A 72,089-nucleotide genomic window follows, 5' to 3' on the forward strand; every position below is an offset into this window, starting at 1 on the left:
CATCTATTTTTCACAGCATCGGCTGAAAGTAAAAAAGGTAGGCCTACCAATTATTTATGTTTGAGTTTGTCCTATCACAGTGTTAATATGTTTTTCTTCTTCTTTCAGATTTTTAGCGACTGGAAATAGTTTGTACACCAACAGGCCATAGTTTTAGGGTTGGTTTTCAACCATTAGTGCAACTGTGATGGAAGTTTGTGCAGCTATGTGAGAAAACATGAGATCTGAATTCATGCCAGAGCCTTCACGACGACTACGGGAAAGTTGAGCTCAACGATTTGAAACCGTGTTGACTCCATAGATGGGAAACACGTCACCATCAAGTGTCCTGACAACACTGGGTCATCTTACTTCACATATTTGAAGAAACATTCCACTGTGCTTTTAGCTGGAAAATTTGCAGCCTACTTCAGTCGAAAGGCTTAAAAATGAAACTGCTGTAGACGTAAATCCAGGTTTTAAGCCACAGTCGCATTTGTCGCATTTTGCTACTCTACTTCTAAAAAATATAACAAACTTTGAATGTAATGTGTAAATGTGTAAAAATGCGACAACCACATTGGAGTTCAGAAACGAAGATGGTAATAGAGAAAATGAAATCAGAGATGTGTATGAACTAATTTGAATTTAAATGTAATGCTAATGGCATCATAGCATGGGCATGTTAAAAAAAAGTATTGAGCAATAGATGTTCAGAAATTGATTTCAAAGAGTGGTGCAATTCATGTAAGTTAAGTGAACAATTTCTTCTAATTGATTTATATAATTCCATCGCATACTGTAAATTGTGAGCGAGCAATTAGTTGCATGAATCTTGTAAAAACTGGAATTAGGAACCGCCTTTCAGTAAAAATAGTTAGCACTCTACTAATCTTGAAGAGCCTACTAGTAAAGAATTTCAATGTTTAGAGTACCCATAAAATAACGAATTTTAATGTGAAGTAAATTCAGTAGTAATTTATTCTAAACATACCTACGTCTAATGATTTACTTACATAAGTATATCTAGAATGTGGTAAGATATTGGAAGTAAAAAAACTCCGACAAACAAATTACATAACTTTTTGTTTCCACATATTTTATTAATTTTATATTTCTGCACAATTATTTATAATATTGTATAAGCATTTTGCAATTTCCACAAATATATATTTTTTCATTTGTGCGTTTTTGCGACAGTTATTTATTTTCTAGCTTGAACCCCGTCAGTCTACAAGCCAGTATGACATCAAATTATAAATAAATAATTGCACTTATTGTTTACATCTAACTTTGTAGCTATCTCCTTCCATTTCTTCTCTTTTCCATGCCACGGATTTTCCTTTACGAACTCAATAAAAAATTCCACGTTCGTTTACAAGTAATCCGAAATCGCAATCTGTGAGCACAAGTGATATACACCTGCTGAAGGTAACTGGTATTTGCGCTGTGGCTGGAAAACTAAAATCCGCATATGTGGTCACCCATTACAATACTCTGATTGACTGGGGACGTTAGAATATCGTATGTCGCGGACGCGCCAGTTTGGGCACCTCTTCGCGATAGTGCGATATTGCGTTATCGCGAAATCGTAACGCTATCGTAACGCATTCCGTATCGCGTCTGTTTGGGGAGGCCTTTAAAGTGACTATAAAGCTGCATCTACAGGGTTCAATTTTCCATGCAGGTATGCATGCAATCTGAGAAGAACACTGAAAGAATAAGTTTAAAACGTGGGTTCAGTGAAGATGCATGAGGATTTTGTGTCTACATGGTGCACCGTTTTAAACGTCATCTTCACAACGTATATAAATAAATACATTAATTAATTAATACCGGTACTAAATATCAATCTAGCATGCATTGCTTGAATGCTTAAAGTTGAAATGTGTAGATGCACCTTTAATACAGTTAAAAGATTAAGTGCCACTATATTATGAGGCCCCGATTTTGCCTTTCGAGAGAGTTTAGTAAACTTTAACATTAATTAAAAAAAATAAATAAATAAATATACTTGTCAGTTTAGTTAGTACGAAAACATGACACAATATGGCAGTGACAATCCATATTCAAATCAGTAGTCACAACCTCAATCTTATTGTGCTGCCATCTGTAATAATATAATTCAACTGTTTCCTGCCACTCTGCAGACAGCAGTACCACTTGCCCATCGGACCTGATTGGACAAAATTGAATCTACTGTGGTGGGGATCTCGAACTAGGAGGCCTCTGAAGGGATAATTCTACTATTCGCCTTTCTTCTTTGTGGCTGCTGTTGTAGACGTTGGATGGTTATTTGTTCTGTTCTAGCGTTGTTTTCGTTATTTTCCAAAGCAATGGCCGAGGCACGGGAACGTACATTTCTTATGGTTAAACCCGATGGAGTACAGAGAGGGCTAGTGGGAAAAATAATAAAACGCTTTGAAGCGAAAGGATTTAAACTCGTTGCCATGAAGTTCGTGTGGGTAAGTTACTCTCAAAACGTGGCCAGTTTGTTCAATCCTTACAATTTTGTAATAGATTTATCTTATATTGAGAATAACAGAAATGTAGTTACGCTATTGCCAACAAAATGCTAAAGTATTTGTTACATAATTTTAGCCTTCTGAAGATTTGTTGAAGAAACATTATGCAGATCTTGCCGGCAGACCATTCTTTCCAGGCCTTGTTAAGTACATGTCATCTGGACCTGTTGTACCAATGGTGAGTTGCTTAATAATATATTCAATAATAATACAACCGAATTCCATAATCATCTGCCCCCTCACCATAACTTGCGCCTTGCGTGAGTTAAAATATTGTATTTCAAATTTATGGATCACAACTAAATAGTCTTACGTATATTAGAAACCCTGAATAAATTGAATGGAAAATCTGAATGTCTACCGCTTCTTTGTGTTAGAAATGGGTAGGCTATTTTAAATGCAAAATGTCTGCGCAATCCTAAAGTCTAATTTATTTTGCAGAGATACTAAGATTTGTGGTACCGGTAGGTGAAATAGTTGTGGGGAGGTCATCTTATTTCCTTCTTATTAATATGCATTATTAATTAGTGTAAGTCTAAGTGGAGTATTACGTCAGAATGTTAAAAGCCAGTAGGCCTATGTTCTTTTTGTTTCACATTTTGTCATTTGTTCGCAGTTTTCTTTCTAAACATTTTATAATGTCGATCAAGATTAACTTTACAAAATGTGCCTTCTGAGAAATCTTCTCTTCACTTCGTTATATAAAAATAATTAAGAAGGTCCCCAGGCCTCCGATTTGAAGAAGTGTCAGATTGAAAGAAAACTAGTTTCTTCTATAGCTCTCTATGCTTTAACATATGGAGTGCCATGTGCTTCTTGCGGTACCAACCTAAACTCTTTTGCTACCGTATTCATTGAAGCCTTGTCACATCCTTGGACTTAGTGAGAGACAAAAATATTTCAGTTTCTCCGACAGATATTTTGAAGGACAAAAATATTTCAGTTTCTCCGACAGATATTTTGAAGTTGGAATTATTATTATTATTATTATTATTATTATTATTATTATTATTAGATATACCAGAGAACTTTATGAAATTCAATAAATTCATGAGTGTCATTAACTGAGTTCTGAAACCATCATTAGGCCTAGTTAAAAATGTATTCATATTCGTCTGTATAAAGTAATGAACTCTCAGGGAAAGGGACGAAAGCAGACTACCGAAGAGCTGACTACACCAAATGGAACCGTAAAAAAAATGAAGATGCCCCGTGTAAAGATGGCATGAAAATCTCTTTTTCAGAGTGCAAGTTCTTTTAGGACTATTGACAGGATGGTGATTATTATTTCTTACTACTATGATTGATATTATTATTACTATTATTATTATTATTATTATTATTATTATTTCGCACTGTCAGTGACAAAGGTAGGGTTTGATGAGGAGATAATTAGTGATAAATAGTTCCACTGTCGGTGACAAGGTTAGTAGGTTTTGTTGAAGTTAGATTAGTGACAAGTAGCCCCACTGTCATCAACAAGGTTAGGTAGGATTTGATTAAATACGTTAGCGACAAGCAGTCCCATTCTGTTGTAGGGCGAGGTAAGATTTAATGAGGAGATAAAATTAGTGTCAAGTGTTTTGCGCAAAAATGACGCAAGTGAATGCAAAGGCAATTATTTGCTAATGATTAGAGACTCTAACCTAAAAATAGAACACTGTCAGGCGAGAGTTCTTAGGAAATAGTCAACATTGGTTGCTGCAGAATGAACTATTATACACTTAACTCGTTTTAAATCGTTAAGAATTCAATGCAGTTTACAAAATCATTAAGAGTGAAAACATTTAGTAATGCGGAATTACAGCAATATGGGGTTGGAAATGAAATGGCATGTGATTCAACTCGTGATAGGGTTAGTGATAAATTGTAATGCAGGGTCGTTTTATGCAGATTAATTCACTGGAACTCTACAGTTAAGCATTTCAGTTATGTCTTTTCTCTGGGGACATGGTTTTCACTACATTATATCCGAATCCAGGGTGCGAATTCTGATGGGGGGGGGGGGAATAGAATCCTAGATAGAGAATACTAGCTGTATATAAAATTATTATTATTATTATTACTACTGTTGTTGAAATTACTGTGACGAAATGTAAACATGTTGTTATCTAATGCCGGCTTTGGCAACGAAGCCATTAGCTGAAATGTAAACATTGGAAGTTAGAATAATAAAGTAACGAATAAACCCACCTCTATATCACGACTGGATCACACTTTTACGATTCAACGCTTGGTCGCACTGAGTTGCTTGTCTTGCATCTTGATCATAATAATAATAATTATTATATCCATGAGCAGGCTTAAGATAAGACGCATAATTCCAAAGTTGTTTGTTGTCAGCTCGCTGGTGATGATAATACATCAATATTATTTTCTTTGTTTACTTCATACTTTATAAAGAAGGCCTATACTCGTATTAAAAAAAAATATATTTTGTGAGGGGGATAGATGTTAATACGAGTTTATGAGAGGGAGGTAACTTTCCAATGGGAGAGAAATGCCCTCCATCCCTCCGTTAATTCGCACCCTGTCCGAATCTGTGGTATATTGGACTATGCTATATCATGCTTCTGCTGTACTTCTGTATTCAAGTTAATGAGACATGTCACTGCATTGTTGGGTTGTAATGTAAATTAAGACACTGTATCTAAAACGTGGAATAAAGGTAAGCTGTCTGAAGTGAGAGGGAATATTGATGAAATAATATGGAATTAAGAGTTTAGTTAAGAATGTGTTAGACTGTTTTGCCTAATAGTAGTTAAAATATTACCATAACGAATAGAAAGAAGTAGTGGTCGCACTCTGTTAATTCAAACGGCTGATACCACGCGGCGCTAGTGCAGAGTTCGCTCAGTCTGTTCCGTGTGTAAGTACGTAAATACATTTAACGTAAGTTGCACTGTTTACCTTTCGCTCCATATACGTACGTAACTGGCATTGTACTTACAACATTAAGACTATTTGAAAGAAAAACACATTCATATACATCACACTGTAAAACAAATAATAGTTTAATATGTAAAACTTAACTTAGGGCTGCTTGTAGGCATGCAATATGTACTCACCAACAGTTACTTGTCCGACACTTTGGAGAATTTACGAGATGATTTGGCGGCTCTCGGAGCTAGGAGTTCTCGTCGGAAGAAGAACCGACATTTCATATAGTGAAAAATTAGTTTCGGTATGATATCCATGGCATGATCCAAGCAGCATCCTGTTCCCGGTGGCTGAATTACAATTGAGGTAATACTGGCTATGCACTCGTGAAATATGTCGCCCCACATTCCATCGCTCAATTTTTCTTTTATTGTCTGTTCTGTTTGCATAAGCAAATGAAACACGCACGCCCTACAACCCGGAACAAAACACGAAGGCATTGCTTCAAATATAACACGACAAAAATATAATAATCTCGTCCTTTAATAAATAAATCGTGAGAGCTACTCACTTGTCACTCGTGTACGAATAATTGCAGATTAGTGTATTGGCACTTAAAGTATTTAACGCACTTAATTACACTAAAAAAGCACACGAAATGAACGAAAACTCTACTGCTTCTTTTATGGATATTCGCTTCCAACTGAGCAATACCGATCGCAGCGCCACTAATTCTCTTGGTCACCGTCGACAATGCTGAACAGATGGGAGTGCGCACACTTCTTCTTTCTATTCGTTATGATATTACTGTTAATGTTCCACATTATTCTTAAACAATGAAATTTGTTACAAAATTGAAAAGTAACCGTTGTCAGCATTAGTTTCAGTGATTATTTATTTGATCATTGTTGAATGTTAAGTGATCAGTCTTGCGATGAAACTATTGATAATGGATACATTTTTGATAAAGAAAACTGCCAAAATTAAAACTGCAATGAACGAGAACAATGATAAAGTGGATTGTAGTAGTGGCATTAAAACAAAGAGGTCATGTTCATTGCTGCCGAGAATCAATGAAGAGTGAGCAAAGCAATGAAAAAAAAAAGTTAGTGCATAAGGCACGGGTTAAGAGATAATATAATTTTTTGTTTATTTTCCGTCTTGACTTATTACGATGTTAACTTAGAAATATTTTGTTACATTTATTTTTCTTATGAACGTTTTCGCCCTATTGTGTATTCAAAATTTAAATTCGTTGATGTGAGTCACACAAGAATTTATAGAAGATATTTTAATTTAAAAACAAAATTGCATAATACCATAGTTAATATTACTTTAATAAGAAATGTTTACAAAATAATATCATACCAAAATGTGCAAAAATTAGAATAAAATCAAAATCCAGGACAGCTAACAAAACCAAACATATTGCACAACTTTTTTGGGTTAAAAATGAAATCAAATTACAATACAAGAAAAAAGACAATATTAATAACCTGTTATACGACACACACTTAGAAGCAGCAAAAACTTTTGGAACTACGTGGAATTTAATCATAACTCAAATAAAAAATCCGCAATAGGGCGAAAACGTTCATAAGAAAAATAAATGTGCTAACAAAATATTTCTAAGTTAACATCGTAATAAGTCAAGGCGGAAAATAAACAAAAAACTATATTATCTCTTTATCATATTCCGACTTATTTGACAATCTTTAAAAATGTATTCAAAATTTAAATATTGGGTTAAGCAGGTTCCATGAATATTATATGAAAAATCAAAGGATGTTATTTTCTGTAAAATACAGAGGTTATCACATACAATGCAATCGCCTGCCCACATCTCCCAGGGCATACGCCTAACACAGTTGCAGCATCACGACCCGGCTTGTCTACTCTAACAGATACTAGTGACGAGTGTAGGAATTAATTGATAACAGGAGTTGAACCACCTGAGAGGTAACAGATGGGCCTATTTCATAAGTTATTACATTTACTAACAAGGCAACCATCCAGGGTCAAGTAGCACGATTTTAATAAAAGATACTTACATAGCCAATTTTGTGTCTTAAGAAACATGATGTTATCGTTCGTTTATCTCGTTCCTCATTTACGAAATATGACACCATTATCTCCTGGCTTAGTTGCCTCATGGGTGATGCCATACTGCATACATGGGCACAATTTTCAGTTACGTGAGGCACTCGATTTGAAATAGTTTGTTTACTAGGAGAGGAGACTGCAGAGTAGGATGGGAAATATAAACTGCTGTGACCTGCGTCTCCTTATCATAATCGCTAAGGCGGTCAGTGGCGAATTATTAGGAAAACTCTTGGTTAATGTAAGACTCTCGAAAACTTTTATTCAATTTGGCAAATTAATTCGGCAGCTTTAATCATAAACCTCTTTACTGTTTCTCCGTCGCTGAATTGATTTAAATCACAGGTGAGAAATTGCGTAACTCGCCAATATTACTCCATCACGTTGTCTATGTTTATTTTCTTGAATATTCTGGTGTTTCTCAAGATTACTTAATAGATTTGCACATTCTCGACCTAAAATAATTTCAGAAAATCATATTTCGTTTTCTACGCACATTTGATTTTTTTTATATAAATTTCTTTTGGAAATAATACGTACAAACAGCATTTAATTCCTCGTAGGCTACCCTTTAATGTAGCATGTTTAAGGTATAATGTATTTAGTATGCTAGCCTATGCAAATGTTAAGATCATAAATTTTCTTCGGAATAGTACGAAAAATAACATTTAATTTGTCTTACCTTTTAATTCAGCATGTTCTTTATGACATAAGGAGTAATGTCGTTGTATATTAAATATATTAATGCCTAATAGGATTTTCGAGCATAACATACATCGCATGTTCTCCCCTTCTAAACAGCAAAAAAACCTCTTCCTCCCATTTCTCATGAAATAATTGTTTTCTAATGCGTACACACTGCTTTGATAATGCCATTATGCCACCACTGATATTGCTTATGAAACTGATATATAACCTGCCAATGCCTAGGAGCTACGTGAGGGAGGAACGGGGACTGTGAAGATGTCACTCAGAGCGATAAGCTCTGTGAAGGTCAGTGAGGCACTAATTCTCAAGTGAGGCACGATGCCCATCTCTGCCATACTGTGTCATTTGAGGTTCAGACCTGTCTTTGGACAGTTGACTAAACAACAATGACAAAGAGTGTTGATGTTCTAATGCTTCATACACCACTCTTGAGCTTACCAGTCAGCATGGAACTCTGAACATGGGAGTGTTAATCTTGTGTTGCTGCAGATTACGTATCTGTTTGTGTGTTAGTTTTATGAGTAAGTTTCTTTTGAATTTAACTTGTGCAGTGAATATTGCTGGGTCAAGCGATAGGGTATATGTCAGGTTGTTCTTTCCTACTGCTGTAGAGGTCATAAAGGCTCATTTTTGCTACCTCTTATCTGAAATGAAAGCTGTTTAATCATGAATGGCATTAATCCTGTAAACACTGTGACACAGGAAGTTGAAAATACATATCGAAAAAATGATGTGGGAGTTAAAGATCATTTGTTTACCAGTAAAATTATACAGGGTGTTTCAGAAATACTTTGACAAACCTTGGGGGCATGTTCCTCACACCAAAACGAGAAAAAAAGTTCATATAAACATATGTCCGAAAATTCTTAGTTTTTTTAGTTATTAATGAAAGAATATAATGAAACATCTGTTAGATATTGTCAGTTTGGTAGCAAGTGTTGCAACTTTAATCAACTTAAAAACTATTACAATGAAAGTTTACGTTCAACACGTTTCGAGGTACTATCCAACAACTTAAGTTTGTAACCGATAATAATATTAATTTTGTTAGATAATCAAATGATGTTATTGATACAAGTCTGCTGATGCACCCATTGTATCCTAGATGGCTGTGTGTTGCCAACGAGACTCGTTTACTGCAGTCATTTGTTATGAGTTTCTCAATTGATTAAAGTTGCAACACTTGCTACCAAGCTGACAATATCTAACAGATGTTTCATTATGTTCTTTCATTAATAACTAAAAAACTAAAGATTTTCGGACATATGTTTACATGAACTTTTTTTCTCGTTTTGGTGTGAGGAACATGGCCCCAAGGTTTGTCAGAGTATTTCAGAAACACTGTATAAACAATTGTAGCTATTTCTACTGCAGTATGCGAAACATTGACTGTTAGAATGTGAGTATTTTTTAGTGTGATGGTTGTTACGCAGTCAGAATCCGACATGGATCCTTTCACAAGTGAGCAACTTTCAAGTTCATAAAAGTGAAACCCCTACATACAATTAGACGAAAGAATAATAAATACTAGACATAAGAAAATAAAGAGGAGCATTATGAAAAACTAAAGATGAAAGAAGAAAACAACTATTGTCTGCAGTGAAGAATTGTTTTAGCTAATGAGTTACTTGACTTCGTCATTCACTCATATGAAGCCAGTGTCTACCTATTTTAAGAAAGTTGCGTGTTGCTGAGTATCATGTGTGTTCAATATCTTGCATAACTGCCAGCTGTTCTATTTAATACCCTGCCACTTTAATTGTGCTACAAACAAATATCAAACTCGTATTGAATCCCATTCTGGATAATACTTTTGAGCTTCCTTCATATGCAATTAATGATATTTTAACTGATCAAACTTTTTATTCAGTAAAAGAATTCCTAAATCACAAGTTATGATATAAGCAATACTACTTGATTATATTACTTATTTTAAATGTATTTTAACTTGTAGTGTTTTTAATTTTATTGTGTTTTTTATTTATTATACGTGTACATCCATGTATATGGCCATGTATAGAATAAACAATCAATCACTGTTGGTTGGTTGGTAGCCAGTGCCCTGGTATGAAAAGGTGGAAGGCTGCCACTGCTGAATTTCTTGTTTTTCAGGAATGATGTTTAAATTTTGGAGGAGGGGTTCCCTTGATTTATCTTTAGCCGATTCCTTCATTAATGATATGTGATAACTTGGAATTTCTGTATTTATTATTCTCACCAAAATCCAGATATGACTACATTCATGATACGAATATAAACGTGTGTGTGTGTGTGCGCGCGCGCTTCCCAATATTTTGATGGAAGGTCCACAAATGTCCTAAGAGTTTCACAATTAGCCAGGTGCTCCATCTCCATGTCCTCTTCTCTGGTGCACAGTAAGCATTTAGGTGAATTCATTACTCCAATACGATGGAGGTGTTTATTGAAGCAATCTAAACATGGCCACGGCAGATTTTTGAAGCAGATCAGGAATTAGTTTTGGATCTTTGAATGATTCTTTCCATTTTGAATTTTGATGTTTTGCCTGTTTGCTGTTACTTTTTCTTTTTATGACTCGTTTTATTGATTCATATGGGAACTTGAAATTTGTTTTTAAGTTGATTTTAATTCCTTCCTTTGCTAACATATCTGCTTTCTCGTTACCGTTCAGTCCGCAGTGGGCCGGGATCCATTGGAAGACCACTTTTTTATTTAGCATTTGAATTTGTTTTACCATGCAATGAATTTCTTTTACTTTTTCCATTTTGGGGGATGTAGTTGAGCTGATGGACTGGATTGCAGCTTTGGAGTCAGACAGAATGACTATGTTTTGCACTGGTTTAGCCAAACAAATACATTTTGAAGTGATGTATAAATGGCTTCAACTTCGCCATCAAAATTTGTTGTGTACTTGCCGACATTTTTATAAAGAGAAAAGTATTGACAAGTAGCTCCTTCTCCAGCTCCTTCATTTTGATCCATGAGAGATCCATCAGTGTAAATGTACAACCAGTCCTTTTGTGGCTATTTTCTATTAATTGTTTGTAGGGCAATGGCTTATGTAAATAAATGTAAATGCGTTAATTTATATCTCCTTATTAGGATTATTTCTGTATCTTTCACTATAATGGCCGGTTTCACCAAGCTTCTTTAAATCAGCACAAACGACTTGTCAGCAAATGGATCGTTTAATTTTAACGGAATCTTTAAAAGTTGACTGTTTCACCAAGCCTCGTATCTTTAAAATTAACAGGCGTTTACTAACGAGGGGATTTTGTACTTGTATCTTGCATGTTTTGTTTTTCATACGACCATGGCTTCGAAATCGCGAATTTCATTGGTTACATATGATCATGGCTGACTTTGTTTGGCATGAGGAAACAATCATAGGCAAACGGGTAAGAGGCAGTAATTTTAAAAATATCTTCCTAAATACAGTATGTTGTCATACCACAATTAAAAAAAAAAAAAGGCAGCTGCTTCCAAATGTAAATAATAGGAATGTAGAGCAGTTAAATTGTAGCTTCTAAAGGAAATCTGAGAAAATTTAGAGGACTACAAGGTCTACAGCTTAAAAATTGATGCAACATTAATTCTATACAAAGCATTCTAAGCAGTTATATTAGGCCTAAATTTAGGACGGGAAATCGCCTCTTCCATAAATTGCATACATTATTTCATTTAAAAGGCATCCTCCTTTGGAATGTTGTGCTATCCGTGTAGACCGTAACATTATCTTAAACCGAGAAGAATCTGTAGGAGAGGCGTTAAGTGGGTGATTCCTGTCTGTCGTATTCTAACCTATTACAATTTCAATAAACTAGCGCTGAGGTAGTTCTGAGGTAGAAGTGAAAATCGTTGAACTTATAAGGGATTTTTTTGTGGTAATGCAGTTGATCGTATATGCAAGGCATAACAAAAACCTAAACTAATCAAACGTAACCTGTCACAGATTCGTATGTGCAAGGTGTATAAGCAGAGTACGAAGGAAACTACCTCAGCGCTAGTTTAGCCACAATTTTTCTATGCGGAGCTTTACATAGGCCTATGAAATTGTTTGAATATTGAAGGTAAAATAGGATCTTCTATTGCAGAATCTTTTGGCTATATTACTGCCAGGATATACGATTGGAACATATACACAATCTATGTTGTCTAAGACAACATAAAATTTAGCTATAAGCTTATTAGGCCTATAGAAATAATGACTATTGTAATGTTGATAGTACGTCTGATAATTTATTCACATATCTAGACAATACAGCTTTTGATACCCCGTTCATATCATCAATTACTATTTCAAAACTTCCCGCAACGTTATTTTAAAACGAGAAGAATCTGTTGAAGAGGCGTTAAGTGGGTGATTTCTATCTGTCGTATTCTAACCTATACAGTATACCGGTATTCAGTTTCTTCTAGAATCATTCTTACTACTTATTTCCTTAATGTGTAGCTTTCGTGGAATTCTTTATCACTTAAATCTTCAAAATGATTATTCCGAGTGTTATTACAACATATAAGTTCGTCGTTATGTTGAAGTTCTAAATAAAGAACTTCATCATCGAATAATTACGTCCGCCATGTTGTTGACTTCTTAACGCATCGTTACTGTTTTAACGCGACGAATAAGTCCTAATAAATTAAAGATGAATTTAAAGATGCGTTAGCAATAATGATACTTGGTGAAACACAAAAACTGACTAACGTGTCATTAAATTATTTAACGAGACGTTATAATGATAACGAAGGTTGGTGAAACTGGCCATAAATCTTTTATTTTTTTTATGCAATTTGAATGTAGTAATTATTTAACATAACTATTATGATAGTCATCATATTCGTGTAATTATTGTCGCTTACAAGAAAGTCTCCTTAAAAATTAAACAATTTCCTTGCCATCTTTATTTAAATTCTGATAGACATACTTACATACTCCATGCAGAGATAGTGCATATCCATACAACTGTAGCTACCAAATTACATGATGCATGAATTTATTTTAGGTGTGGGAAGGTCTGAATGTTGTGAAAACCGGAAGATTCATGTTGGGTGCCACAGATCCAAAGGACTCTAACCCAGGAACTATTAGAGGTGACCTCTGCATTCAGGTTGGCAGGTGAGTGGTGTTGACAAAATAGGCCTATCTTGCTCATTCTTTAATTGGTGTAACATATTTGTTTTAATTTATATCTTTCAAATAAAAGCCATAATTAAATGCTGTTAATACTAATTGTAAACTATATAAGGAAGGAAATACTAAAAGCTCGCCACTTTATTTAAGAAGTACTGGTTAAGGTGTCTTTCTCTTTCTGTTGCTATCTCATCTCAGCTGTGTTAGACGTCATTAGGGAGCGGATTTTTATGTGCTAAAAAATTTAAATATATTTATTTTTTATGAAAATATTTGCTAAAAAGAAAAAAATTTTTTTTTTTTTAAATATGAAAAAAATACCTTACTTAGCTTGAAAAAAAAATGTTACTAGGTACTCACCAACCACACTTGAGTGCTAGTAGTTGGCCGAGAATTGCAGTGAACAACAAAGATCATCTCCACACAAATGCGTGATGATTATCTCTGAACGACGACTTATACTGTGAAAACGATCTTTCCACATCACAGGACGTCAGACGTGCATATTTAAAGAGAGGAATGTCACGAACACAAACACTGTCAATTTCACCTACAGGCACACCCTCCAATACTTGAGCAACTTTACACATTTTTTTATGTCCACTGTTTTTCCCAAACACATTCTGGAATTTGTCCCTTAGTACTTGTACTTCTGAACCTGGTAGCGAGTCTAGTTTAATTTACATGGCACGCACCTCTATGTTTTAGACAACAGGTTTTTGGATGTTTCTAGTTTTTTATGGTGTCACACAAAAAGCTTAAATTTGCTAATAGGAAAGCCAAATTGATTTTTAAACAACATCTTTCAGCATATCTTGAAGGATATCGATTGACGAAGTCCGATAACAGGGAATCACAACAAGACGTATTGCCTATCTTGATAGACATGACCGAAAGGCGAGAGATTTGTTTAAATTAAATAATGTTCATACCCGAGTTCTTATCTGTTGTGTTTCACAAACAAAGAGTGGAATGAAATCATCTTCAGCAACAGTAATTCCTAATTATGTGTTGCAAGATCTCTCCTCCTTGTCCATGTTAATTTATCCTCTAATAATAACATTGATATGCTGCCTAGCAGTTCTTAGAACTTAAAGCGATACTATTACAAAAATGGATCACGAATACACCACACAGCTCTTAGAAACACGAAGCAACCAAGAATTCTTGAAAAGGTAACGCACTTTTGAGTGATATAATTGATTTAGTTTTAAAATATTGAAAAGTTCTTGTAAAAAATTATTTAAGTAAAAAAAACTCCAAGATTTATGTGTTTATAACAGATTTCCTGAAAATATGTATTTACATAATTTTTTCCTGAAAATGTGTTTTTATGTGAAATAAAATTCGGGTTTTAAACTTGAAACTTCATGTTCGAAATTCCTAACCATGTTAATTGTGTTTTATCACACCCAAAAAAATAGTTAATTACATAGGAATCCGCTCCTTAGAAATCATTACTGTTCACTACTGGAATGAGTTAAGAATAAGATGTATGTAGTCGTTTATAGTTAGTCCTTCAAGACTGTCCAGACTGTCCCATTTTGACAATACAACGAATTTCGTTTGAGAGTAGTTCATTAAACAATCTTTGTGGAAAAGATATTATTATCATACGTCCCAGAAAAGAGCGGCTGACCGGCCAGCCACACCCTGCGTGGTTTCCGCCGAGCACATAACCATTTCTTCGGCGCTTCTCCAATACATAACAGTACTAACAATAAATGTTCAATAATTTGGACTTACCATGCTCACAGTTGTTGCTGAAAATGACCCCCGTTTGCTGCCACACACAACTGACATCTTCTGATAAATGAATGAACAATACTCTGAAGTTCCACATCAATGATAGTTTGGATTTCTTCTCATATAGAGTCTTTTATTTCATCTATAGAATGAGGATTTTTCCTATAAACCCTACCTTTAAGTGTTCCCCATAAATAAAGGTCACGGGGTGTTATGTCTGGGCTTCGTGGAGGCCACAAAGTATTGATTAGTCTCATACCGAATATACGCTTTAATTCCCTCACTGACACGGCTGCTGTATGAGTAGTGGTGGAATCTTGTTGGAAATAAACTGACAATCGTTCTGCATAAGAATACATTTTCTGCTTGATTTTCGATTCTTCACTGAGTGTTTCTTTAAATCTTTTAGCGAGTCGTCTGATTGTTTTGGCAGAAGGCACAGATCTGTTTGGAACTTTTATTCGAAATTTTCGTCACGCGTTTTCGCACACGACCTTCTGCCTTTTATGTACGTATTTTACATACACACACACATGTTCATAGAGTGGGAATTTGTTGCTAGGCATTACCTAAATACACAATAATCACTAAACTTTACACACTAACTTTGTACACTTGAAGAATTGAGAGTTTCATTACACGACTTCTAAGCACACTGAATGCCATATGGCTACTGGAGGTCGATTGCGCGGGAGAAGTGGTTGGCGCATGGTGGAAACCATGCAGGGCGTTGCCGGCCGGCTGTTCTTTTCTGAGACATATGATAATAACAGCTCTGTAGATGACATTAAAATACTGGTTGCATGTTCATCTCTTCGTAGAAATTCCCAAATTCCTACTCTCGGGTCAAGAATCTTTCACCTTCTACTGTGTGCAAGACCACGTTGCTCATTTATGGAAAAGCTTGGAGTTAAAAATACATGTCATTGTAACAGGGTGTTCCTAAAATTGCTACATCGCTATAGTGAGGGATATTTAACATTATACAGTATATATAGGAAATTTGCCAGGACTATAGAAAAATATCGTGTAGTGTGGGTTTATTGTTTATATCACTCTTCATTGTGCAGAGGTTAGACTGTATATAAACCTGACTTTTCAATAATCCGAGATAGCCTTGGTCCGTTCAACTCGAAATATCTAGGCTCTAAGTTACTGTAGTATATGATGCATTTACAGTAAAACCCCGATAAGACGCTGTTCAAGGGACCGGGTGTAAACCGCTTATTAACCGGGACTGCGTATTAGGTGGGTATACTAATTTTGACTTATGTACAGTATCTATTAGCATTCTTCGTTATTGAAATACGTGATTCATGAAAGTAATACAGTATTACTCCATTATGTAATTACTGTACTGTACATCAAAGACATTTACAATATGTACTGTACTTAATTCTTTCGGAAAAAAGTTATTTATAGTTGTTTGCCATGTGCGTGTTCTCCAAGTCCTTATGTTTACCACGATTATATCCTCCCAACGTCGTTGCAGCTGTAGTGATTGAGTCGCGATTTTTTATTATCGTTCTTAATATCGATGATGGGATTCCTAATGAGTCAGAGAGTTGTTTCTGAGTAAGAGTATTGTTCTCATCGTACTTTCGTAAGATTTCCAATTTTTCCCACACAGGAAGCGCTTTTTGTTTAACACTCATTGTAATCACATTCACAGACACTTCAATACACTAAAGGACAACAAACTGCCCAGCAAAAATTTCCACAATTTTATTACGGCTGAGTGAGGAATGCTGTTTGAGAGAGAGGGTTAGCAAGAGGGTGAGGTATTGTAACTGTATGTAGGCTTTAAGCGCACAGGTAAAGAGTCGAATAAGAGAGTGTAACAAGAGGGTGGGGTATACTAAGGTATAAAGTATGAAGGTTTAAATGTGCAGGTAAAGGGTCCAATACCAATACTTTTCAGCTTAATGGCACCAGTGAGTTCAGTGACCAAGATGTTTCATTGCTGTTACAGTACATTGCTGAAAAAAAATCGAAAATATTCCACAGAAACAGCGTATTATGCGGGACTTGAGCACAACAAACGGAGTATTTTATGAAGGCGTTATATATGAAATGTGCAGTGACTGGACAAAAAAAGCGCGTGTTACATGGGATAGCGTAATAAGCGGGCTCGTCTTATCGAGGTTTTACTGTACTTGTGAAGTGACCCTTGAATTAGGGGTATTATGTATAATGATTTTGTCTTAATTTGTGTTCCAGAAATATTATTCATGGTTCAGACTCAGTGGAATCTGCAAATAAGGAAATAAATCTCTGGTTTGAATCCAAGGAATTGATTGCGTGGAAACCTGCATGTGAAGCATGGATATATGAGGACTAGATATGAAAATGAAGCCAATACTGACACCTTCAGGCTGCCTTATTGTGCAAACATCCATTCCAGCATTATTTTTAACCATGTGTATGATACGCATATGTAGAACTCTTTATATTCCACAATGCCTTTTGGTATTGAAGGTATTTGTATTTGTGTGTAGTCATATGACTGAAATAAGACTATTTGCGGTATGATTGTTGACAGAAATAAATGAACTCTGCTGGAAACTTTGGTTGTGGTATACTATACCTTTAATACAGTACTGTCCGAATTTCACGAGAAGATCCCTGCGAGGAGAGGGTAAGCTAGTGACTCAGCATCTTTGAAGGAGCAGGTTGATGGCGGTGGTGTCATTGACCGACTAGCCAGATTGTTCCGTACCGGGGATTGGTTATAAGAGTGGAGGGGGGGGGGAACTTGGATTTCTTGCTCGGATCTTCTCCTGAAATGCGAACAGTATATTCCTTTGCTAGGGTGACCAGATTACATCGATAGAAAAGAAAGGACACGAGGCTTCAAAAAGGAGGATATTGTTCGAAAAAAGAGGAGAGAAAATATGTATTTAGATTTAGGCTTAGGCCTATATTAAGGTCTTGCCACACAGAATGCGGGCTACCGCAGCATCCTGTGATCCTAGCACGCAGCGGGAAGGACACTGTACTGTTTTACACAATATTGCATCATCCCCGTCACACACGCGCCATTCTAACGCAGCGGGCTAGTTTCAGTTTGTGTTTCGAGTCTGTTGCCCCTTGCGTTCTGGTAGGAACATGGAGACTGAAAAACTCATAGAAGAGGTACGGAAATATAAATTTTTGTACGATCCCGGACATCTGGAGTAGAAAAACGTTGTGAAGAAGGCGGAGAAATGGAAGGAAATAGGATTGGCCTTGAACTTAGAAGGTAAGTGCATTATACATTTTGTATTTCAACATAGTTTTATTTATGTCGATATTACGTAATTTACGTAACACTGAAACTAGGAATCCAGTAAAATTAATAAGAAATTTAGCCTACATGCTAATAAAAGTAGTAGAAATCTAACACAGGAAGGGTTTCGGTTCGAACAGGAATTTTGTATCCAAAATTTGTATACAGGTCCATCTTTACATTTCTGTAAAGCTCCCAAAAGCATTCCTTTGTGTAATGTGTGGTTTGTGTGTTAGAGCACTGTACAAGTTGAGGGGTGGGGAGAGAGCACTGCACAAGTTAAGGAGATGGGACACCTTACCTACCTTAGCCTAGAAATTAGTGTGAGTGGTAAAATGTCTAAAGCCCATTTAAGAACATTTTTCTCCAACGTTCTGTCTGAAAATATTGCAGCTAATCAAAAATGTAGACTGTTGTGTGAGTCATTGAATATGCACAAGGACGCAACCTTAATAAATGAATCATTCCAAGGCTAGGACATGGAATGTATGATCATTCCACCTAAAAAACTAAATATATCCAGCCTCTGGATATCTATTTCCTTAGACAATACAAAATATATGCTCGGGGGATAACAGATTGCGTAAGGACTCTTGCTGAGAATCCGGAACTTAACTTGGGAAATCGAGTGTTTGTAATGAAAATGCACTCTGTTATACATAACCAGTTGTCTGCTCCAGTGTACCGCCCTATGCTTCAGTATTCCTGGCAGTCAGCTGGTTATGTGTATCGTGAACAAGTCTCGAACTTCAAAAATGTAATTCAGGTAGCATTTAATTTTTGAGCACTGGAGTGCTGTTCAGAAGATTGTTCAGGTGTTGCTTCTGCGTGTTGTGCTTATTGCTCTGCTCCATGCTGTTTCATGCATTTTATAGAGAATCCTCATGTACATTTTTAAAGAAATGTATTGACCAATACCAACCAAACGGAGAGTTACACAAATGAATGCTTTTAGGGTCTTCATCCCCATCGTGAGGTAAGTCTCTGTACAAATTTTTAACCAAAAATTCCTGTTCGAGCTGAAACCCTTCCCTTGTAAGAATTTGGCTTAATAAGTAATTTACATAATAGTAGAAGCAGAAATCTAATAATTAATTATTAAGTAATTCACATAATCCTAGTATGAGGTAGAAATCTAATAATTAATAAGTATAATGGAAGCAGGAATCTACTATGTATAAATATTTTTATAATGAATCATTATTGAAATAATTAACAAAATGTTGTCGAACTTGGAAAGCAGCACTGTTTGCTGTGCGGTTACTTGGTGTTTGAGAAAGCAAAGCAGGGGTTGTCCATTTTCACCTTGCTGTATTATATCAGTGGTTAAGTCGGAAGTATTAGTAATGTAGTTGTGTAAACAGCATGCAGCTTGTACTATGAGCACAGCAGTTTCGACATTAGTCTCTATAGATCTAAAAAAGATACGCCATTTTTGAGTTAATATTCCGAATGCGTTTTCCACAACTCTTCAAGCTCTTGAAAGCCGTTGGTTGAATTACTTTTTTCGTGGGTCATTTACAATAGCAGATTTGGGGAAAGGACGCATTAAAAATGTTGTTTTCTAATGCCAGGCGTTTGACAGTAAAGTCATTTGACCTCTTGCGCTCCAATATTTTTCAAAGATATTGTCATGGTTAGCCACTGACGCACAGATTTTGAGATGTTCTGAATCCATTTCTTGGTTTGAGTTGCACAATGGACAGTTAGGAGACTGATATATTCCAATTCTATGCAGATGCTTGGCCAAACAATCATGGCCTGTTGCCAATCTAAATACAGCTACAGACGATTTGCGTGGTAAATGAGGAATCAACTGTGGATTATGATGCAGAGAGTTCCATTTTTTCTCTTGTGATTGTGTTATCAAATTTTGTTTGTTGAAGTCTAAGTATGTAGATTTAATAAATCTCTTCACAGAGTAATAAGTAGATTTAGTAACAGGTCTGTAAGTAGCAGTGCTGCCCTTCTTTGCTAAAGCATCTGCATTCTCGTTTCCCAGGATTCCACAATGGGATGGTATCCATTGGAATACAATTCTTTTATTGAGTGTTATTAGTTGAGAGAGCATTTTATTTATTTCTGCTATTTGAGATGAAAGTGTGTGTCTAGAGACTATTGATAGAATAGCTGCTTTGGAGTCTGACAATATAACTGTATTTTTAAATTTATTGATGTGGCAGAGAAGATTCCTGAGACTTTCACTTATTGCAGTAATTTCTCCATCAAGACATACATACATAAAAAATGTATGTAATCCAAACCCTTCGTCACCAATAAGTACATGAGGAACAGAAATGTTTGTCCCTGATAAAGGTTTAGGAGGTAAAAGTGTTTTCTCAGCAATGAACTCGCGATAAAACTTGGAATTTTTAAAAATACCGCTGTCACTGTGCCTATCGTAACTGCCAAGATCAACAACGAGAAATTTGTAAAAGGGGTCAACTATAGCCAGAAGAACTATGGAAAAAAAATTTTTTAGCAGAAATAATTTGAGCCACTGTTAGAGGGACATTTTAATCTTATGTGCTTGCCATCATTGCTTCCTATGCAGTTAGGGAAATTCCATATTTCTTGGACTCCAATCTTTCTTCTATAGGGGTAGGCAGGTGCAAGGGCTGCAAGACAGTCCATATTTCTTTGCAGACTTCCTTCACGATTTTAGAAACTGTTGAACACTCAACTCTGAAAGAAAATGCAATAGTTGTGTGAATCACCGGTAGCCAAATGTCTGAAAAAAAAAAAACAACAAACGTCCATAAAAATATCTCTATGTTAGTTTTAAAATAAAAAAAAATATATCACATTTCCTTTAAATGTACAAAGTTTCAGTTAAAATACGATTTTAAGCATTTTTTAATCTTTTATTTTGTTTCAGGTGACTCTGTAAAATACAAGTGGAGAAACCTGAGAGATTGCTATATGAAATTCAAAAAGTTTGATAAGGGTACCACGGGTACAGCCGCAAATAAATATAAAAAATGGCCGTGGAGCAGCCACCTGCAGTTTTTGGATGATTCACTTGCAGTTCAACAGCATCGAACATTCGTGAATCCGAAGTTCCATCCACAGAAACCTTGATTGTGGAATCTCAATCCCCCCAATGTCACTGAGTCTGCTGATGAAATTTTTTTTTTTAATCCAATGCACCAGGTTGTCTTTCGACATTTCTGGTCTTCTCTCCTGGCCGTGGCTTAGTTGTAACCCACTTCTGAGGTTGGGGCGCCTGGAAGGCAGAGTTACATTACCCCGATGATGTGATAGGATGATTATGATAATGTGGTGCCAGGAGAGGTCTTAAATCTAAACGTAACCTAACCGGGAATCGAACCCGGGACCTCAGGAACTATAGCCAGAAGCTCCGACCACTAGACCATGAGGCTGGTCCTGCTGATGAAAGTATTGTCAGAGGTGCACCATCCCCATCGTCAGAAACGCCAGTCCGGAAGAAGGTGAAAAATAAAGAATCTAGTGAAGGTGTCGAGAAGTTGATTTACTTCGAAAAGAAGAATAGCTCCAAGCGTGAGTTCGACAAAATAGATAATCTCTTTTCGAGCTATGCTCGAACATTCAAAGGCTTCTCTGCAAGAAGACAGGCCATCATGAAAATGACTTTGGCTTACCTATTTGGTCAGGCCGAACTAAAAGAAGTAGAAGAGCAAAATCCACAATCTCCATCTACGAGCTCAGTTGGTTCAGATCAGAACAGAGTGTATACTGATTATAGTAGTAATCATTCTACCAGTTCTGTGGGGACTGCACTGTTCCCCGAGATTCAAAGTTCTTCTTCAGTCGCCCAACATTCCACTCCAGCTGTCAACTATCCAAACGCACTGGACCCCGACCTACAGACGTCACCCAAGAATACTGCACTGCGAAGGATCTTTATAAAAGTGGAGTACATTTCTGAACATTTAGGTAAACATCAGTAAACTGACTGTTAATCATTTCGGTTACACAGAATGCTTATCAGTTTATGTTGAAGAAAGAAATTCTTTATGATTTATATTTATATGACAATTTTTAGTATAATTATATCTCATAATATCAAGTAAATTTTTAAAATAAATGTCAATTTGAATTACTTTGGTGAATCTACCTTAGACAAATCGCAAGCCTTTGTCTTGCAGGTATCGGCCTCCTCCAGTTTGTTGTAAATTTTTCAGTCTTCGGTTCCAATAATTGATGCAAAGTTTCGAAGCATTCACGAGACATTCGAAAATAAATAAAAAACCTATCTTCAAAAGACTCCAATTCCCGACACAGTCTGTGATATTCGCCAAGTTGTTCTCGTTTCTTATTGATGTCGTGGACCCATTTTCTCTTTCTACATTTTCTCATTACAGTGAAAAATGCAAGCATTTCCTCTTCGTCAGAAGAATAATTCATTGTAAATAGCTAGATACACAATAGCCACTCGATATAGAAACAGCAGAATGCACGCTATGTTGTTTTCATAAGTTATCTTAGATTTTGTGCCGTCCGCACAGACTATACTTGGTTTTTTGAAACATGGGACATGACAGGAGCATTGCGATCGGAAAAACAGCTGAATGCCACATAGCATGGTAGGCCTGTTGGTATGGTAACAACGGTTGAGTTGCCAAACTTACAGTTACCACGTGATGAGTGCTTAATAGCTCTCTTGACAACATTTATTGTGCACACAATGTTAGCATTGGTATGTTTCGTGTTTGTTTCTCTGGCGATTTTTGTATTGTTTTCTTACCTTCATGTCAATCGTCAAAGAATGTTTTAACGTCAGCCATCTTAACGCCAATTGCTAGCTTCCATCAGCTGGCAGCATGGTAGTCCATATTGGCAACATAGCACTGTAGTTCCAAGCTCGGCTGCTTAACTGTCATGTCCCATCTTTAAAAAAAAATTAGTGTAGTGCTGTATGTGTGTGTGACGTCTCTGATCGCAGTCTGCTGCGTTTTTCTGCAACGTCCTACCCGCTGCGGTAGCCCGCATTCTGTGTGGCAAGGCCTTTATACTTTAAATTACGTCAATATCTATTTTATTACAGTATACTTATAAAACTTAATAATATAAACTTATTTTCCAGTTAACTACATATGAAAGCCAAGGGAACTATAATTATCAAAATGACTGTACAAAATGTGAATTTAATATTACTTTGTATGCAGAGAGAGAGTGATGGTCGTTGACAAATAGAATATTCTGTTGATGCTGCTGCCACCTACAGGAAAATTACTTGGAAAAAAAGAGTCAAATCAGATAATTTCAAAATATAGTGAAACCTCTCCTTATGGACACCCCTAAGATAGGGACACTCCTCAAATACAGACAGATTTTTGTGTCCCAACTGAAATAATATAGAAATAATGATAAATTTAACTCTCGTTTACGGACACTCTCAGACAAGGACAGCTGTTTCACAGTCCTAAAGTTTGCTTTACTCCTGACTGCGGATAGAACTTAGATTTGAAGATCTAATGTGTTACACAAATGGAAAATTCAGTTTTGAGAACTGTACAGAAATTCCTTAACATGAAAGAAGACAATAAGGGTCTCGTAGGCTACCACTAGCCCAGCTGACTACCCCTTGTTAGCTGGAAGTGGGTAGATAAACAGAGTCATAAAATTTGACCTGTCTGATGTGTCCAAGATTTCCACAATCGCGAAATTGTATTCGACACATGATTGTGTTAGTAGGATTATTCTCTTCACTTCAATCAGTTGTTCTGTTTCGAGAGACAAGGCACCTGAACGTAAAGGTTAAGTTGAAAACTGTAAATTACAGTACTGCATAGCTGTAGACCTAGAATAAAATTGCATGGCACAGTACTGTATTTTCCTTTTTTTGGTCTTGTATACTGTAGTTCAAAGTTGCAAAGAATTTACTGTAATATACTGTATTTATAAATTAAACTACAGTAATACATTTCATTTAATGCGTGAAGGGATACATAATGCATATTATAAATTTACTGTTAGATTGGGGAGCCTCCCTCCCAATAAAGGACACCTCCCAGATGCGGACAGAATGATACATCCCTTCGATGTCCGTAAATGGGAGGTTTCACTGTATCAGACATACAAGCTACGAAAAGGAGGAAATTTCTTGATTTCTAAAAAATCTGCCCTGGACAAAGGCCTGAAAAGGACATGCCCGGACAAAAGAGGATGTCTGCTCACACTATCCTTTGCAATTAATTTAATTTTCATAATTTCCTTCTGCACTGAACTGGAAGAGGCTGTGTGTTTGGAGAAATTGACTTCATAGAATTGTAATAAGGTTAGTATGCAGGGGCGATTTCTCTGGGCATGCTATGCTTGTTGTGCAAGCCCAGTATTTTCATAGAATGTGTATTTCTCAAAATGGCGTTACGTACATTAAAATTTATTTTGGTTTTTGGAATACTGTATAGGTGTCTTACCATCCGCAGGTTGCACACCGCAAGTATTGCAATGCTTGCTCGTTTCTTGGAGCTACAGGAAAGACGTAGAAATAGCAGAATATGATGCGCGCGCAAGTGCCTTCCTCCTTAGTCCGTCCTAGGCGCACATGCTTCTGTTATGTGTTGTTAGAAGCTCTGGTCCGAGAGCTACACCAACGACTATTTAACGTTACACAGAGCAGTATTGACAGCGGGAATGTGCTGTGATTTGCGAGTGCAATGTAATTGTATGAACGGAATGCATGTGTTAGCTGCTGCATGTATTATTAATTCTTAAACATTAATTTGAAGTACTGCAATGAGTTCGAAATTGTGTGTCATTGAAACCTTATTATTACATCCATTTTCCCGAAGGACTATTCAAGAGAAGACAGACATTATAGAGAATATGTGTGCTCGTTCAGTGCAGCTCAATACAACAATGTGCATTGGTTGGCAGGGTCGAAAAAACTAAATAAACTGTTTTGTTGGCCATGTTTGTTATATTATATCGAACTTCTACATCTGATAAGCGAATATGATCCATGACTCATAATGATTTCATAATACTCGCTCACAACACCATATCACACTCTCCATTCCTAAACACAGAACATCCTTCTACTCTTCATCTTTCACGGTCTCTGCAGCTCATCTCTGGAACTCTCTACCACAACATGTCAGAGACTGTCGGACATTGTCTAGTTTCAAAAATAAATTAAAATTGCACTTTTTGGAATTAGATTCCTTTCAATTATAAGCCCTTTTCTCTGCCGTAGTTTTGTAAAAATATAGGCTATATATTTCTTTTTCCTTCTTTACCCCTTTTTGTTCTCTTTATCAGCCGATGAATTTATTATCATAGCCTTTTTATCGTGAGTTTTATTTCATTTTCGTATTTCTTTTCTTTTTTATTATTATTTTATTACATTCCATTTTGATATATTCTTCCTTACGTTTTTCCATATTAACCATTTATACTAAATGAATTGCTTTCACTATATTCCAATGTATTTTACTTTCTTTTTTTTCTATTATGGTATTATTTTCAGTTGTTTAGTGTCGTTTTTATTATGCTATTATTATTATTTTTTTTGTAATATGTTAGTATTCTGTTCTTTAACTTTTTGTTAAATTTTAACTGCTTGTATACTTTGTGACCTGGTAGAGTGTAAGAGAAGGCCCTATGGCCTTAACTCTGCCAGTATAAATAAAGAATTATTATTATTATTATTATAATTATTATAAAATAAATTATTTGTGTGGGTCTGATTATTTGTATTAATTATGAATTATTATATCCTCCCATCTTCCTCTATAAATAAAATAGCAAGCCTAACTTTCGTGACTAGCATTCGCCCCTGTTAGTATGTTTTTATGTAGGCATTTCCCTCACTAAACGCATTTTGAGATTCTCGTGTAGAAATTCAGTTTGTGATATTTCGAACACCCACCAGAGTTCGTAGCTTGTACAGTGTCCTAACAAATTTGCTTTAGAAGGGAAAAAATAAATGGATAATGGAGGAAAAAAAATTGAGTGAAGTATTTCATATTTATTCACATGTGAACAAAATGATTTAGGGGAGAGTCGGGTAGTATCGGACATCGGGTAATATCGGACAGTGAGTTTCTTTCATCTACCACAAGATGATAGTACCTGATTGACATGGTTACGTTTCTGTGAAGTCGCATAGAGAAACGTAACCATGTCATTCAGGTACTACCATATGGTGGTAGATGAAAGAAACGCACTGTCCGATATTACCCGATGTCCGATACTACCCGACTCTCCCCTAAATCAATTTTATACTGGGTCATTCAGTAAGTAGACAAAGCAGCCATCAGCATAGCTTGGGCACTAAACGACATTTCATACAAGTTGAGAGGATGCGAAGGCATTTCTTTCCCCTTCTACTTGCCCTGAGTCCGTCAGTAACAGACTGGTAGCTGTTACCTCTTACACCTGCACCCCCCCCCCCAAGTTGTACACACAAGAAAATAAAATATTAAATGAAGTACATAAGTGGATATAAAATACAGAGACACAGATGTCTGACAATTACATGTTTCAGTATATTTTAGTGTCGTTCTTACAATATTTTCAACTAATAATTAATTAAATTAAGGGGTTCCAGTTTGTATTATGAAGTCAGGGAGGAGTAACACAGTGCAGATTGTCCCATTGTACCTACATGCTTAGAGTAGCAACTAGCGGTGAAGAAAACATTTATCTTCTGCTCTCAGTAGGTTTTTAATGTGCCAGGTGATATAAACAACAGTAAAATGAAATACAAACGCTTAGTATAGATTTTTCGAAATATAGATTACAGGTAAACCTTTTCAATAATAAGAATTTTCACTATGTTCAAAGTCAATTAGTCGAACGTTAGTAAGGTAGACAGTAGCATCTTCCCCTTCACGGACGGTAAAGAGTGTGAGTAGAAGGGAAAGCCTATCAACCAAACTGAAATGGGGATTAGCGCAATTGCCTGCTGATCTGGGGTTGTGCTCAGCCATGGATTCCATTCTTGCTTGGGTCTTTTTCCTAAATATTCCCAACTGTAAGGCGAATATCGGATGATCTATGGCGAATCCTCAAGCTGATCTTGCTATCACGAATCCCATTCAATGCTAAATAACCCAGTAGTTTTATAGTTTGTTATTTAACGACGCTTTATCAACTACTATGCTATTTAGTATCGATGGGATTGGTGATAGCGAGATGAGTTCGAAGATTCACCATAGATTACCTGGAATTCACCTTACGGTTTTGGGAAAACCTCGGAAAAAAAACCAACCAGGTAATTAGCCCAAGCGGGGATCGAACCCACGCCCGAGCGCAACTTCAGACCGGCAGGCAAGCATCTTAACCGATTAGCCAAGCCGGTGGCTTCCATTGTAATGGTGCCAATAATCATGATTTATTTTCTGCGCATTTTGTAGATAAACATCTTTTGAAAATGTCAGATTTTGTTTGGAAATGTATTTATTGATTAAGTTTTTACAAAAATGGTAGTTTTTTTTTCGCCCATTATAATAATATTAGTAAGTGTATATATTAAAATATTAATATTTAAAAGATATCAGTTTTTAAATATAATAATTATATTTTGTTTATATAAAGTACACACTTGATGGTAGATACACGTCTATTACTCTTACATCCAAGCATCATATGCTGACTGCCAGTCAACCATTTCATTGGGCTCAAACCAGAGACTGATTTCACGGTTAGCAGAGTCCACTGTATCTGAGCCGTGGATAGTATTTCTGAAATAACAACAATAAAAATTTTCAATAGGTGCGCATTTTATAAAACTCTCAACTAACTTTAACCAGAGTTTTATTTAAAGAAATATGTTTAAATAAGAAACTAGAGCATCGTGACAATGCACAGAAACCCTGGAAGCATTCGGTCGCAAAGACAGCTTCATTCGTTCACAATGTTCTGCCCAAGGGCAGGTGTTTCATTGCAAATCCAGAATTATCCAATCTTTCTTGTAGGTGATGGTATGCCTTCGAACCTAGCTCTTCGTGAAAAAGCTTGGCCTGTTATTTATGTATGTTGATAGTGATCCTACAGTCACGGAACCACGGCTGGAGGTGATCTAGGATCGACTGTAATCTACAGGACGCTAACCTGTACGTGAGGGCTGTGTCGTCTGCAGATATATACAGATGACCTCTTTCGCCATTGATGTAGCAAAAAGGGAGTTCATTGATGAACATAGTAAACAGTAGGGCCCCAATGACAGACCCGTGAGGGAATCCTGCTTGAATTTCACGAGGGTTGGAGAAACTATTACCTATTCGGCCCTTGAATGTACTGCCTTGAAGATATGCCGAAATGAAGTGTACCATTCCATCTGAACTCCCGTGTTTAGTAACTCAAATCAGCATACTACTGTAATAGCTGATTTACATACTAAGGGCCGAATTCATAGTCAACACTTATCGTAAGGAAACACTTAAGCAGTTGCTTATAATAATTTCCAATTCATAAATCCCACTAAAGTGAACACTTATTCAAATAAGGTAGCTTGTCAGCTTACTCAAGTATTTCGTCATGTGATTGTAATCAGCTGATTCGGTATACAATAGATGATTATGATTTAATTTAATTTATTGAGTTCTGTAATTAAAATGAAAATGAGTTTCGGCAAGCAAAAGATATATCAGAGATATGGAAAACCCTGTAGAGATGTATAATGATCAACAATTTAAGAGGAGATACCGTTTCGACAAGAACACTGTTGTGAATATTCTGGTGTCTCTCATTTCAATTCACAATACAGCCATGAGGCTTACCGATTTCGCCACTGCTGAAAGTACTGGTTGCTTTGAGATTTTATGATGCAGCAGCATTTCAAATAGATTTAAGTGGCATTTTTTTTTTTCGAAAAATATTCACGTCCCAACAAAGTGTAATTTGCATTTTTGTTTGTATTCTACCCAAGGAATAAGCTGTTAAAATTTGCGTAATTATATCATTTCCACTTTGTTTAGGATAAAAATAACTGAAAAATAAATTAAAATGATTTACTTACAGGAATATTTCCGGAGTTTGCATTAAACTCAACTGCAATTTTGTTCCATGTCAATTTCTTCTTTTAGAGAGAACAATTATCAATTTTTTTTTACTTTCGACGATATTTCCATATTTCATAACTAGTTAGCTCACTTCTTTCTTTTCTGTAAAATGCTTTCTGGACATTTTGTATAATTTTTAGTTCTATATTTACTTGTGTATTTGTGTATGACAATAATGCCGACTTAACAATTTGAAGGCGCGGGAAAACAATTGAATGTAGGAAAGCGCTCACGTTTAGCCATGTTGCCATATTTCTTTCTATGTCAAGGGAATGCTCAGGGCATATGAATGAGTAGCGTCTCTGCAATACGATCTGAAATAAGTGCTAAGGAAATGCTCATTATTTAAGTGTTTCCTCATTTTATAAGTGACGACTATGAATTCGATCTTAAGTCACGTGATAATTTATGCCACGTCATTGGCTACTGGCGAGCGCGGGATGTTGGAAGTTCGTTCGTTTGTTAAAGAGTCTATTATTTACATTCCTCTCAAGAGTCACCGACTTCTTTGTGAACGACCAGCTCTGAACTAATGAAGTGTTTCATTACCGCTCAATTGAGGAAGTCGTTCAAAAGAGTCGGTTCGCTCATGAATCTGACCACTCAGCACTAGTTCCGTAGACAGTGATTGCGCACAATTCGACACAATATTACGTTAAATACCTAGCATGAAAAAGATTCGCAATTATGTAAATACGACACATTCTTTTGCCGCGTCTGTGCCTCAAATCTAAGTCACCCAGGCCGGGTTCGATCCGTCGTGATGGAATTTGTGGTGGACAAAGTCGAAGTTGCAGAGGGTTTCTCGGGGTACTCCCATTCTCTCTATCATTCCACCAAGGCTCTCCACCTCTCTCTTACTTCATGTCCCATCTGCAATATTAAAAATAAGCTGAGCTAGTACAGGTTTCCGAAAAGTTTATCACGCTAATCGTTCGCAAAATAGGATCTGGTGCCTATTCCACCATTGGATTTTGCAACTTCGCAATATTTCACTTTCAACTTCTCAACTTTGCAAATCAATAGCAATTGCAATTCCATGTTGCTGAGCTCCATTTTCTAGCCAATAAAAACGTGACAGTAACAAATTGTTTTTTAAATAAAACAGATAAACTTCTTGTTTTTTGTTCCAAAATAGGCCCAGTTCTTTCAAGGACATAATCTGCTTGAGTTGAAGTAATTAAAAAACTTTCACAAAATGTAAACAAATTGAGGTTATGGAAGTTTGTCCTGTTTTCATAATTGAATACCTCCCTCAAATAAGGTTGTCTATCATATGAAAAAGTATATGATATACAACCTTCTTTGAGGGAGGTCTTCAATTATAGGCCTACTTTTTTTTTGGGTTCTTCATCACTTGACTCACTTAATGGTAAATTTTCTCTTCTTATTACTATATTTTCTTCTCTAAATTATTTTGAATCCATAGCAAAAATATAATGAATTTAATAAATTTAAAACTAATGGCAAAGAGACTAGGTTCTTTTCAAAAATCCCATTCACTTTTCAGCATATGACTTTGCACGTTTCAAAATTTTTGTAATGATGGAACAGAAGTAGTAGGCCTAATATATTCGAAAAGTTCCCCCTGCTTTTCCTTTTCACTTTTCGAACCAGTTTTCAAAAGTGATAGTGGAACAGAAATTGCAACGGAAAGTGCAAACTGGAAAGTAAAAAGTTGAAAAGTTCCTTGGCAGTCCACTGGCTCTATCAGATGCTGAGGCAGGATGGCCCACCTGTCAGAATCGGGTTCACGATTGCATCCCTGACTTCGACCATGATCCCATATATAAAGAGCACAATGGTCAAAGCGTGCCTGAGTGTAAGACTTTCCAGGTCCAGTCCTCGTAAAGACAAGCCAAACCAAATGCCATATCATTTCGTCGTGACGACACATAATAGTAAACTTACTTGCAACCATCTTGTATGCTGACATCACCTCGGATTGTTCCTGGGTGGGAATCTTTAGGATCAGTGGCACCAATCAAAAGTCTTCCAATTTTTACTACGTTTGGGCCTTCCCAGACCTACAAACGTAAATAAATTGTATAACATACAGTATTATATTATTATTATTATTATTATTATTATTATTATTATTATTATTAAAGTTTATTTATACATGCTTTAACATCTGTGGAGTAGCGGTTAGTATTCCTGACCGTGAACGAGCGGGTCCGGGTTAAAATTCTGGTTAGGTCAAGTTACCTAATGTTTTCAAGGGCTTTCCCTCAACCCATTAAGAGCAATTCTGGTTAACTTTCGGCCCTGACCATGGACTATTTTGCTGGCATTATCATCTTCTCGTTCAGACCCTATATAAGCACAGCAGTTGATAAAGGGTCGTAAAATAATAAAAAAAAACATCTGTGATCATAAGTCATGTGTAGGATCTTTGAGTATATCAGTAGGCCGTTTTTACTACTATTGAGTTCCTGTTTCTATGTCGCGTGTTACAGGTGGCTTGTGTTCATAAAACTTATTTTAGATTTTGAGTAATGTTTATGATATTGGTGATTGAGGCGATGATAAATCACGGTATGTAAATTTTCAATCCGGCATTTGCCTTTGTGACTGAGGGAAACCATGAAAAACCCCATTATTATTATTATTATTATTATTATTATTATTATTATTATTATTATTATTATTAAATATGTACTTTATATATAATACTAGTGGCTTGTGCAGCAAATGCTGCAAACTAAGTTCATTAGACGTTCAAATAAACATTTTTCAGATTTATTTTCAATGAAGAATACCAGACATTCTGAAAGTTATTTGCTTCCATAATAATGAAAGATACTCTCTCTCGAGCCAATACTGAAGAGAACCACGCATATAAATATCTACACCACACCGCCATTAAATATATGAAAAAGACCCAACCCCACTTGATTAATAACTATAAAAATATTTGATTTTTAATAATATTATCTTACGTAAGTTTTATAGCTTTCAGTAACATATACTATATATACTATATAGCCGCCACTCAGTAAAATATAGAAATCAAAATCTAATTTAAGTTATTCTCTACATCTACTTAAATAACCCCAAAACTTTTCACTTTCATAATATCATCATTATAGCATTAATATGTATAATTAATGAAAAATAGTCACATCACGGCATTAACTACAATAATATTTCATTTCTAATAGTAATAATGTCATCAAACCACCTCAAGTTTTGTAGTTTTTAATATCCAATACACAGCTGTACCCAGAAAATTACACACCACAGAATTGAACCTGTAAATTATTTTTAGCAAGTTAAGTTTTTAATAACCAATTTAATTTAAGCTCTAAATATGTCAGCATTCTTGCAGATCATGGCCTTCGTGTAATATTGTTTACTGTAGTGTGTGTTTTGTTTTATTCAGAAATGCAATTAGCTAGTTCTCAAAACTGACGACAGATGGATTTTGGAAAATAGGAAAATTATGTTGAAAAATTGACATTTCACTGAAAACTACTATTTTTCTGAAAAAACTTTGAGTTCCAAGCTTCAAAATGAGGGATCATTTATTAAAATCCGTTCAGCCTTTTTTCCGTAATTTCCATTACCAGTTCAAATTATATATATATATAGATGTTTTTATGTCATATGTATGCACTTTTATGTAATACGTCTGCTTTTATGTCTTATATATATATATATATATATATATATATATATATATATATATATATGTTTCTGTGTAATATATTCAACATACTTACTTATGTACTTGCATGTGATGTAATTGTCTGTCTGTTATAAGTTATAATATGTATTCGCTTGTAACCTTTGTGCATTTGTGTCGGAAATGTAGGCTATTTAATTATAACCCTAATTTATCATTATGGTAAAATAGGGTTAATTAAATATGGATATTCAATTAAAAAATAGGGATAGCTCTACCTGTCACCTTTGTAGATATTTTGTTACTTTCCTAATATATACTTTAATGTGAAACATATAGTTATACACAAAAAGAAAAGAGAAATCTCTTACCATCACAACAACAGGTCCCGATAATGTGTCTGCGATAAGTGTAGAAAAGAACGGCTCGTTCACATGTTCTGCATAATGCTTCTTCACTTTATCTTCTGTAGGCTAAAATGTCAAACAAATGTCAAGGATTCGCTATAGTGTACTATAGGCCTATAGAGACATTCGACAGTTTAGATAGGATGGACAGGTTAGATGACAAAGTATGCTTTGTTATACAAGGGCAGAATGACACTGATGAAACATACCCAGATGAATTTAAGCGCAACAATTCTGAAACCTTTTGATTCAAATCGTTCAATGATTCTGCCCATGAATGTCCTCTGGATTCCGTCGCAATGGATTATAATGAGTGTACGTTCTTTCACTCCCGACATTGTTTTCTAAGCATTCAGATAACTTTAAGAAGAAAGAACAGCGACGCAACGATGGAAACCGCTGCACTGTATTTATTTACTGACGTCAGATGATATTTACTCGGCTCGAAGATTAGTATTGACCACTAACTTGTTCTTTTTTTTTTCTTCTTTCATATTTCTCTAAAGGAAATACAATAAAATAATTGACAATATTTAAAAATTTCGGTATCAAGTTTACAGTTCTCTATAAGCATCTTACAGGTATAAAATATTTATATACAAATGCATACCTTCATTATATGATTACCGTTTTCAGGTGAAGTACCTAGCTATTGTGTCTTGTCATTACAAATGTTGATTGCAGAGATGTACTGAGTGGTAATTTCTGTTATTTCTTTGTATATCTATGGTAGAAGAGTTTTGTTAAGTACTCAAACATATTTTAACTGAGGAAGGAGCGTTCACTTTAAATACTTCTACAGTTATTTAATTGCGCAATGCTATTCAAAAATGTGGAATTATTATTATTATTATTATTATTATTATTATTATTATTATTATTACTTACTTACTTACTTACTGGCTTTTAAGGAACCCGGAGGTTCATTGCCGCCCTCACATAAGCCCGCCATTGGTCCCTATACTGAGCAAGATTAATCCAGTCTCTATCATCATATCCCACCTCCCTCAAATCCATTTTACTATTATCTTCCCATCTACGTCTCGGCCTTCCCAAAGGTCTTTTCCCCTCTGGCCTCCCAACTAACACTCTATATGCATTTCTGGATTCACCCATACGTGCTACATGCCCAGCCCATCTCAAACGTCTGGATTTAATGTTCCTAATTATGTCAGGTGAAGGATGCAATGCGTGCAGTTCTGCGTTGTGTAACTTTCTCCATTCTCCTGTAACTTCATCCCTCTTAGCCCCAAATATTTTCCTAAGAACCTTATTCTCAAAAACCCTCAATCTCTGTTCCTCTCTCAAAGTGAGAGTCCAAGTTTCACAGCCATACATATTATTATTATTATTATTATTATTATTATTATTATTATTGGTGTTAATGTTGTAATATACAACCAAAACTTTTTAATTATGCATTGCTATTAAAAAGTGAAAATATTATCTTATCATTATAATTATCGGCGTGAATGTTGTAATATACAACCAAAGCTTTTAATTATGCATTGCTATTCAAAAGTGTGGAAATATTATCTATTACTATTATTATTACTATTACTATTATTATTTTATTATTATTACTATTATTATTATTATTATTATTATTATTATTATTATTATTATTATTATCCACAAATGATTAGGAAAACACGATGATTTTACTGGAAGCAAGTAAAGAAATAGGTATGGAAGTAAATCCCGAAAAGACAAAGTATATGATTATGTCTTGTGACGGAAATATTGTGCGAAATGGCAATTAAAAATTGGAAATTTATCTTTCGAAGAGGTGGAGAAGTTCAAATATCTTGGGATACTCGGGAGGAAATTAAACACAGAATAAATATGGGAAATGCCTGTTATTATTCGGTTGAGAAGCTTTTATCATCCAGTCTGCTGTCAAAAAATCTGAAAGTTAGAATTTATAAAACAATTATATTACCGGTTGTTCTTTATGGTTGTGAAACTTGGACTCTCACGTTGAGAGAGGAACATAGGTTAAGGGTGTTTGAGAATAAGGTTCTCAGGAAAATATTTGGGGCTAAGAAGGATGAAGTTACAGGAGAATGGAGAAAGTTACACAACACAGAACTGCACGCATTGTGTTCTTCACCTGACATAATTAGGAACATTAAATCCAGACGTTTGAGATGGGCAGGGCATGTAGCACGTATGGGCGAATCCAGAAATGCACATAGAGTGTTAGTTGGGAGGCCGGAGGGAAAAAGACCTCTAGGGAGGCCGAGACGTAGATGGAAAGATAATATAAAAATGGATTTGAGGGAGGTGGGATTTGATGATAGAGAATGGATTAATCTTGCTCAGGATAGGGATCAATGGCAGTCTTATGTGAGGGCGGCAATGAACCTCCGGGTTCCTTAAAAGCCAGTAAGTAAGTATTATTATTATTATTATTATTATTATTATTATTATTATTACAGCAGTAGCAGTTGTAGTATGAGTGTTTTAATTCCATTAAAGTATTTTCCAGTTGAGGAAAAAGTCGGTTGTGACGGGTTTGAAATGACTGGTCAGAATATATGGTACATTAACACAGCGTTTCATACATAGGTACATATGGTACACATTTCCTCTCTTGCTAAAAGAAAATTGTAAAATTTTTAATGACGTTTTAAAAACATACAGAGTCTTAAACGGCATTTCGAAAAGATTTTGCTTTTTTATTTTCCATTGACACGCCATAATGGCACATGGAGGCATGGAAGTAGAGCTCTATGCTTTTGTGATCTCGGTAAAGTCGAAGTGGTGTGGTTAGCACCACGCTCCGACCACCTGTCACTCTCGAGAAAGATACGTCACTCGATTTTATAGGAGGTTAAGTGGACTCGGGGCCATAATAAACATTTTGGCAACGAGAATATTCCCGCCGCCACCTGGGATTGAATCCGGGGCTTTGCAGTCCGACTTCGAGTTTGTAGCTTCTGAAAATGGATATGCCTAGTCTTTCTTGTCCTTGACGCAATTCATAGTCACATCATTGTCTTATTGTCAGAATATAGGCTATATCATAGTTTGTATCTGTAAATCGCCACAGATACCTACAAAATTAACGAAAAAATAGTCCTATAATTGTTACAAAATATGCAGGATGTGGGTTCACATCTTTCACCATCTTATAGGGGCAAACTTCCACATATTACAGATACACAGTAACTTGTCCTATGAAGACCGTAAATCAGAGTTCGTGTGCATTCATCACAAAAGAACTGCTACTGACATAACGTTGATATGCGACAAAGTTTAAAGGTCGGAACAGACGAAGGTCGGATTACGTAAACGAAAATACAGATCACTGAACTATGCATCGTTCTGATTCTTCTTTTTTTACTTATTCTCTTCTGCGATATGAGTTAAAAAGTCTGTAAGATTAGTCATTCTTTTTTTAATAGGGTCTCATTTAAGTTGCTTCAATGCTAATATGAACACTATTTTTACTCGAGCTACAGATGCCTCGCATTAAACCAAGGCTATCTCTAGTATCTCTACTAGAGATAGCCTTGATTAAACGCAACAAAATGTCGTAATTGTTCGCCAAAATGGACGTGTACACATGTGTTTTTTTTTTCTCCTAAAATATATCCAAAACAGTCTTCTTCAATGGTCTAGCTGTTGGATCTGGGTTGTGGTTTTTAAAGGACAATAAAATTATTAGCATGGCAGAGAAGTAAAAGCCGAGAGGCTTATGTCGTAGATGAAAAGAAATCTGTTCTACATCGAAATTTGAAACGACAAAATATCAATGACTTACTTTCGAATTTCAGCTGCTTCATCATAACTGTTGATACAGTTTCCTTCATATTTTCCTCTGCCATTCAAATAAATTTCGGGGCATAATTATAGCATCCTATTGTTGACCTTTACTATGGGATGTTACGAAACAGTTCCATTCTGTCTTGATACCAAAATCTTCTCCATGCAAACACACTTAAAAAAAAATTATTCCTGTTCTTGCATATTTTGCTCACTTATCTTATAAAAATATCGGTGTGACAAAATCACCGATGTCACATATATTTGTCACAGTCACAGTTGTCACAGATATTTGAAAATATCGTTTAAGCTCATCTCTAATTGTGAATGAGTCATCTTCTAATTATTTTAATTCAGCTTCGTAGGTTCAGTGTTGTCAACTGTTTATTTTATTTGAGTACATAATGTACCTAGATGTATTAATTGTATTTGGTATGTTTCCGCTGTGTCGACCGCTAGCTGGTGTGATGTCAGTTCCAACTCCTGGGAGAAAGCAGAATCTCACGCTCAAACAGGTTTGAAGGTCATTGAAATCAGTCCTGCTACATCAAAGGTATTGACGCGAAGTGTCCATACTGTGTAATTATCTATACGGTGGTTTAACCTCTTCCTTTTATATTCATTTTAGAAAATCTAAATAATAAAATTAGCGTTACTTTTTTGAAATTACATCATAAACTTCTCATGAGATGATATCTATCCAACCGACACGACACTTTTATTTTATTTTCATCTCTAATTGATGGTTTCAGCATCTGATTGCACATCTTGAGTAAATGTTGTGTCCTGAAAAGCTCGTACGAATTAACCAATTCCCTGATGATATAACTTTTCTCTGTAAGATTTTATGAAGTATATTTTATATCATAATTCAATCTGTCGCAACCTTTGAACTGTTACACTTCTGAAACACAAATTATCATGTCAATTAACTGTAGAAGTGTGAATGTTCGTTTGGACGGTGCAGTTTCTCAGGACATGTGATCAATTTATTATATAATAATTAAAACCTAGACTTCATTAAAATATTTTAAATTCATTTACATTTTTTCCTAATGTTCATATGAGATATTGTGAATGTATTGAGTTTCACGAACTTTTTTGATCTAATTTCGTTTGACTGGTCCGAACTTAATTTTTAAAAGCACACAAGATTCTATTTATGTCACTCACAAAATGCATGTTCGAAATCAGAATTGTGTGTGCTGACTCCATTATCACTAATATTAATGGAGAGTGATAAACTTGTTTGAATTGCCTTTATTGTTCAACGATAGAAATCACCCGAGCGCTCCGGTCATCACACACACTGAATCACGGTAACGTCTTGTAGACGGCGACAAGGAATTCTGCGCAGGATGTGACGAAGTTGATGACTTGAACTGCGACGTCAAGCACCGTGGTTATTGCGAGTGGCCCCACGTATTCAAGTATCTTGGAGAGATACCAGATAACGTGCGTAGCAAACACATTACCGAGAGGGGTCATGAAGTCCATGGCTGCAAGTGAAACATCGCACAATTGTTCAATTCTACACTAAGATGGATGGATAGATAGATAGATAGATAGATAGATAGATAGATAGATAGATAGATAGATAGATAGATAGATGGATGGATGGATGGATGGATGGATGGATGGATGGATGGATGGATGGATGGATGGATGGATGGATGGATGGATGGATGGATGGATGGATAGATGGATAGATAGATAGATAGATAGATAGATAGATAGATAGATAGATAGATAGATAGATAGATAGATAGATAGATAGATAGGTGGGTGGGTGGGTGCTTGGGTGGGTAGGTGTGCAAACAGAAAGATGGGTAAATAAATAAACAAACAAACGAAGTCGTACATATACAGGGATATCATTTTATTTTTACTAACATTTTTAATATTAACCTGGCTGTAGCTTTAGAGAACCGGAAACACCGTTTGCTAACCCCTTCCACAACTGGAGTTCGATGATACTGGCGTAAAACACAAACAAATCATTTCTAGGTATAGGAGGGAAGAAAAGTAGTTCGTCCATTTACGTAAACTAGGAAATATCGCAATTTTGAGTTCGATAATTTTCATTAGGTTTTTGTTTAATCAAAATGCAGTATTGTATTAAGAATAAGTTCTTTTACTCACGAACTGAGTTATCCATACGAACGTATTCATTATGCAGTGTATATTATACTGTCTACAGCACATTAGCGTACAATATAGAGAATGAAGTTCAATTGAAAAATAATCATAATATGGATATTTAAACGCATTTTTTTAAATGGTGGCCGTTCATTTCGATACAGGCTTCAGTTCTTTTGTGCATATTATCGCACTATAGACTATTGCATCTAATTCTAATTGCCAGTTTCGTCCTTCGTACTAGTAACTCATGTTGAAATAATTCTGTACCTACTCTATAAAAGAGTACCTTACGTACTGTAAATTCAATCTTCACTTCTACCTGATCCGAAAAGATACAATTACTCAGACATGCTAGGCCTATCTACTGTCCGTCCAAGTGGTTATACCGCAGGATCGTAGAAAGGGGGGAAATCACGTGACAGTTAATTACTTAACGAGGCCCTTTTATTTAAGTTATTTTAAACAGTTGTATAATATTACGTAAACGTCCAATTCCTAATGTTTTCAGAAAAGAGCTAAGACAGCCCAGCTTTTACAGAGGGGCGTGCAGAAGCAGGTGGGGGAAATCGGGATGCGACGTAGGCAAACGGACAGTACCTGTGCGAAAATATGGTTCAATATTGAAAGCTCTTTCGTCACTGGAAAACGTGAACATATTTCTGGAACGTACTATACTCACTAACTCAGTTCTGTTTACTATATGCGGCCTTGATTCTGTCTGGAGGACAGTGGAACTTCATTAGTAGAAGGGGGTGGAAGTGAAGTACATTCAAAAACTCAGGGACAATAAAAATTGAAGTAAAAATAAAATGATGTCCCTGTATAAGGCAAATTCGGCTAATTTCGCAGTATTAAGTTTTCTGTCTACAGTTACACCCAAAAATGCTTGAAAAAATTTCTTTCATGCAGCAATTAATCACTAGACATAATTGTATTGATTGGTATAAAAATTTTATTTCTTAAGTGTATCTCAACAGGGAAATAGCTCCATCTAAAACATGAGTTCATATGTGTGTGTTTCAGGAACTCGTGTAACTTCGCAGTACTGCTCGGGCAATTTCGCAGTAATTTTCAAGAATACTCTTTTTAGCTCAAAACATGTTTTAATGTAATCTAAACATCAGTACATGTTCACACACACGAACTGAACACACATTAACAAACTAGGCAATAAATATAAAACAACTGAGCTTGAATTATTAACATTAATAACAGGAAAAGGCTTGCATATTAATTGTAAATTAATAAATTTTATCTAACACATATCTGCATTGAACATTATGCCAAATATAGAAAAAAAAAAACATTAGGCCTAATTCGAATCCGCTTCCGCTGGCAAGACAATTGTTATTTCTCCTTTCTCTGCCGTTGTTTGAAGGTGGACAGAGTTTGCTTCTTTTGGGGACACAATTTTGTTAGGTTTGGTAACCAATGAAAACTCTGTTTCATCTAGAGTTCAGTTATGACCTCTTGTGATTACAAGAAGTGTACTTCTTCGGATGGCAAGAAGGGCATAGGTCTATCATCTTCCATGATGATGTAAAACAGAGCGGGCATAAGAGGGGAAGTTAAAGGGACGAAGAAGCCCCCGCCCATGTCCTTTTCGCTTAAGGTAAGCGTTCACTACATCGTATCGCACGCATCGGACGAATCGCACGGATCGGAAAAAGATCATCTTTGCTGTAATTGTTATGTAACCGCGTTCACTACATCGTATCGGACGCATCGCCTCTCGGCAAATCCGTCCACGTTTCTCGGATGGGCAACTTTTCCGATGCGTGCGATCATGGCCTTCTTTAATAAATCAATTTTAATTGGTCAACTGTTACTATTATGTTGTGGCATGTTCAGTGTCGCGCCAAAATGGCAGACGGAAAACTTATTTCGCGTCTAAATAATACAATTATTGGAAAGAGAGAAGTAAACAAGAAAACAAAAATGCAGATTTATAAAACAGTGTATTTACCTGTACTGCTATATGGTGCTGAGACTTGGGCAATGATGGATAAGCATAAAAGTAGGGTGACGGCATCAGAAATGAAATATCTGAGAAAAGTAGTTGGGAAAACTAAGAGAGATAGAGTTAGAAATATAAATATTAGAAATGAACTACAGCAGGCACCAGTGGTAGAACAAATTGAAAGGAAAGAACTGAATTGGTTTGGACATCTGGTTAGAATGGGAGATGAGAGGAAAGTGAAAGAAGTATTCGAATCAAGAGTAGAAGGTAAAAGGAGGAGGGGTAGACCAAGAATAGAATGGGAACAATACGTTAATGATGTGGTGAGGAGAAGAGGGAAGGAAATCCGGGAAATAAGAAGATTGGCATTGGACCGGGAGAGATATAAGAAATGGGTGGACGACCTGACGCTGCAAGGCATAAGGGATAGATGATGAAGAAGAAGAAGAAGAAAATTGCGAAGAATTATATAAATTGAGGCGTTCCCATTACAGTAATCAAGTCGTTTCTTGCAAATATATTATGTAACCAATATTTCTTTCGTTTCTTCCTCTTCAATTAAGACGCATGAAGCAATTACAAATTCTTATTCGCCAACAGTCATAATTAATAGACCTAACCTCAACTCCTCTGCTTTCAGTAATGTCAATATCGTACGACATCATGTTTTAAACAGCTGATAGGGGAATCCGATGAGGCGATGAGGTGAAGCCGTTACAGTGAACGCACTGCACTTAAAATATCCGTTGCGTGCGATTCGTACGAGCAGTGCGATACGATGTAGTGAACGCTTACCTTTACACCGCCTTATAAACCAACGCATAGTAAGGCTCTGCGCATCAGTGGTGGATTTTAAGCTACCAGCGAGAGTCGAAAGTTCGTAAAAGTCTGATATAATCTGTCACTGAGTTCCTGTCGGCACAAAAAACATAACTATCTCAGCCGGGAAGGGTGGAGTGGGGAGATAAGGGGTGATCTGCAGTGACTCAATCGAGTTAATAACGCCCAGGCCTGATGTAGCGTCCGATTTCCAGTCCACCATAATGCTATTGGTCTCCATTTCAAATTTTGCTGTTACTGTACTGAAAACTTGCAATTTATGATTTATGCTCTTTTTACCACAGATTTATATCTGAGAAAATGTTCACCTAATTTCCATAAAACGTCCTTGACGAGATGCTGCTTCGACGTCGTATTTGTGCGATTTTCCAGCGTGTGTTCGACTGTCTTGATGATATTTTCTGAGGCCATCAGATCGACTTTCTTTGGAGAAGATACTGGGCGCAACAAGAATAGATCTTTGAGGTTGTCGACTCCAAGTCCAAACTGCGTTACAAATAAAGAAAGACAAAGAAAATCCTATTAAAATATATATTATTTTAATGTACCGAAGTACGTATGATATTTCCATGCAGATATTCTGCGTCATCATACGATGAAAGAGTAATGGAACGGAGAAAAATTCCCTCCGGCACCGGAAATTGAACCCGGGTTTTCAGCTATACGTGCTGATGCTTTATCCACTAAGCCACACCGGATACCCATCCCGGTGTCGGACAGAATCTTCTCAGTTTAAGTTCCAACTCTTGGGTTTCCTCTAGTGGCCGCCCTCTGCACTACGTCATAGATGTCTATGAACGTAGGACTGAAGTCCACTCATGTGCTGAGGTGCATTCGTTATGAGTGACTAGTTGGCCGGGATCCAATGGAATAAGCGCCGTCTTAAATCACGAAGTGATTTACGCATATCACCGGGATGGGTATCCGGTGTGGCTTAGTGGATAAAGCATCAGCACGTAGAGCTGAAAACCCGGGTTCAATTTCCGGTGCCGGAGGGAATTTTTCTCCGTTCCATTACTCTTTCATCCTATTAAAAAAGACAAAACAAGTATGTACGTAAGCTGTAACTGTTACCGTCCATCCATCCATCCATCCATCCATCCATCCATCCATCCATCCATCCCACCTACCCTCCCACCACCGATATACCGTTCAATTACTCTCCATCCGTCTGTCTGTCCGCTTTTTATCTGTCCATTCGTTTATTCACACACGCCGGTCCGTTCCTCCAAAGATCTGTCAGTTAATCCATACATAGGGTTGCATTCCTTCGTTCAAACATCAATTCGTTAATCTAATCGTCCATATATTCGCATTTTCATTTATCCATCTATATACTGTATGTCCATCTGACAAAGATATTTTCTTTAAAATAGCTAAAAATGTGTTGCATAGGATCTTTAAATTGTTTTTATTAATGCCCTGCATGCAAAGCTATGGCAGTTCATGCTTATTATCACTTGAATCAGGATGAAGAGTGCAACAAATTAATAGAGTAAAATAGTTATAGGTTGTTTCATTTCAAACACACAACTTTGTGTTGCTACGAATTTCTGTAACACTCTATATAATTGCAAAAGGTAGGCTTTGGTCAACCATCAACTCTCTAACATAAATACAAAACTGTTTTCAGATACACTAACGCATACTATAGCCCGGCCACTGACATAAAAACCTGCGCCAGAAACCAGTGTTCGTTGGTGCGCAGAGTTGTCGTAGTGGGGATCAGTTGTGTTGTAGATGCGCTCCCTGATCGACGTCTCGCAGCGAGTATGTTTTAAACTATTCGAAACAACAGTCGTGTTCGCTTCCATTCTTTCACTTTTCAGTCAATTAATATTCCATTTCGACGTATTGTGCATAGTTAAAACATATTGTAATTTATAATAATGGAAGGGAAACCAAGTGTGAAAGCTCCGCTACAGACACAGCTTTTGAATCGGATTCACAATATTGGAGTCTGACTAGTGTAACCCGGCCTAACGAGCTGCTGGCATAGTGATGACGTTTCACCCTCCATGGTCACGTGAGTATTGGAAAAGTTGAAGGTCTTTTTGTAGTTGGTCGAGCTATAGCTATAGGGATATCTTATGCGAAGTTTTACCGCTAGATGGCAGGAGCGTTCCATGCGGCGCAACATGTTGTAGGGCTATGTTATGTCATGCTACAGTTGATTATATTTTCCCGCTTGTTGGTTTTCTGTGCGTGTCAAAATTATATTTACAATTATTTTGTATAATCTAGTATAATTTAATATAATTCAATATTTTCTTACCTCATAATTTAATTTAATTTACAATAAATAATAACGTAAACCTGTATAATATTGAGCGATTCCCCGAGATGGGTGAGGAAATTTGCAGTATGCAATATATATATATATATATATATATATATATATATATATATATATACACACACACACACACGAGTAAATTGAATGGCCATAAACCTAAACGAGAACTTTGAGAACGAGATGCACGAAAAAAAATATATTGCCCTCTTTAATCGTTAGTATTTAAGAACCATACGCTAAAAACAGGATATGCAGCCACCAATGTGTTTCTTTTTATAGGGAAGGGACTATCGAGATTGAATTCCTTTTATTTTTTCTGTAGTTGCAGAAAGATCAAATGAAATTTTGAATAGGATGATATAATATGATCGCAGTAGTATCACGATTATTCGTGCGTTTTGTAGGTTAAGGACATGCAATTTTGAATCCTATATGGGATGATTTTTAAAATTTAAAGTTAAAACATGGTTTTAATAATTAGGGTACAGTACATTAAAAACATTATTCACGAAATGGGTTCCACTACGGATCGTCCTGGAAAATAAACATCCCAGTTTATCGAGAGTTTACAGCAGGCGTAAACTTCGGAGACTCCTAAAACTACTGCATATAATCTAAGCTAACATAGCTCGCTGTCGAGGTTGCATATGTTTTTATTAATTTTTCTTTTTCCTCTTCCAAAATGAAACTGTAGTTAACAATTCCTTACTTGAAGTAGTTACTTTTATGTAATAGCTAGCACTTTCGAGGCGCAATTTAATTACTTATATTTTTAAGGTTTAAAGCATATATTCAAAATATTTCGGGACCTGATTGAAGACAAAAAGCTTTCCCTGGTGTTTACATATAGGAACATAACAAAAATTTGCCATTTTTAGTTGTTTTTAAGAGTATTTAATATACTAATACAATACGTATATCCTCAATGTTTATATACCGAAAAACAAATGCACACGCAAAGCGCATCCCTCAAAGTACACGTGCGCTATCTGTTGGTGCTAGTTCAGGATATCACTATTGAAGTATCCCGAAGTTTATGCGACAATCTGTATACGTTCATTCGTACATCCGTATACAGTATGTAAGTTATTTTATCCATTTATATATAGCTACCGATATGTCCATTCGTTCATACATAGGCTAATATATAGACCTAATATGTTTATTCTTACATAGTAAAATTATACATTCGTCTGTTCATCCACATATACCGTGTGACACAAAAGCCACTTGCCAACTGGGGATATATATATATATATACATATATATATATATATAGTTCTTTGTCAGTTTTATTTATTTGCAACTGTTTCAGAGTTACAACAGGTCAAACAATTCACATTTCATGATACAATAAATAATAATTTACCGTCAGTTGTTTTGATCTAGGTTTGTTTACAAAGCATTAATTCCAACATTGTTGGAATAACAATGAAACACTGTGATTGGCCTGCACGGTCTCCTGACTTAACGCCTCTTTACTTCTTTGTATGGGGTTTTCTGAAAGAAAAGGTGTACGTTACGGAGATTACAGACAGAGATCATCTGCTCCAGCGGATTAATGCAGCTGCATCAGACATTAGAATACGAAATGGGCTGTTAGATCTTGTGCATAGCGCAGTAAGAGAACTCGCCCAGGCAAACGGAGGACATTTTGAGCAGCTACTCCAATAAAGTACTGTAAATTAGTAATTATTATAAGCGAGTCATCTTAGTTGTGAGTAAATGAATTCACTGAATTAGTGAAATGCTTAGGTGAAGACAGGAAGGAAATTTTGTCATTATGGCTTAGCAGGGGGTCATAATATCATTGCATCCAACAATTCTTGCATTTTCGTGTTACCAATAATAATTACAGTTTTTGTCTTATATCTTACCTTGCTCGCTATGGTGTGCAGGATATTTGCTGGATTGAGTTTCGCCGATGTGTGCCATGATTCTGAGGAAATAAAACAATTAGTTTTTTTTAAGTAGTTTACGCTTATAAATATTCAATTTATTTTTTTCTCTGTAGGTACGGGTATTGATATTTCAATTAAAAGAAGAAATAACGATCATGTTATTTACATTAATGAGTATTTATTCAAGAAGTGGATAATCTTGATCATTATGGCATGAGCGAATATTTGTCGCATGAACAATAGTGAGTGCGACAATTTTCACGAGTGTCATAATAAGATTATTCACGAATTGGATACAACATTTCATGTCATCTTAGCATTATAAATTATAGACTTAGTAAAATAGTAGTTATATCATTTTAGTACATTATGCAACGAGCCTATAATGATTATAATAATTAAGACGCGAGTATGTTTGTTTATGAAACGAGCGCAAGCAGGTTTCATAATTTTCATACGAGCGTCTTAATTACCATTATCAAGTTTCATACGACTTTTTATGCTCGACCATATTTCTAACTTGAAATTATTCAGAAGTATTCATTTTATTTGTATCTGACTGAAGATCGGAAGTGACCTTGTGCATAGCTCGAAAACTGTGAGATGTGCGCAGACGCGAAAGTATTGATTTTTTCCGAGGAACAATAATGTCATTGACCTTGAAATAATCTAGAGAATAACATGAACTAATTTTGATATAACCTGGAAATTGATTTAGAATTAAAAAACGAGATCACAAATTGAATTTATTTGAATATTATTTACAATTAACGCTAATTATTATAGTAACAGAACAAAACCTTCTGCGACAGTATTGGATTTCCAGCCTCCGTGACGTTTCCCTCGTTGTCTTTCGATTGCATATCTGAGAATAATCGAAAACCTGAACTTTAATGAATAGGTGTACTTTAATGACATGCATTAAATGACTGCTACCAGGTGTATAATTACTACATTTCGGCGTGGTCGAGCATAAAAATTTTTTCTGTTCTGTTCACTTAATTTTGTTTAAAATGGAGTATTTTGCTATGCTAAATTGTTTTATTCAGATTAGATGTAAAACTAAAATTACGACAATATAAAAAAATGGCAGTAAGAAAAGAGGCCCAGACATCATTTTTTGCTGGGGGGGGGGGGAGTTATAAAAAGTTACGCCACTGACCACGGGATCCAAGTTCGGTAGCGTCCGCCGACTCTGCATCGGAACAGCCCAAAATATGGGAACAGATATGATGATGAACGGGAGGAATGTAATTATGATGGCGAATTGAGTCCGAGGTCCAATACCGAAAATTACCCAGTAATTCCGCTTCAATTGGTTGAGAGAAAACCTCGGAAAATCTCTCAACCAGGTAACTTGTAACTTATCCTAACCAAGATTTGAACTCTGCCCTGCTCGTTTTACCGTCAGACACATGCCAACCGTTACTCCACAGCGGTGGAAAATTAATTGGAGACAACTACTAACCTAATAATAATAATAATAATAATAATAATAATAATAATAATAATAATAACAGGCAGGGTTTGGAATTGAACGGGCTACAGCAGCTTCTTGTCTATGCAGATGACGTGAATATGTTAGGAGAAAATACACAAACGGTTAGGGAAAACACGGAAATTTTACTTGAAGCAAGTAAAGCGATCGGTTTGGAAGTAAATCCCGAAAAGACAAAGTATATGATTATGTCTCGTGACCAGAATATTGTACGAAATGGAAATATAAATATTGGAGATTTATCCTTCGAAGAGGTGGAAAAATTCAAATATCTTGGAGCAACAGTAACAAATATAAATGACACTCGGGAGGAAATTAAACACAGAATAAATATGGGAAATGCGTGTTATTCGGTTGAGAAGCTCTTATCATCCAGTCTGCTGTCCAAAAATCTGAAAGTTAGAATTTATAAAACAGTTATATTACCGGTTCTTCTATATGGCTGTGAAACTTGGACTCTCACTCTGAGAGAGGAACATAGGTTAAGGGTGTTTGAGAATAAGGTGCTTAGGAAAATATTTGGGGCTAAGCGGGATGAAGTTACAGGAGAATGGAGAAAGTTACACAACACAGAACTGCATTGTATTCTTCACCTGACATAATTAGGAACTTGAAATCCAGACGTTTGAGATGGGCAGGGCAGGTAGCACGTATGGGCGAATCCAGAAATGCATATAGAGTGTTAGTTGGGAGACCGGAGGGAAAAAGACCTTTAGGGAGGCCGAGACGTAGATGGGAGGGTAATATTAAAATGGATTTGAGGGAGGTGGGGTATGATGATAGAGACTGGCTTAATCTTGCACAGGATAGGGACCGATGGCGGGCTTATGTGAGGGCGGCAATGAACCTTCGGGTTCCTTAAAAGCCATTTGTAAGTGATAATAATAATAATAATAATAATAATAATAATAATAATAATAAGAAGAAGAAGAATTTCTTTCAAGAAACTTGCAGGATAAACTATGTATTATATATTTAATTTGGTACCAGGATAATATAGGTAATGTAAGAAAAAAATATTAAAAGTATTGTTACAATCGATTTAGAATTAGTTGTCATTTTGGTTTAGGCTACTTCTTCAAATAAACTGCTAAATTTATGATAATGACATATAATAATAAATAACATACTCATATATACAGAGCCGCCGACAGAATTTGTGGGCCCCTATGCAGTACTGTACTCGGATCCCCGTTGAAAAAAGTAACAATTACAAGTTACCAGTTATTCTAATCATAATAATTATTTGCAAAATAAATAAGAGATAATCCCATACACAGATAAGAACTTAAAAATATACACTTCTATTACATTGAAAACTTTTAGCAAAACTTCACATTAGCGCAATATACTATATTCATGAAACATTATTCCTAAACACCTGTAATTTCTAACTTGCAGTCCAACATCAACAAACAACTCTCCTTGACTTCACTGGTGCAAAATCATTAATTATATCATCAAAATTTAAAGACCTAGCAAGATCGCTCTCCAGACTAAGGAAGCCAGTCATTCTTGACACATGGTTGATCTGAATACATTTTTTATGTCCTTCATTTTGCTGAAGGATCTTTCAGCATCAGCAACTGTCATAGGAATTGTATAGAACATTCTAATGGCTATACAAATATTTGGAAATAAACTGTCTAGTTTTAATTCCCTCAGATTATTTAGAAGATTCATAGGTTTCAGTGGGGTTGGCCCTAAATTAGAGGCATGAATTGATTTTAAATTTTTCGGCTCATCACTGATCTCTTTGTTAATATCTCCATAATATTTTTCACGCAGTCTAGCACCCATATTAATATCTCCCAATTTTTTTCAGCCTCTCCTTGTGCTTCTCAGCTCCCGACTTATGCCTGTACTTGTCCATTGTGCAGTTAAACTATAACCGGTAATACTAATAAACAGAATTCACTAGACAAACGACAACGAAAACACGAAAGTTTTGACACGAAACATACAATGTACTGAAATGGAATCGTGATCCTGCGACTTCAGTTTGGAAGAGGCCACTAGCATATAGAAGTGGGCCAGCGGGGATGGTTAAAAAGGACAAGCCAATAAATAATTGAACGTGTTCAGTACAAGCGACGGGAACATAGTTCAGGCAAATGCCGGGGCCCTCAATTGTCGTGTTGGTGATCGTTAATGCGGGAAACCGATGTTCTATTATATAAAAGTCAAATATTTACATATGAAGTGGTAATTTCTATTAATTCTACTATTGTTGAGTTAATAACATATGTCAAATTTATGTAACAAATGTTCTTATAAAATTTTATAGTACAGATATGTATCTACGAATAATTATTCATGATAATAAAAAGTAATCAGACTCACTTAATCTGACGGGCCCTTACTGCTCAAGGGCCCATGTGCACTCGCCCCCTTTGCCCCCCCCCTTCTCAGCGGCCCTGCATATATAGCTACATAATTTCATATTTTTTTTTTATCGACGTAGATCTGAAATAAACTGCATTTTCTCGTAGTAAAAACAATCGAATTCTGTAAATGCGCAATACTCTTCCCAGAAGCAACACATTCATTCCGATACTCACTGCAGGATAACAACACTGTAGCAGAAATCAGTAGCAAGCAAGTCACTGTATTAGACATTGTAAGCTACTCGCAACTAGAAGTTGCAGATATACTGAATTGTCTCCGATGACACTGCATGTCCTATCAGTCTACGTTATGGCTCAGCCGCTAACAATCTGGTAATAATACTACAGAAACGATAGTAAAATTTATGAATGTTGTTTTTTTAACCAGAATATTCCTACGTAGGTTTAAAAAATATCGAAAAAGCAGAATATTTCTTTATCTTTCGCAAGTAACGGACATCAAATAAATAAATAAATAAATAAATAAATAAATAAATAAATAAATAAATAAACAAACAAACAAACAAACAAACAAACAAACAAACAAACAAACAAACAAACAAACAAACAAACAAACAAACAAACAAATAAATAAATAAATAAACAAAAAATCAATCAATAAATCAATCAATAAATCAATAAGTCAATCAATAAATCAATAAGTCAATCAATAAATCAATAAGTAAATCAATAAATCAATCAATCAATAAATCAATCAATAAATCAATAAATCAATCAATAAATCAATCAATAAATAAATCAATCAATAAATCAATAAATCAATCAATAAATCAATAAATAAATAAATAAATAAATAAATAAATAAATAAATAAATAAATAAATAAATGTTTTATTTAACGACGCTCGCAACTGCAGAGGTTATATCAGCTTCGCCGGATGTGCCGGAATTTTGTCCCGCAGGAGTTCTTTTACATGCCAGTAAATCTACTAACATGAGCCTGTCGCATTTAAGCACACTTAAATGCCATCGACCTGGCCCGGGATCGAACCCGCAACCTTGGGCATAGAAGGCCAGCGCTATACCAACTTGCCAACCAGGTCGACGAATGAATGAATGAATGAATGAATAAGTCCATAAATAAATAGATAAGTCAATAAATAAATAAATAAATAAATAAATAAATAAATAAATAAATAAATAAATAAATAAATAAATAAATAAAATACTACCTATATGAAGATAGTTCTTCAGTTGCAGCTACGTAACTGTATTGGTGCGGGATACTTAAATGAAGATGAAATGTAGCCAATCAGCCTGTTCGGCAGTGTTGCCAATTGGACGTGCTGGAGGGCGGACTAACGGATTTAAGTAATTTATAAATACAATGCGAGAAATTGAAAACAAAAAATTATGAGCTTCACTCTGTATAAATTCTTCTGGAATTAATGATGTTTTGTTTAGTCGTTTCCAATTATTTCTAATTGTGCCATTTCTTATTCTTTTTCTTCTCCATTGTTTTCTTTTTTTTTTCATTATAACAACAATTTTACGGTAAGCTTTGTCTTCTAGGCAGCCTTCACTTGGAGGAAGCTGAATAAAATTTATTCGAAATAAAAAACTAAGAATGGAATATTAGCCTACTCAGCTGGGAGAAATTTTTCTTCTTCGTTATGTGGAATAGCTCTGTAAAGTGCAGCATACATTCTGGAATCCATTTTGTCATTTTGTCTGGAGGTTCGCATATTTTGCATAGCTGATGGGTTTGTACGAATGAGTGGAATTTTTTCATGAAGCTGGAGGGAAATCCTACGATGACATATCAACCTCTTCGTAAGTGGCCTTGGAAAGAGATGTTTTGTTAGAGATAATTCCAGGTTTTGCACTGGACTTGTTTCCCAAATCGTACCACAAATTCGTTGCTAAAATCGTACCGGCACGATTTGAAGATCTATGTTAATGGTGTAGTGTAATATAATTCTATTTTACAGAATAAAAGTAATTGATTAACTAGTGGACTTACTCATGTTAATTATGTAAGTTTGTGCGGCTTACAGCTGTTTCAGTGCTTCACGCACCATCTTCAGAGCCTACTAGATCTCGGCGTCATCTCGAACTTCTCTACCTGTTATGTGGGTGCGTTTGATTGTTGAAAGGTGTTGAATAGTGGAGTCAAATAGTGTGTGTGTGTACTGAAATTGATCTGTATGTTAAGAATTTGATCAGGGTATGTTTTAGTGTGTTTGTATATTTCGTATTGTTCTAGTGTGTTGAGTTTTTGGTTCTTGGGTTGTATGTGTAGGATTTCCATGTCCGCATTTATGTTATTGTATGTATGGTTAGCATTGGTTATGTGATCGGCATATGTAGATGTTTTGTGTCCTCTGGTTATTAATTTAATGTGTTCTTTGTAGCGTGTTTGGAATGATCTGCCTGTCTGTCCAATGTAGAACTTGTCGCAACTATTACATGTGAATTTGTATACACCTATGTGGCCGTATTTATTTGTTTGTGTTTTTTGTGTGTTGAGATGTCTTTGTAGTGTGTTTTCTGTTCTGTATGCTATGTTGTATTTCTGCTTTCTGAATGAAGATGCGATCTTATGTGTGCTTTTGTTTTCATATGTTAGTGTGATGTATTTCTTGTGTTCTTGTGTTCTTGTTGTTTTGCGTGTTTTTGTGTTTGTTAAGTTTTTGTTTTGTCTTTCTTATGATGTTGTCTATTGTGTTTGGATTGTAACCGTTTTCTTGTGCTATGTATTTGATTGTGTTCACTTCTTCATTGTAGTGTTGTTGGCTCATGGGTATGTTGAGTAATCTGTGTACCATTGTCCTGAATGCAGCATGTTTGTGTTGTATGGGGTGGTTAGATGTGTTGTGTATGTGTGTGGTGGTGGTGATTGGTTTTCTGTATATTTTGAAGGTGTGTTTGTTGTAAATTTTTGTTATGGTGATGTCTAGGAAATTTATGGAGTTGTTGTTTTCAAGTTCCAGTGTGTATTGAAGTTTTGGGTGTAATTTGTTTATGTATTGGAATTATAATATCAAACATGTCGAAGAGAGAATATGGAAAATGAGGTCCAGAAAGCATGTCCATCCAGGCGTCTAGAAGTGTATAGAGCTGGGAAAACAAGTTTTAACGAGTGTTGCCGCAAATATGAAATTCCAAAGTCTACATTCAAAATGCATCTGATGGGCTGCGTAAAAAGGGATGTTAACTGCAGTGTGTCTGGAAGTGTGAATGGGAGGAATACGGGCTTGCCCAGTGAAATAGAGGAGGAGCTGGTTTCCCATATCATTAAATTAGATTAACTCTTCTTCGGACTCACTATGTTAAGCTACGGTTTGGCTACGGCGATCTTCACCGACGATCATCGCTGGGATTCTGTTCCGTTGATTTGAATGTGCATGGTTTCTTTATGGCGATGAACGTCAACGAACGTCGCTGGGCTCGACGAACGTCGTCGGCGTTTGCCTTGGAGGCAAAAACCTGGCGATGATCGCCGAGAAACCAATTGTAAAATTACAGTAGGTCATGAATTAAATCATTTAATAACATGTGATTTATACATCATACATACCATAATGGCGATAAAACAGAAATCTTTCTGCAATTTCTCCTCTAATGAAGACGAGATATTAATTGATTAAACACAAATCCCTGTTCGACATGAGCCAAAAAGAAGAACCAACGTAAACAATAACAAATCTATATTTTGCAACAACCAGAACTGTTAATACAATTGAGTAAAGTGACTCATAATTGAATGACACACATACGATGCGGCAGATTTAGCTACTGAAGCAAAAGTTTCAGTGTGAAATAATAAGTGAAGTGGAATTCCGAGCAAAGGAGAGAAGTGCAACAACCTCCTCCTCACATTATTATTTTTTGTTTGTAACATTATTTCCTAAATAAATGCTCCTAAATGAAAAAAAAAAAAAAAAAAACATTGTAAAAAGAAAAATAAAGTGTTTATATCATTGGTTTTTACCTTAAAGTTATGCTTATCTTTCAGCTGGGCTTATTGGTTTGTGAATAAATTTTGTGGGTAATTTTACACTATCTTTTCAAGGCAAAACTTATATTATAACGTTATCATATTGCCATCCACTTATCAGCTGATCAGACATGGTCAACTATATAAAACAATTTGCTCTCCACCTACCAAGTTCGCCGGTAAAGAAACCACTCTCTGACGATGACCGCTGGCGATTTCAATCGTCGGCGATGTTCGTTCGACGAAGATCGTCGTAGCCAAACCGTAGCTTTAGACGCTTGGCGTTTCAGATTCTTTAGGTACATCCCCACATAACGAACCCCTTTAATAAAGAAGATAAGATGGTGGGAAAGAAATGGTATTACGCCTTCATGAGAAGACATCCTAACTTCAAATTACGCCAAGCTCAGTCCATTTCAATTGCCAGAACCAAAGGACTCAACAAGGAGAATGTCCACGGATTCTTCGATATCTTGGAAAAACGTATAGCTGAAGAGTCCACAGACGCTCTTCACCTCTTCAATGTCGACGAGTCTGGATTTTGCACGGTCCAGAAACAGTTGCCCTGTGTAATCGCTCAACGCAGGAAACATCAAGCCGGGTTCATATCCAGGGGAGAGAGGTGTCAACACAGCTGCTGTTCGTTGCACCAATGCTTCTGGGTTTCTTGCACCGCCAATATTAATTCTCAAAAGGAAAAGGGTGAACCTTGCTCTAAAAACTGGAGCGCTTCCTGATAGCCTCCGATACGGCTACATCAACAGTGACCTCAATGATGTTTACTTGTGGATCCGCTTCAATAATTTTACTGCATTTGTAGATAGTTAGGTTATTATTTGTTCCTGTTCAGAAGAAAATATGAATGCTGTATTGATTTTTTTTACCGTTTAGGCATATTTACGCATCATAAATGCATGTAACTCTTGAACTGAAGTGATGTAACATTTTGTAGTAATTAATGTCACATTAAATAACATTAATCTTGTATACAACTCGTTTTAACCTTGATTTTAATTTAGGTACGATTTGGGATATCACAAGGTCCGATTAGGGAAAGTGGTTGCCAAAATGGTACCACTTGCAGGTTGTGTAAAAAAATGTTTAAAATACCGGTACATTATAATCCGGCATAACTAAACGTAAAAAATATATTAGTCGCCAAACATTACATATTAAATGATAATTAAGTTAAAATAATCTAGGAAACCTTCATGTACACATTAAAAAATAAAAACTGAAAACTTGTACTACAACGTGCACTCCTTTCCGTGTTTGGTATGTTTACCTATATTCATTGTACCGGTATCGGTATGTATTACCTTAACGTGAATTCTTCTTCTTGTTTGGTATGTTTACCTATATTCATTGTACCGGTATCGGTATGTATTACCTTAATGTGAATTCTTCTTCTTGTTTGGTATGTTTACCTATATTCATTGTACCGGTATCGGTATGTATTACCTTAACGTGAATTCTTCTTCTTGTTTGGTATGTTTACCTATATTCATTATACCGGTATCGGTATGTATTACCTTAACGTGAATTCTTCTTCGTGTTTGGTATGTTTACCTATATTCATTGTACCGGTATCGGTATGTATTACCTTAACGTGAATTCTTCTTCGTGTTTGGTATGTTTACCTATATTCATTGTACCGGTATCGGTATGTATTACCTTAACGTGAATTCTTCTTCTTGTTTGGTATGTTTACCTATATTCATTATACCGGTATCGGTATGTATTACCTTAACGTGAATTCTTCTTCTTGTTTGGTATGTTTACCTATATTCATTATACCGGTATCGGTATGTATTACCTTAACGTGAATTCTTCTTCTTGTTTGGTATGTTTACCTATATTCATTATACCGGTATCGGTATGTATTACCTTAACGTGAATTCTTCTTCGTGTTTGGTATGTTTACCTATATTCATTGTACCGGTATCGGTATGTATTACCTTAACGTGAATTCTTCTTCTTGTTTGGTATGTTTACCTATATTCATTGTACAGGTATCGGTATGTATTACCTTAACGTGAATTCTTCTTCTTGTTTGGTATGTTTACCTATATTCATTGTACCGGTATCGGTATGTATTACCTTAACGTGAATTCTTCTTCTTGTTTGGTATGTTTACCTATATTCATTGTACCGATATCGGTATGTATTACCTTAACGTGAATTCTTCTTCTTATTTGGTATATTTACCTGTATTCATTGCGTGCCCGCAGTTGCACTCCATTCCGTTGAAGGCGTATTAGGCCTAATTGAATGATGTGTGGAATTCTCATATCGTGTAGCAGGAACAGGAGATGTAGGGAGAGAATTATAAATAAATTCACATAATGGTTTAAAATAGAGATGTAGAGGATTTTCAAAAGTAATGGGTAATTTAAATTTCTCAGATCTTTGCTAATTTGTATTCAATCTTGAACATTAGAATATTCTCATTATTCGGATATTTGGGTCTATAAGTAGGCCTACTTAGATAATATGATCATAATATCAAGTGTCGAAATTCAACGTGGGCGATACTTGACTGATAATTTCTTTCTGGAGTCTTATCAGGAAAGGTTCTTTTACTTGCCGTAAATCTACGACACTGACACTGAACACACAGCTTTACTTTTTTCTCTGAGAAATATTGCTGAGGAATTTCACCACCCTTTAAAATCCATCATCTTCGCCCGTGCTTGAACCCGGGAATCTCGATTAGCAATGGTTATGTACAGTTATAAGGTTAGGTAGGTAGACAAATTTAATTAGATTAATTTGTTTATTTGTTTCATAATTTTATCAAAACTTGATCTATACAGGTGACTCGCTACAAGAACATCATTGTCTCTAATAATGTAGTAAATCATTGGTGAAGATAATCTTTATTAAAAAAACGCACAAGAAAGATTGAAAAGATGATGAAAGCACTAAATTAAATGCTAATACAAAATAATGCAAATGGTCAATGCGTAAATAAAATGCATTGTCACAGCAGGAAACATGGCGTTAGAATATCTCCTATAGCAATAGCTCGAACATTCTTCTTGCAGAAGTGATGACTGCCGTTACACGTCTCCGCAAATGCCCCAGCATATTTCTTCGCTGGGAAATCTGTTCTTTGCGTCCGCCGTGTCACCACCGCAATCGAGCCACTCGTAGGAGAGGCACTTGCCCTTGCTGGAGTCGTAGTACCACTGCTTGACCGCTGTGCCGCTCGTACATGTCCCGCTGTCCCGGGGTTGGTAACACTGTGGCAGTTTCTCCTGCAAAAAACGCTGCGATGAGTTGCTGCGTTTAATTAAGAAGCCAATTCAGCGGTTTTCCCGCCAAATCTAGCTTTTTTGGGTAACCATCTCAAGGGTAAAATTATATTATCCCGCTTAGTGGGAATACTAGCGGTTTTTAATCTTTAAAATTTCTGAAATGAAATCATATTAGCATTATAAACGGCTTTCATAATTACATTTAATTCGTCCAGTGTGTGTTCTGTGAAATAATGGATGTGTTAATGCAGTGATAATTCCATATTATATATGTTACCGTTAAAACCCGAAATCCGTCAAAACCAGTTTCAGCTAGTAAAAACTACATAGTTAAAAAAATATATATATTATGCTTTATTTAACGACGCTCGCAACTGCAGAGATTATATCAGCGTCGCCGGGTGTGTCGGAATTTTGTCCCGCAGGAGTTCTTTTACATGCCAGTAAATCTACTGAAATGAGCCTGTCGCATTTAAGCACACTTAAATGCCATCGACCTGGCCCAGGATCCAACCCGCAACTTTGGGCATAGAAGGCCAACGCTATACCAACTCGCCATCTAGGTCGACAACTTTAAGAAAATAAAGATAGAAAGTGAGTTTTCGTATAGGCTAATCTAGAATCAACGTCAGGTTAGATTTGGTTTGTTTAGGTTTTTGTTTGGTAAAAGCCTAAAAAAAACTATATAAACCAAAACTAACCTGCCATTGATTCTAGATCTTACGAAAATTCGCTTTCTATCTATCTATATTTTAAAATTACTTTTTACTAGTTGAAACTGGTTTTGTCGGATTTTGGGTTTTAACGGTAACATGTTTAGTGCAATAAGAATTTAAATATGTTGTATCCTGTGATAAAAGTGTTCAAAATTGCTTTATAGCGCCACATTGGAAATGAAAAAAAGTATGCAATATTCGTTACATTGGCGGGTGGATGCTTTATCTTGACCATTATATTATTATTATTATTGTTATTATTATTATTATTATTATTGTTATTATTATTATTATTATTATTATTATTATTATTGAGTAATAAGTATGCATTAAAATCTAGAGATATGTGCTAGAAAATCGCGGGTTTTCGAAAATCATCTAGCGGGATTATACGAACAACTGTTGGCAACACTGATCACATTGCCAGTGTGTGTGCATACACTTACGCGCATGTGTAATGTAATGAAATGATGCCATATGTGCAAACAAAGGAGAACCAATTTATTTATTTACACAACAGTCTTTAGAGTTTTAGACACTGAAATAATGTAACAGATCTTGTCAAATACAATAAAAGTTAGAATTAAAAAATTCTTGTACCGGTACATCATAAAAAGACTTACTAACGAGCCAACTAGAGATAACGTTTCTTAATTCACCATTGCTTAAGGTAAATAAGTATGTGGGCATTTTGTTAAGACACTTTTATTGCCATTATTTCACAATTTTTGCTGGTTTTTGTTAGACAAAAAATCAGTGAATGGAGTAAGGCCATACTCGTCCACCCATACTCTAGTAACGATTAGTAAAAACATAAACCCACCACAACCACAACATATATACACAATTCATCAAACCATCCCATACAACATAAACATGCAGCTTTCCGTACAATGACACACAGATTAATTAATATACCAATGAACAATGAAGAATTAAACACACTGAAGAATTAAACACAATAAAATATATAGCACAAGACAATGGATACAACCCTTACATAATAGAGACACTAATAAAAAAGACAAAACAAAAACAGAACAAACCAACGCAAACACCACGTGAGAATAAATACATAACATTAACATATCACAATACCAATACTCACAAAATTGCAACTTCATTCAGAAAACTAAAATACAAGCTAGCATACAAAACAAATAACACAACACAGAAATACCTAAATAATCACATTAAACATTCAAATAAATATAATTCAACTGGAGTTTACAAACTAAAATGCAATATTTGTCCACATTTCTACATAGGACAGACAGGAAGATCCTTTCATGCAAGATATAATGAACATATTAAAGCTATAACCAAACCCTAAATCACATTAAATTACGCAGAACACATTATCAACAATAATCATGACTACAATAATATAGAAACAGATATGGAAATTTTACACATCACACCAAAAAGTTCACAGTGAAACATCTTAGAACAGTACGAAATATATAAACATACAATAACATACCCACAACATATACTTAATACACAATTACAGTTCAATACCCACACATTATTCGACGTCATGATACGTCATAACACACAAACAACCAGCCTCCACCATTAGAGCAACACACCCCCACCCCTACAACCGACAAATGCACATCGCAGAATTCAAGATCACCAGCAGTTCAGGAGACACTGGTGAAGACGTAACATCACGTCGAAACGGGCCGTCTGTCCAAGGTATACCTTTTTTTTTTTTTTTTTTTTTTAATTTTAACACTTTTTAACGTGTGACTAAACAATTTTATGTTTTTAACAAACAAAGTGTTAACTTGAACTATAATCAATAAACGATTAGTACGTATGACCGTGAAACGAGCGGGCTCTGGTTCATATTCTGATTAGAATCAGTTACCTGATTGGGGTTTTTCCGGGGGTTTTTCCGGGGGTTTTTCCTCAATCACTTGAAGCAGAATTGCTGGGTAACCAGCGAATAGGGATTATAAAGAATGGACACTGAGCGAATTTTCCTGTGTTTTGTTTTTCTATGAGGCAGCGCATAGTTCCACTTTCAAGCGCTAGAGGTTAGTGTAATCGAGCATACGCTAAGATAATAATTGAGAATAGAGTTGAGACACAGGATCCAAACATCGCCTACCTTATTGCATAATCCAGTAACGCTTTGCTTCAAATAAATTCAAGTTAACAGCTTTTCCTTATTTCTCAGTGACAAACTAGTTGTAATAATAATATTTTATATTTCAGATGCCATGAATTATATTATAAAATAATATAATACATTATAAAATTAAATATCGAATTCGTTTAATATAGGTATATGGTTTTACCTCTCATAAGAGTTTTGTTTTTCCATTTTCAGCGCTATCAAATCATTACATATTTTAATTGTTGTTGGGGTCAACGTCTCAACTCTCATTATAAAGGAACTCTAGAGTCTAGACATTACAGTTAATGACGGATTTATTATTTTATAGATCCAATTTATTTTATGAGTACATAATGTACCTAGATGTATTAATTATATGTGTTATATTTCCGCTGTGTCGACTGCTAGCTGGTGTGATGTCAGCGCCAACTCTAGGGAGAAAGCAGAATCTCACGCTTTAGCTGGCTTGAAGGTCATTGAAATCAGTCCGGCTATGTCAAAGGTACCGACGCGAAGTGTCCATTCTTTATAATCCCTATTCGCTGGGGTAACTTTCGGCGTTGGACCTCTGAATCATTTCGCCAACATTAATTCACATATCATCATGATCATCATCCATACCAGAGCCCGGATTAAGTTCATGGTGTGGCATGCTGTACTTGTGATAGAAGATGGATTCAAGTTAAGGAAGCATAAAGTTCTTGCGGACAATGTGGAGGAATGGTGTTGCTATGTAAAAACATGCAAATGGAAAGGAAAATGTTGCCGATCCAGGACATATACACACACTGCGTGGGCCACAATGTACTTATTACAGTTCATTTGGTGGGCCGCAATGTACGTACCATTCTCCAGGCGTGGGCTGCAGTTTAAGGGAAAACGGATTAGGGGCCGCAATTTACCGGAACCGCCTTGTACTGGAGTGCTTCCGTTCGGCTACCCAATCATTCACAGAACAGGAGTGGTAAGCACAATAAGCCTCAGGCTACAGTGTAAGTCTTCGGGTCCCTCCTCCCCACAAGGAAAAAAAGGCCATACTCGCTCGTCCCTCTCCCCAAAGCCAAAGAAGTATTTTTAATTGTTTTATTTTACCACGCTTTATCGGCTGCTATGGTTAGCTAGCGTCTGAATGAAATGAAGATGATAATACCAGCGAAATGAGTCCAGGATCCAGCGCCGAAATGGGTTCAGGAAAAACCGCAGATAAAATTTCAACCAGGTAACTTGTCTCAACCGGGATTTGAACCCGGCCCGGCTCGCTTCACGGTCAGACATGCTAACCGTTAGTCCATAGCGGTAAATCCACCAAAGAACCGTCTGCAACTTATTTTGAGACAGAAGAGGAATATTGTTAGGAATTTCTTGAAACGAGGCACCACAATCAACGCAGAGATTTATCATCAGACATTAAACAAGTTAAGGAGGGCCATTCGGATCTAACATAATGACAAGTTGAGCTCTGGAATTGTTTTATTGATTGATATCGTCCGTTCGTATACTACCGTGCACACTCGAACTTTACTGCAAAGAATCAATTAGATATGGACCACGCTTCGTACAGTCCGGACTTTGCTCCCATCTTTTCATGCACTTGAAGAAATGGGTTGCAGCACAGTGCATTGACGATGACGAATTGAGGATGAGGAGTGGCTCAATTCACAGGTGACGAATTCCATAACTACGGAATATAAAATCTTGTCTAACGCTATTTCAATGCTATATTTATGCAATTTTATATGTAAAAATAAAATTATACTTTCTCCACTGCACTTTAAGAACAAATTTTTGAAAAATATTTACATTTTCAGATTACAAAATGACAGTTATCCATAGTTGGGCACCTTGTCACACTGTTAAAAGAGTGAAAACCTTTGTCAAAAAAAAATATATCCCTTTTTTGCCAGGAGCCACAAATTCTCAGATTTGAATCAAATCGTGAATTTGTGGTAACTGGTGGAAAAGGAAATGCCTAAAGAGATTATTATTTTTTTGGTAGGTTATTTTACGACGCTTTATCAACATCTTAGGTTATTTATAATCGCGACGCTGTTATTCTCGGCGTGGCTCCTCCTCTTTGCTTACGTCTTAGGAAGTGAAGGCAATTTTTGTTCTTTCGTTGCCGAGCTACTGGACGAGGAATCTATTTGCCACACCGTTAAACATTATCATGTCGTAGCTCCTATGATAATAAATCAAACGCACTGTAATTCAGCAAATAATTGAGCGGCAAATAACGTCCTCGTGTACTTTCTGCGAACGCCAACAAAAGAGCCAAAATGGCGGGCGATTTTATTAAGTATTTATCGAGCCTTAGGAAATGCATAACGTCATCATCAGCGAATCACAAGACGCACACGTTTAAATGTAGCCGACCTGCAACGTAATTGACTGCCGGAAATAAGAGCGACGGGACTATAGCGTCTGAATGAGATGAAGGTGATAATGCTGGTGAAATGTGTCCGGGGTCCAGCACCGAAAGTTACCCAGCATTAAAGAGATTATTATAACCAGAGTTATTGAGAGTGTGCCATGCAGAGTTGATGTAAAAAAAAAAAAAAAAAAAAAAAAAAAAAAAAAAAAAAAAAAAAAAAAAAAAAAAAAAGGACTTATACAATTTGACTTCACATGACCTTAAATAAACAAAATTGTGTTATTTTATAATATAAACATGTAAATATTGTTCAAAATGTGTTCTGAAAATGTAGTGAGGATAATATAGTTATACTTTCAAATATAAAATTGCAATAATTGTGGAATTAAAATTAAGTATTTGAAAAGTTTTAGATGGTTCTTTTTATGTGGCCAGGTACTGTAATATGCCGCCAGATAAAAACTAATAGAAGTGCGAGGAATCTCTGGAGAACTCCTTTACGTAAACCAAAAATTGAGAGAACGGTACTAAACTTCTCAAACCACATTGTTGCTACAGTCCTGAATACTCACTATTTCTTCACATATGATGTAACCCGTTGTTAAGAGCGTAAGAAATAACTTTGCCACAGCTGTCATTCTGAGTGTTTATGGAAAGTCGAGTCCGAAGAAAAGTGTTACAAAGTTATAAAGATTGTGTTATCGAAGTAGAGTGTAGACTGATATACAGCCCCTTCAGGTGTCCTATATTTGCTGACATCTTCAGTGACTGTCAACATACTTGTGTCATAAATTTTAATTTAATTACTTATTCACTGATATGGACTAATTTTTGTCAGTCTCTAACAGAACTATGAATGCATGTATTTTCAATTTTAAAGCTTTAATAGAGAATTAAGAACACACTTCTTAATTAGGTACGTACTATGAAACCGATCGGTATTTTTGCACTACCAATGTTTGTTTGAAGAGTTATGCCTCTTCTCCACTTTTAACCACCATGTTCTTTCATTTGTAGTGTATTGGAGGGTCTTTTTACTACTGGGTGTTCATTTCAAAGTGTGTCATGACGTCACTGTTGTTGGGTCACCGATTTGAAGCGAGTTTCAGCTTATATGTCAGAGAAGTTGCCTATTATTCAAGGCGTTCTTCAATCTGAACTTGAGAACGTGTACGGTATAACTTGAACGTCGTAGCAACAGATGGCGGTCTGTACGGTCTGTGTGCTACCATAACCTCTTTCGAACTGTGTTTTGCGCCGGCAAGTCGTACGCAGGGTATTTGTTATCATCGGTTGCGTACGGTAACATTCCACAACACAAATCAAATGCTCCGTGTCCATGTTGACCGTCGAAGTTAATGTCAACAAATACGTAAGTAATCGTCTTAACCCTCTCCCCATATCCCGACAGTACGTATTTCCAAACAGTTCACATTCCTGCCACTACCGGCGTTACCGTACGTATCGGTACGTACTCTTCAGAATGAGCGCCGTACTTGCTAGGCAACTTCTCTGCCTCATAGGTTATATGCCTCTGCGGAAGTGTAGGAAGATTGAATTCTCTAGGCTCATCGACTAGCCACATGACGGCATACAGCGAGCCATGACACACTTTGAACTGAACACCCAGTAGCCTTGCAGAATCTCTAGGTAGACTTTAGGGGTATATGACAATATACCCTTTTGGTATGAAAAGATTTCCTACATAAAAATACAAACTTAGAGACTGAAATTAATTTTGAGCATAAAAGCAGATTTACCACTATTCCTTCGATTTCCGTGAATGCACTGTAACTGGCTAGCTTCTAAAAACATAATGCTGCGAGTTACGTCTTAGATATTTAAAAGTGGCAGAAAATATACAGTTTCTCCTCAGTGAACTCTTGTAACGGAGTAATGGGTGAATGAGTACGTTCCCTGCTATTTCAAACAACCGTCTTGAAGACTTTACTAAAATTACAAGTAAAATGAAGACGTTTTTAATTAAGAGATAATACATTCAAGTGAAATACGTAGTTAAGAATTTGAAGTAAAGCGTCTTTGAATAAGAGTGCCACATTTAAAAAATGGAATAAATTATATAAATGAAAGAGGTTTATTTATTTAATTATGTTATTTTGAAGCACACTTAATGCCATTACGTGTGGAAGAGATTTCAATTTTCAATGTTAGACAAACGTAAACCAGGCTCAATTTCACGAATAACATACGTGATATTGTTCCTTACGTCATTAACTGTTTCTGGCTTGTTGGCATAAACCCGTGATTTAACATAACCCCGTAAGAAGTAATCCAGCGGCATTAAATAACATGATCTCGGGGGCTAGTTAACATCACCACCACGCGAAATGATGAAGCTTCTCCCTCAAAAGGTCCACTCAACGAATAGGGATTATAAAGAATGGACACTTCGCGTCGGTACCTTTGATGTAGCCGGACTGATTTCAATGATCTTCAAGCCAGCTAGAGCGTCAGATTCTGCTTTCTCCCTAGAGTTGGCGCTGACATCACACCAGCTAGCAGTCGACACAGCGGAAATATAATACACATAATTAATATATCTAGGTACATTATGTACTCAAATAAAATAAATTGGATCCATAAAATAATAAATTCGTCATTAACTGTAATGTCTAGACTCTAGAGTTCCTTTATAATGAGAGTTGAGACGTTGACCCAACAACAATTAAAGTATGTAATGATTTGATAGCGCTGAAAATGGAAAAACAAAACTCTTACGAGAAGTAAAACCATATACCTAAATTATATTATACAAATATTAAACGAATTTGATATTTAATTTTATAATGTATTATATTATTTTACAATATAATTTATTATATCTGAAATATAAAATATTATTATTAAAACTAGTTTGTCACTGAGAAATAAGGAAAAGCTGTTAACTTGAATTTATTTGAAGCAAAGCGTTACTGGATTATGCAATAAGGTAGGCGATGTTTGGATCCTGTGTCTCAACTCTATTCTCAATTATTATCTTAGCGTATGCTCGATTACACTAACCTCTAGCGCTTGAAAGTGGAACTAAACGCTGGCGCACAGAGAAATAAAACACAGGAAAATTCGCTCAGTGTCCATTCTTTATAATCCCTATTCGGTGGTCCACTGTTTCGTGAGCAGTATGATACGTGACTCCATATTGCCGAAACGAGGCATTTCTGAGATCCATACCTTCCAATTGAGGCCAAAAATAATCCCTTATCATAGCCCGGTATTTTACACACACCGTACACTTCATGGATGTTTTTTTTTCAACATAAATGTTAATGATTTCTACGCGTCGTGGAATGGTGTAACGTTCCATGATTATTTGTCAACAACAACTGTAACCATGGGAACAATATGACTGCTACAGCTTCATAAACATGGCAGCTATTATAAATATTAAAAGTAGGACATTCTTATTGGGAGATTATTTATTTGTATTTAATCATTTATGTTACATTAAATTATAATAAAGTGAGCAACAACGAGCAGTGGTAAAACACTAGAGTTGCATTCGGAAGAACCCGGTTTCAAATCCCGGTGTTGGTCAAGATATATGTTTTTAAATCCACAAAAAATGCTCATGTTTAAGGCCAAAAACTAAAAGTGTAATTTTTTATCATCTACATTCCACAAGACCCAGTTCGCTTAAGGGTAATGATTTGGCGCTTGAATTGAATTGCTGAAAAGAGTGTATTTGGCCAACAGACCTATCGACACTGTTTTACGAGTAGGTCTATAGGCCTACTTGTCTTTATTAAAAGGAACTTCATAGAGTTATGTACTGGCGCGAAGGAAGCGGTAAATAATCATAATTTACTGTTGCACAGTAATAAAAGCAACAGATAAGTTCCCGGTTTACACCACCACGGGAAGTCGCTCCACAAGGCTACCAGCAACACCGTCACTGAATCAGCCGTTACTTTATTTATTTATTTTTTTTTAAGCGTCGCTTTGAGACTTGAGAGTAAAATTTGCCATGAGGCAACTACTTTCATTTTAAATTTCATAACCGAGTTTGCAGTTGTTTATTTTGGCTAATTATAATGCTTCTTAAGTATCTGCAATGCTTGTTCAGCACGATTAAATACCGCTTTAACTACAATAAAACAACATTTTAACAATACGTTTTGAGTCACATCCCTATTCAAGAATTTCTGTTATAAATAAATAAATAAATAAATAAATAAATAAATAAATTAAATTAAATAAATAGATAAAATTAAATAAATAAATAAGTAAATAAATAGATAAATAAATAAATAAATAAAAAATAAAAAATAAATAAATTGATAAAATTAAATAAATAAATAATTAAGTAAATATATAAATGAATGAATGAATGAATGAACGAATGAATAGATAAAATTAAATACATAAATAAATAAATAAATAAAATTAAATAAATAAATAAGTAAATAAATAAATGAATGAATGAATAGATAAAATTAAATACATAAATAAATAGGTAAATAAATAAATAAAAAATAAATAAATAGATAGATAAAATTAAATAAATAAGTAAAGAAATAAATTAATGAATTAATTAATTAATGAATAGATAAAATTAAATGAATATATAAAATTAAATAAATAGATAAAGTTAAATAAATAAATAAATAAGTAAATAAATAAATGAATGAATAGATAAAATTAAATACATAAATAAATAGATAAAATTAAATAAATAGATAAATAAATAAATAGATAAATAAATAGATAAATAAATAAATAGATAAATAAATAAATAAATAAATAAAATTAAATAAATAAATAAAATTAGATAAATATATAAACTTAAAACATAAATAAATAAATAAATAAATAAAATTAATTAAATAAATAAATGAATAAATAATTAAATAAATAAATAGATAAAATTAAATAAATTCATAAATAAATAAATAAATAAAAAATAGATAACATTAAATAAATAAATAAAAAATAAAAAATAAATAGATAAATAGATAAAATTAAATAAATAAGTAAATGAGCCCACTACATCCCATTAGGGCAAGGGCCTCCTGCATCAGCAGGGTAGCTCTCCTTATACTCGCCGGGAAGCTATTCCTGACGAGCCTATTGTACTGGTTAAAAAAGTTATTATCCTCATGCATAACGATTGTTCATTTACTGTCTCTAAAGTTTGTCCATTTTCTGTCACTAGAGATTATGCACTGATAAAGGTTATGCACAATAGTGATTAGTTGTTCAATGTCAGTGCACTTTCCGTCACTTAGGGTCTGTCCATCTTCTTCCGAGCATCTGCCATGTTGCCCTGTTCTTGTCCACTGTCTACCAGCTTCCCTCCTGAAGAAGTCGTTCTATCGAGCCCTCAATCTTCCCGTTGTCCTCTTCCCCGTTCTTGGTTCCCACATGGTTGACACATACGCCCATCTCGACGTGTTCAGTCTGGTCACGTGGCCTCCCCACTTCCACTTCAGGCACTGAGCTGCCATCACGACGTCTTGTAGGCCTGTCATCTTACTTATAGTAGTTCTGAATTATTAGAAACCAAACATTCTTCTTGCAGAAATCTTGATTTCTCAATGGTTCCCTAGTGTACTTGTAAAATTATGCTATTTAGTACGTAGAAATTTATTTAAATACTAATTTAAATTCTAAGTTGGAAAGAAGCTTATGCAAATTGTGTAAAATTTAAACTTGACCAGAAATTATAAGTAAAGAATACAATTTCAATACGTTCTACACTACATCTTGCAGGAGCTTTAGTTCTTTCACACCGTACGAATAGAGTAGCAATTTTTATATATTTTTAGAGTGTCTTTTATACCAGAAAATAACCTCTATATTATGCCATATCGACAACTGTCTTTTTATTCTAAAACAGTGATGTCAAAGCAAGCGCATTTTTCTGACCTTGACGTCTTGCGCGGGCAGCAAGCGCTAAGTATGGAAAGAGGAAGGGTTGTGTATATGAATAAGCAACCTGTTGGATTAAGAAAACAGTGGTGCACAAACTTCAAACGGAACGTGAAATTTTATGTCGTTATTTTTATATGGCTTCTTTCTGTTTAATATTATCTATATTGTCTATAAAACAAAAGTACTAACACTGATTTCTTAATATTGCACTTGTGTTTTAAATCTCAATAACTTAATATAGAGTTAAGAAGGAATATTCACTTAAATTCTATAGTAGTATAATATTATACTGTATTAAGTGAATGAAACACATCATTCATAAAGAAAGTGATATTCCAAAGAAAGAGATTGAGTATAACATGATAAGTTGGAATTTATATTGATGATATCTTTAGCCTTACAAAAGTAATCAATAAACTAATCAAAACAACATTACAGGACAAAGCAAAGTTACCTAGATACTGTATCTGTTTTAAGTGTAACTAATATTACATAACAAAACTCTCATCGCATTATGCTTTTAAGGTGATATTTGTGAGCAACTTCCTATCATCAGAATATTAAATTATTTTCTCGAAATCCGCTGAAGCTATAGAGCTGACATTTTTACAACACATGGGCACGTATCTTTTGCTTATGATGTAACAGTAGTTGCTTTGTTAATTCATTTCCTTACAAACAATTTCCATGCGAATATTTTCAAAATTTTCAATACACTATCTTCAGTAATACGTATATACGGTATATTAGATTTACGAAAACATTCTGTAAGGCTACTAAATAAATAGGCCTGTATCTGAAAATTTCAGTTTTCAATACGAAAAGTTGAGAAAATATTTCTTTTGAATAAAAAAATCAAACTTGTGAAAAATGAGCATTAAAATTAAAACTTACATTCTTATAACGCACTTATACTTCTCAGGCAAATCTAAAAATTACAATGGATACAGTTTTAATAAGTTCTCTTCTCTTTATCTATTGAATCAGTGCTGGCCATCCCTGAATATAGCTCGACCAAGCGGCATATACTACCTCTTTCGTCTGTCTCTTTCCTTTCCGCTGTAAAGCGCTCAGGCTCTCCTGGACTCTAAAGCGCGCGCTTGCTCCTGTGGCATCAATTGACATGCCTGTTCTAAAAGAAGATAGGTTGTCGGCCGAGAAAATTCCTCCGTTTTATAGAAGGAGAATTTCTGGCTCAGTCCCCAACTCATCTACGATGTAACGCTTCTAACGCGGACGAGAGAAACTGATTGCATACTTACGTGCTGACACAGAGCTGTTGCAGCGAGGAGCAGGAGTACGTGCACAGCGGCCAGCATTTTTCTTGCCAATGATTCCTCTTCCGGAAACCTATCCAACCGCAGCATATCACTCCAGGAATAACTGCAGCTTCTGTGCATACACTGCACCTTAATCACGACGAGCAAGCTTGTAGCGGAAGACTTCAGTGCTAATTATTTTGAAGTGGGACACGTCTGTTCTTTAATCTGTATTCATATCAAGTAGCCTATATGATCATTTGTGAAGTACATGTTGCGGCCAATTTGTTTGGCGTCGGCGGCAAAAACTACGCGCTGCTCTGAGAAGTATTATAAAGGAGCCTCCAATTTATAAAAATGCACATGGATATTAAAATACAGGACATCATTTTATTTTTACTAACATTTTTAATATTAACTTGCCTATACCTCTGGATCAACGCCGTTTGCTACCCCCTTCCACGACTGGAGTTCGAAGATACTGGCGTAATATACAAACAAATGACTTTACTAGGTATAGGAGGGAAGAAAAGTAGTTCATCCATTTACGTAAACTAGGATATATCGCGATTTTGAGTTTGATAATTTTCAGTAGGTTTTTGTTTAATCAAAACACAGTACAGTATTAACAATGAGTGTTTTTACTCACGAACTGAGCTATCCATGCGGACGTATTCATTATGTAGTGTATATTATATTGTCTACAGCACATTAGCGGATAGCTGCTAGACACGTGTTATTACGCTCCGACTTAGGTGATTATTAGCAGCGGTTTTAGAGTGCATTACTATTTGAAAGTGTTTAAAAGTGTCGTGGTATATAATTTTGTGTTATTTCGCATTCGATTTCTACGACAAAATGGGTGGAAATAGCAATAATAAGAAGTCATCTCCCAGCGAGTTCTCCGAAGAAGCTGTCCGACGCGTCATGGTGGAAGCGTTGAAAGATCCCGGCATGCTGCAGGTACTGACGCAGGCCATCAGGACCGCCATTGTGGAGGACTTGAAACAAACTATTGCTGAAAACAGTGCTGTGATAGAAAGCCTGAAAACAGCTCTAGAGGAGAAGGACAGGCACATTAGGCAGCTCCAGATGAAGGTGGACGATCTGGAGCAATATCAGAGGCGACAGTGTTTACGGATTTTCGGTGTGAGTGAAAGTGAGTCTGAGAACACGGACACTATCGCCATTGACGTGGCTTCTAAAATAGGAGTACAATTAACTGAAAGTGATATCGACAGAAGTCACCGAGTGGGGCGAAGAAACAGTGATAGGCCTCGGCCTATCATTGTCAAATTCGTCAGCTATAGAAAGAGAGCTGAGGTATTCAGAAACAAAAAACTGTTAAAGGGTAGTCTTGTTACCGTCCGTGAAGATCTAACTAAAGCCAGGCATAATCTGCTAAAAGAATGCATAACTAAATACAGCTTGAAAAACGTGTGGACACAAGACGGAGATATTATTGTCAAAGTAGGCGAGCACAAACACAGAATTAAATGCCCAGAAGACATGATCTGAACGAGTCGGCTGCGTAAAACTAGTAAGGCAACTAATTTTAATATACTGCAATATTCAATCTATATTAAATTTTACTCTATCAGTAACTTTACGTAATAATTAATTCTTTTTCATTCTTATTTTTATCATTTAGTACTGTAAGTCACTTTAACTTTTACCATATAATAACGTTATTTATTAATTAATTATTTTTCTTCTTCACATTCTTTATCATTTAGTACTGTAATTTTAAGTTATTATTGCTAGAAAATAATTTAAAAACTTGAATTGCATATAAGTTGGTACAATTGAGAACAAAAAGCAGCATGTTCACCCGACAGTCCCTGAGGTCAGTGTACAGAGACCGGTCCCCTCTATTAACACGAACAATAGCAATCCTACCTGCCCACTGCCCTGTACCGCAGACATACTCAAGGCTGCGCTTTCTTTCTCTCCTTTGTCACTTAATGTTGTTCACGTGAATGCTCAAAGTCTGTTGTGTCATTTTGACGAATTTTCTTCTATCTTCTCACCTTTAGACATTCACGTTATTCTTATCTCCGAATCTTGGTTACATCCTAATCTTCCTTCCACTCTCGTAAACCTTCCTGGCTATACGCTTTGCCGTAATGACAGAGAGGGCAAGAGAGGCGGAGGGGTGGCTGGTTATATTAGATCCGATTTGCGACCTAAAATTATTCATCATTCTCCAAGCCAGTACTCTGCCAAACCCGAGTTCATGTTCATTGAAATTTGCACCTTATTTACAAAATGTCTAGTGTGTGTCGTATATAAACCCCCACATATATATGACGTAGATGATTTCGAAACCGCCTTACTAAACGTAACGCCGCAATATGAGAACG

General features: G+C 35.6%; 2 protein-coding genes and 1 long non-coding RNA gene across 3 annotated transcripts; 1 reads left to right on the forward strand and 2 right to left on the reverse strand.

The window, feature by feature from the left end:
- The first annotated feature begins 2,072 nt into the window (after positions 1 to 2,072).
- Positions 2,073 to 17,589, forward strand: awd (nucleoside diphosphate kinase). Its single transcript, XM_069837843.1, has 4 exons — positions 2,073 to 2,444; positions 2,581 to 2,682; positions 13,175 to 13,287; positions 17,269 to 17,589. Exons 1-4 carry the CDS (start codon positions 2,268 to 2,270, stop codon positions 17,387 to 17,389), a joined length of 513 nt encoding a protein of 170 aa, XP_069693944.1. The 5' UTR covers positions 2,073 to 2,267; the 3' UTR covers positions 17,390 to 17,589.
- A 1,793-nt stretch (positions 17,590 to 19,382) lies between these two features.
- Positions 19,383 to 33,739, reverse strand: LOC138707848 (nucleoside diphosphate kinase A-like). Its single transcript, XM_069837830.1, has 5 exons — positions 33,555 to 33,739; positions 33,310 to 33,411; positions 31,222 to 31,337; positions 27,883 to 27,990; positions 19,383 to 21,001 (listed from the first exon to the last, which is right to left on the reverse strand). Exons 1-5 carry the CDS (start codon positions 33,681 to 33,683, stop codon positions 20,863 to 20,865), a joined length of 594 nt encoding a protein of 197 aa, XP_069693931.1. The 5' UTR covers positions 33,684 to 33,739; the 3' UTR covers positions 19,383 to 20,862.
- Positions 33,740 to 56,960: 23,221 nt separating this feature from the next.
- On the reverse strand, positions 56,961 to 69,963 carry LOC138707862 (uncharacterized). Its single transcript, XR_011334402.1, has 2 exons — positions 69,730 to 69,963; positions 56,961 to 57,360 (listed from the first exon to the last, which is right to left on the reverse strand). It is a non-coding gene; the product is annotated as an uncharacterized lncRNA (long non-coding RNA).
- Between the last annotated feature and the right edge of the window lie 2,126 nt (positions 69,964 to 72,089).

Source organism: Periplaneta americana, chromosome 1 (assembly GCF_040183065.1).
Source record: "Periplaneta americana isolate PAMFEO1 chromosome 1, P.americana_PAMFEO1_priV1, whole genome shotgun sequence".
NCBI lineage: Eukaryota > Metazoa > Arthropoda > Insecta > Blattodea > Blattidae > Periplaneta > Periplaneta americana.

Coding starts and splice junctions, on each gene's coding strand:
- awd (XM_069837843.1), top strand. CDS start 2,268: ATGGTTATTTGTTCTGTTCTAGCGTTGTTTTCGTTATTTTCCAAAGCA. Junction 2,445..2,580: donor TTGCCATGAAGTTCGTGTGG/GTAAGTTACTCT, acceptor ACATAATTTTAG/CCTTCTGAAGATTTGTTGAA. Junction 2,683..13,174: donor CTGGACCTGTTGTACCAATG/GTGAGTTGCTTA, acceptor AATTTATTTTAG/GTGTGGGAAGGTCTGAATGT.
- LOC138707848 (XM_069837830.1), bottom strand. CDS start 33,683: ATGTCGGGAGTGAAAGAACGTACACTCATTATAATCCATTGCGACGGA. Junction 31,338..33,309: donor CGGGACCTGTTGTTGTGATG/GTAAGAGATTTC, acceptor TTACGTTTGTAG/GTCTGGGAAGGCCCAAACGT. Junction 21,002..27,882: donor TCAGCATATGATGCTTGGAT/GTAAGAGTAATA, acceptor ATTTTCTTTCAG/AGTTGAGTGTTCAACAGTTT.